Source organism: Argentina silus, assembly GCF_951799395.1.
Source record: "Argentina silus genome assembly, chromosome: 14".
Taxonomy (NCBI): domain Eukaryota; kingdom Metazoa; phylum Chordata; class Actinopteri; order Argentiniformes; family Argentinidae; genus Argentina; species Argentina silus.
Genome location: NC_139668.1, coordinates 8,614,343 through 8,684,999, shown reverse-complemented (window position 1 = coordinate 8,684,999; position 70,657 = coordinate 8,614,343). Strand labels below are relative to the sequence as shown.

Sequence of the window (70,657 nt, the reverse complement as noted above, 5' to 3'; positions counted from 1 at the left end):
CCTGTGCACAATAGACTCGGCTGTCTCTGCATCAGCCTGCTGATTCTTCACTCCCTCACTTATTCTATTCACTCCTCTCTGATCGAATTTGAAATTCGTCTCACTTTGGGTGGAAACTCAAGGTTGAAGCTCTCTCTCTCTCTCTCTTTCTCTTTCTCTCGCCCACCGTGTCCAGGTGCTTATTACCGTCAAACTTGCCACGTGCCGTATGAAGGCTGTGGCTGGAGAGGAGATAAGGGACAGAGAGTAGGGTTAGCATAGATACACCATTTTGGTAGAACTAGGTATCTTAATTGTTCTCTCAGAGCCTAGTGAAGAGGGAGATTTAAAGAGCAGTGTCTTCAGGGGGATATTTAGATAGTGGTAAAGAGTGGTCTTCCTGTAAAGTCACTGTTCAATCAGCCCTAATCGATGGCAACAAACAGCTACTGTAATGTACTGTATTGTGCGTGCATGCGTGCGTGCGTACCTGCCTAGAAAAAAAAACCGTTTAGGACACACAGGAACACAAAACGTATATCGAATAATCATCGCTATTGATTTGATACTCAAGAACGGTCTGTTAAAAACAAAACTCTTTTGTCCTTTGATTTCCGGCAGTAGATTTTCTTGCTGATATAATTCTACTTACCAATTTGCATTTAGATTCAGAGAGAAGAACAAGAGCATTTGTTAGGCCTGCTGTAAAGTATTGCTATCCCTGGTTGATTAGAACTGGACGTCTAGCACATGATTACTACAGCTCTTCACAGGTGACAAGAGCACTAGTCAGCAGCTCCAAAGTACCCATTTTCAATTACCTCCTATTAGGAATTCCAATATCAACCAGTGCTATGAGAGGCTCTTCTTCTTCAGCCCACCCTCTAACCTACATACACACTCAATCCAGCACCCAAATGGGCTAAGAGCCGCCCAAAACATGGCCACCATCGAAACAATGGAATAGCTTGGAGAGCGCTGAGTGGCACTTCGCTTTGAGGAGGACCTGGCCGGCGGCATCACTCAACTCTGGAGTTACGGGGGGAAAAAAAGACCCTGGTGGGTAATAACTGCTTTTGAGAAGTTCCACTTCTTACTGATGGAGGAAGTTCTTGTCTCTGGTGGAAACAGCCCTTCGTGACCTCTTTGAAAAACAGAGGCTTTCCTCATCCCGAAGAAACGAAATGTATCAGAAACATGCATGTTTATACTGACATTTTTAGTATGTTCACAAGGTATCATGGTGAGATAGAAAAAAAGAAGAGAAAGAATTTGGATGATAATAAGACTATAGAATCGCTTGCAAACCCACTCATGTTGTCCAGAACATGATGAAACACAATGGAAAACAACAACAAGATTAGGGCAATCAGTGTAAGTGAATAATGAGCGGCATCAGTCTTCACTAATGTTCAGCTGACAGTCAGTCTATTAGGTGTGACACAAGTTCACAGAGCTCTTCTATGGTAAATAACTAGGCTATTCTGGATGAGTGGTCCAAGGGCGTTGAAAGGAGCTCAATCCACATGACAAACAAGAGGCAAGGGAACCAATTAGTTGGGCTGGCTTTTAACATTTTCCTCAGAACCTGGTTGGATCTGGTGAAGTTTCCCTCTAGGATGAGTTACGTTCATCAACTGTCAACAGCCACTGTGGCATGGTCTGAACCTATGGTGGGGTTGGGTGGAGGTATGTTATTGATGAATTCATTCATTCATTCATGTGTGTGTGTGTATGTGCGTGTGTTTGTGTGTGTGTTGCCTGTCAGCATGTGTGTGTGTGTGTGTGTGTGTGTGTATTTGTGTGTTGCCTGTCTGTGTGTGTGTGTGTGTGTGTGTGTGTGTGTGTGTGTGTGTGTGTGCATGTGTGTGTGTGCGTGTGTGTGTGTGTGTCCAGTTGTAGTAATGACGATAATGATAACTTTGTGATAAGAGTACGACAGACTTGGTGGCGGTATTGTTTAACTAGCACATCACATACGCTACTGTTGCTAGGAGCTAGCAGACTGTCTGTTGACTCTGATGGATAGTGAAAAGGCCTTTAGGCTGTCATCACTTTCCATGCAGTGTCTCTACTTATCCATGATTCATTACTCTCTCTCTCTCTCTCCTCCTCCGCTCTCGATCTCTCTCTCTAATGTAACATTAGAGAGAGATGTAACGGCTTTTGATGATCAAAATGCCATAGATTTCCTTAAACTAAAACCACCGACAATTACTAAACCCCATCACAATCTAGACAGAAAAAACTATACGGGAGGCAAATGGAGACCTTCCCTCTGATGTGTCCATTCAACCTGTGGATTAGAAATATACACAAATGCATATGGGATCCTCTCCAGACCTGGCCTCTTGAAAATGGATGTGAAATCCTCCTATGTTCTCGCTCCAGAGTACCTTGAGGTGGATGATTGAGGTTCCATGTTCTTGGCACGCATGTTTCCTTCAGCACACTGTCACCTCCCCTCAACTTCTTCCCTCAGTGATGTCTTCTGACAGACGTGTGTGTGTGTGTGTGTGTTTGTGTGTGGGAGGGGTTGTTTCATACATTCTGCATGGTGGGAGAGAGAGAGAGGACTGGGGAGAGGGAGAGGGAGAGGGAGAGGGAGAGGCAAAGGATGGAGGATAGGTAGGGGGAAGGGAGGTAGAAGGGAGGCGGGTGGACGGTGGGGGAGGCGGGGGGGGGGGGCATAAGAGAGAGGGGAAGCGGGGGAGGGAGAAAGGAGGAGGCAGAAGAGGGCCGGGAAGGAGGAGGAGGAGGAGAGAGGGGTAAGAGGAACTTGAAGAGAGGGAGGAGGGAGGTGTGTGTGTAGTGGTGGTGGTTGTGGTGGTAGTGGTCTAGTGGTGGTGGTGGAAGGGGAGGGGTGGGGGGGGGGTTGATGGCGGTGCCTTCGGGCTCCTCCAGGCGTAAGAATCAGTGAGCAGGTGGAGCGCACCGGCACTGTCTTCTGAAGGGTCCCCGCCATCTCCTGTTTTGTCAAGACCCCTGGAGCGGAGAGTGGGGGCTCTGTGATCATTAGGATTCACAACGGCTTTGACAGGGGGTGGAGGGGCCTACTCTGCAGCCATGGACACTGCATATTTAGGCCCAGGGAGTCCTGGCTGGCTGGCTGACTCTCCCTCTTCCTCTGCCTGTTGTGTGTGTGTGTGTGTGTGTGGGCCTGTGAGATGTCTGGATCTGTGAGCTGTGCAAATGGTGCAAAGGCCACAGACTCAGCATTGGATATCAACTATACCCTTTGTGTGAGAGCTGGGAAAGTGTTGTTATTGCATCAGACATTGGTGGACTTACCATGACTTTTCTCTCAAGATGGTGTTTTGATACATTTTTCATTATACGCCCTATTCCTAAGAGTCCAAAGGACTGAAGATTGTCAGTTTTATTTTGTTGATCATTGTTGGTGTGTGTGTGTGTGTGTGTGTGTGTGTGTGTGTGTGTGTGTGTGTGTAATACATATATAATATATGCCATTTAGCTGACGCTTTTAACCAAAGCGACTTACATTGCAGTGAGTACATACATTTTTCAGTATATATGGTCCCAGCGGGAATCAAACCCACAACCTTAGTGTTGTTAACGCCATGCTCCACCAACTGAGCCACAGAGGACTGTGTGTGTGTGTGTGTGTGTGTGTGTGTGTGTGTGTGTGTGTGTGTGTGTGTGTGTGTGTGTGTGTGGGTGTGTGTGTGTGTGTGTGTGTGTGTGGGTATGTGGGTATGTGTGTGTGTGTGTGTGGTTCTAGTGGTAAAGCTATGGACACCACCTTCGTCCTCCAACTCCACAGGCTGTATGCAGCTGCTGTGCTCATATTGATTTCTCAGGCTTTGCTGTTCTTCAGAATCATTATAGAGCAGTTACCATCGAGCCCATACAGTTAGCCTGTGGTAGAGCCTCGCTCCTACCCCCCCACCGGCAGAGAGGATGGAGCGCTCCGTCCGTCCGGACACCTAGGAGTGGTTTGTTTTAATTGTTTGTGGTGTTAGTTGGCTGCGATTTCTAGCTCTCTGGGGACAGGCCCCTGGCTCAGGTCATGACCTCTCTGCTCGCGGGGAGCCTCTCACTCCGGGGATGGACTGAGGTACATGTCAATGTAGCCGCTCTGCAATGTGCCCCTCAATTAACAAAAACAAACATGGTTGCAGTAGCCCTGACACTGAAGGGGAGGCTGGTGGATGTAGAAATCGGAGGACGGGCTCATTGCAATGCACGGAATGGAATGAGGAATGGTATTGATACCAATTCCTATCTCAACCATCCGAAGAGACAGGTGGTGGATACCAATGCTGAGCTGTTTGCACATAGCCCTGTAATGTTATTATGGGATGGATTGGGATGGCTGAGGCATTATGGATTGTAAAGCAGAAGGTGTACTGTGGCTAGCTGGCAAATCCAACCATGGTGCATGCATGGCGACAGGATGTGTGGAAAATATGCCTTGAAGATAAATAAATGTTTCCCATGTGATTTTACCGTGTGATTTTGGCCCTACACACAACGTCACCCAGGGATCTGATTTTAACACACCAATGATAACCAAGTACAACTCCATCAAATAAACCAATAATATAATTTGTTTACATTTTACATCCCTCCCGTTTTAGCCAGCACTAGCAGTGATAGCTCCAGGCAGGTACAGATAACAGCAGAGACTAGATGAAGCTGGCCATTTAAAATGTTGTGGTAAAATGTAGTAAGACTGTTTAGCATACAATGGTCCGAAAAATGGAGTAGCATCCAACTGCAAACAGAATTGCTGCATACATCCACATAAGAGACACTGTAGGTTGCTAAATTTGTAAACACTGAACTTAGGAAAGAACACATATCAATGAAAGAAGGACTGACAAGGTGAACTGTCATTCAAAACTGCAGCATCATACCCACACCGGCAGAGCGTGCATTTCAATAACAGACAGAAGAGAGAGGAAAATAATGATTACAAATATTTAGTGACGACTTTTCTTACAAAAAAACACACAGTGATTTTTTAGATACCCAGGGATGTTTGGAAATTAAAATATTACATTGCCCCTTTAGGCCCCTGCAAATTGGTGCTAATAGTGTGATCCTGAAACCAAATCTTTAGCCTGTAAGAATGCTGTACAATATTATGTATGCTTTATTCACTTATTGAAATAGAGAGTTGAGCAGTTGGAAATTCAAAGCATTGTCTATTGTTTGTTCTGTCTGTCAAGAGAGGAGCTCCTCTGTGTAGAAAGCGGGTCATCTCCCTGACAGTGTTCAACTGGTAGTTATGGCAGCTCTGCCACGGCTGACTGACTCCACACAGTCACAAGTAGATGGGAAATCATCAACTGTGTCCTATTCAGCACCACACACCAACACACATGTGCGCGCACACACACACACAGCTATTTAGCTGACACTTTTATCCAAAGTGAGTGCATATATTTTTTGTATATATGCTCCTAGTGGGAATCGACCCCACAACCTTAGTGTTGCTAGCACCTGCTCTTCCAACCGAGCACCACACACACACACGCAGGCGCACACACACACACACACACACACACAGAGTACAGTCACTTACAGTGCACAACTGCAGACGTACAGACAGACACTAAATGCCACACAGGGAAAATTGACACATACAGTACACAGGTACGTACTTCCCCAGTCGTTGGCAGAGAATCCTAAAGAGATGTGGGTAATGCCATGACAGATGGTTCCAGATGGATATAACTGCATTCTATTCATATCGCAAATGAAAAGGTGAATCATCACAGCAAAGTCTAAAAATGATCTCATCAAGGTGCCACAGGCGAGCTTTTCCTTTTGCTTTTCCTTCCAATCTTCGCTCAGTGAATAAATGGGTGGTTTTGAAAAGTTTCTATTCTTTTAATTGTTCAACCAAGGCTGTTGCTGTCTGCCATCTGAACATGTGTATTTTTCTTGTGAGTGAATGCCCCAGTTATCATGTAAAGCCAACAGTGTGTTAATCTACTTTGCCACTTAATGTCCCATTTAAATGTTTCAGGAGAAGCTAAGCCTTCAAGTATGAAACATGAATATCAGCACTCAGGGGTTGGGCAGTGGAGTCTATTAGAATATATCACTACTGTATCAGGGGACCACTTTGCACATTGCTCTAAATGTATCATATCGCCGCTGTAGAGATGTTACTCCATGTATCTTGTGATGTAAGTATTATTACAATTCATGAAATTCAAACACTTATGTCGGGCCATTAATTTGAACCGTAAGCCTCAGGGAAAGATTTACTACGGCGTTAAGGGCGATTTCAGCATTAAAGAACTTAGAAGAAAGAGAGGCAGAAAAAGGCATGGCTGCTACAGAGCCTGGGCCAGACAAGACGGAACTGGCAGCCTAAGCTTCCCTATGCATATCCCTAACATGCTATTTACATCCGTTTCAATTGCAAAGGTCAAATTCATACACATTTACATCAGGGAATGGTAGCAGTGTGGGGGGGATTATATAACTGTAATGCTAAGGTTGCTACGCTAGGTAAGACGGACGGCCACTGCCTTCTGGTGTAGCTCTCTCTCCCGATACAATGCTGAATTTTGCATGAGCGTATAGGCCTCCTCCACATGCAAGCTCTGGGTGTCATCACTCCAACCGGATTCCGTCTTGAGCACTCGTAGTTGCCTGTGACGTCTCCACACAGTGTTCGGCAGCATTGGAGTGCTGGAGAGACCCGTCCCCCCCCCCCCCCGGCTCTGGGGCTCACCCAGGGAGAGAGTCCTCGAGCAAAGGGATGTGACAACAGATGCATCACCTCAGGGATGGGCGGTGTTTCACAACAGGCACTCGGCAAGTGGTGTGTGGTCGGGTCCGTTACGCACGGCCCACATAAACGGGTCACTCATCTCATTCAGAGAACCTGGATTCCATTTGTAACCCCTGGTTTTTCACAACTATCATGGATTGCCTGTCATTTTATTCCTGTGTTTGCTATGCTGTCACAGCAGTTCATTCTACACTATGACAACCACTCCAAATGAAAGCTCATTGAAACTAGGTGTAACGTCTCGTCCTGCTTCTTAGTTTATGTTTGTCTTTGTTTCATGTTATTCATTTGTTGTTTCCTGTTTATTTTTGTGTTACTCACCTTGTCTCTGGTTTCAGACGCTTCACCACCTGTCCTTGTGTGTTTCCCGCCTGTGTGATTGTCTACCCCACCCTGATTTGCTTCACCTGTTCCTCATCATCCTTCCCTGTGTATTTAGTCTGTGTTCCCCTGTCTCTGTGCCAGTTCGTCACAGTTGTACCTTTGTGTCATACGTCCCAGCATTTCCTAGTGATAAGTATTCCCGTTTTTTTCTTTCGCCTACCCCTTTTCGGATTATCTGCCTGCCTTTTTGAACTGCCTACCTGTGTACCAAACCCTGCTTTGCCTACCCCGTTCCTGGATTATCTGCCTACCTGTTGACTGCCTACCTGTGTACCGAACCTTTCTGAAAGTAAAGAGTATTCTATTGGATTTAAGTTTTCGTGTTTGAGTTGTGTGTTTGAGTCCTTTGCCTGAGTACTCCTGCCATTACACTAGGTCTCTTATGGGGATTTGTAGATGGCCTCACCTTCACTCACACTAATCCTCTACAAGTGGCCTGTGGTCCCATATTAGCTGTCATTTGTCACACGCAAGCCAGTGTTATGGGTTCAATCTGAAATTGGCAATGGCTGACTGCACCCCAACAGCCCAGCCTTACCTCTCTGTGCCCCTGGCCGAATTTCATTATCCTCAAGGTATTCAAGAACAAATGGCTTTTAGGCCAGAAAACCATTGGTAATTTCAACTCCTTTTCTGAGGACTTTGTTATCTTTTGGAGGCTCAATTGTTATTGTTCAGGCACTGCAAAGACTGTTTTGAGAAAGGAGGGATGGAATTCTTAAGTCATTTCATATGGTTGACTAGGCAGATACTGGTTTCATATATACAGTAGCCCTGTGCATCCAATAGCACCATGAGTTGAGAATGTGATGGTATAGGTCAATTTCCTTCATTATTGTCATGATATATAAAATATTTAAAAAAAAAAAATCGAATACAAGTGTGTTAAAACTGCTTGAATAAACTGATAAGTGAACACATGAAATGAATAGCCCTTTTCACTTTCACATAGGGTAAAGTCTGGTGAAACCTCTTTGTAAGCCTGATTAACAAACCAACATTTCCACTTGACTTCATTACGTTCCACTATGTCATTGAGCCAATGGATAGTGTTCACATCTCTGTTCAGTTGTTCCAATATCACTGATGTTGTGGTTAGAAATACACATCTTACAACCAAGCCTCTTCCCTCTGTGGACTAGCAGAGTTCTACCTTCAGCCCTGTTGAACAGCATACTTCATTGGGCTTTAGGTATATGATTGAGTCCATCCAAGTGGAGCGCTATTGAATCAAGAGAGTAAACCTTGGGGATATGGTCTATCACACACACATGCACGCATGCACACTCTCTTCCACTGCTCTCTGCACCATTGTTGTGCTGACACACTGGTGACCCTGAGATGGTTGTTGTAGAACACTGCTATTGCGTTGAGCAGTGCAAGTCTCACGCTGTGCTCTGCATGCGGTACAGACTCTAATGCTGTTGGAAACCTGCACTTGTGTACCCCTTGACTATCATACTCCACAATTAAACAACAAATATAATATGATTGTTCTTGCAGATCAGGTCCTGCAAAAACTCTTGCTGAGAGCTAGAGGTAATTGGAGGTAATTTCAAGTTATTTTACTGACATTTTTATGAAAGTGTTACCTGAAATGATAGACCTGATGCATGCATATCACCAATTTGAATGACAGTTTGATCCTTCATAATTTAGTAGTACTACAGTAGAGAGAGATTTGAGACTGGGTGCATTCAGAGTTCTGTACTGCATGTGAAAGGCCTAGGAGATAGAGAGATATAGAGAGATAGAGAGAGATAGAGAGAGAGAGATAGAGAGAGAGATAGATAGAGAGATAGAGAGAGAGATAGAGAGATAGAGAGAGAGATAGAGAGAGAGATAGAGATAGAGAGATAGATAGAGAGAGAGATAGAGAGAGAGATAGAGAGATAGAGAGAGAGATAGAGAGAGAGATAGAGAGATAGAGAGAGAGATAGAGAGATAGAGAGAGAGATAGAGAGATAGAGAGATAGATAGAGAGAGAGATAGAGATAGAGAGAGAGATAGAGAGATAGAGATAGAGAGAGAGATAGAGAGAGAGATAGAGAGATAGAGAGAGAGACAGAGAGAGAGATAGAGAGAGAGATAGAGAGAGAGATAGAGAGATAGAGATAGAGAGATAGAGAGATAGAGAGAGAGATAGAGAGATAGAGAGAGAGATAGAGAGATAGAGCCGTCAACGATGCTAGCTCTCTCCCACTGTCAATTACAGTAAGAGACAACATCAGAGTGCACCTTTCAAGTAGTTAATTAGATGAGTCCTTGCGTGTATGGTGAAGCGGTTTGCCACAAACAATGATGTGGTTAACAGTCATGTACGGCGTGAAACGAAGGGAGAAAAAAAAAACAGCTATCACCATGGAGATGTGAGTCGGCATGATATTACGGCGTGAGGACTCGACAGGTTTAAATGCAGATAGGATGTCATTATTATTTTTGTTCCTAATGACGGTCATTATGCACGAACACTGATTGAATTCCATTTGTTACCTACGTTTGAGCCAGAGTGGAATAATTATCATTTAAGTGTCTCCATTAAAATTAATGCATCATTTTCTGTGGCCAGATTCACTTGCTTCGAGAATAACATGTTACTCTTTGTTTGTGAAAAATGAAAGACAATGTTCTTTAGCTTTGGTTCTGATACTTCCTGAAAGGACAGTGTGAAATGTGCAGATGAAGCATCTTTTAGTATGATTATATGAACATGTATTATTATTATTATTATTATTATTATTTATTGGACGATGGGCTTTACTAGCATTTTCAGATTTTCTAATTGAATTAAACATTTGAAATGGAATAAATACTGTGTACAATTCAGTATAGTGATTACATTGATAGATCACAGCTAACACAACCCAGAGTGGTCCACAATTCAAAACCAGTGTCCTAAAAGTAAAAGACAGCTTAAGACTCCTTTTTGTCTACCTGAGGGGTATACTACAAAGCCAGCTATACATATTCAGGATGCAAAGTTATCAAGCTAGCGAGTTATTGTGAAGTACAGGTTCAGGCTTTCTCAGTATCACAATCGTGAATGTCACTCAGAAATGGCGCTTTCAATTTGGTCCTAGCCAGTGTCTTGTTACCAGGGGCCGAGTCGCGCTGTATCGCCCCAAGTCCTTACTTCCCATTGAAAATGACTGGATTCCGGCCGCTCTGTCACTTGTCGCAAACTCTGGTGTGAACGGTCCTTTAGCTGATAGGCTACGTTCAGCTCCTCAAACACTGATTTCAAAGCCGGAAGCTGTTTCCTTTGAAACAGTAACAAGAAACAGCAACGTGTCTGTTGTCCTTTTCTGGTGCATTGGGAGTTTCAAGAGCATGCCCACCTGAGTGGATATAACTGTGTTAGTGTACCTGGAAGTGTAAACACACACAGACACACACACACGCCGGATGCACACACCACACATACACACACACCTCTGACTCTCTCTCTCTCTCTCTCTCTCTCTCTCTCTCTCTCTCTCTCCTAATACAGCCATTCCACTGGGCTGCACATTCAGAGTGGCAGCCAGGCGGCCAGCCTACCAATGCGCTCTGTGAGGGGGATTTGGCCAGAACCTAATCAATCACTGACAGATTACCCCCAAAGCCACTTCCACATCCATTAAAGCAGGACAAATGCAGAATTGCAACTGAACAACTTGGAGTTTTTAAGCCAACAGTGGGACATCCTGGTTATTTGTCAAAGTCACCGCCGCTGAGCCACATGAGTGGGTGCGTGAGTGTGTGGGGCTCACGCAGCAGACAGAGGCGAGCCAGCCAGGCGTGTGTGTAGAAGTGTGAGAGTGTGTGATTGTGTGTGTGTGTGTGTGTGTGTGTGTGTGTGTGTGTTTGTGTGCGCGCATGTGCGTGCGTGCGTGCGTGCGTGCGTGTGTTTGCCTGTATGAAAAAATAGAGAGAAAGAGATTGTGTGTGTGTGTGTGTATGTGTGAATGTGTGTGTGCCCATAGCTGTGTCGCGGTCAGCCCAGTGGAGTTTACAGTAAATCACATCTCCTTTATTGCTAGATTTAGTAGCTTATGCTCAATAGGATCCGTTCAATCTAAACTCTGTCCCATCAGGGTGTTAGTCTCAGCCCATAAAAGGGATTGGACCACACACCAGCAGAGAGAGAGAGAGAGGGGGGGGGGGGAGAGAGGGAGAGGGAGAGGGTGAGAGAGAGAGAGAGAGAGAGAGAGAGAGAGAGGGAGGGAGAGAGAGGTAGAGGGAGAGAGAGAGAGAGGGAGAGACAGAGGGAGAGACAGAGGGTGAGAGAGAGAGAGAGAGAGAGAGAGAGGAGAGGGGAGAGGGAGAGAGAGAGAGACCTTTCATTTACAGTACAGTCGCCTCCTCTCCTTTTTTATTTTGTTCAGCTGAACACCATGTGTCTTGAATCAGTGACTAGGTTTTGTTGCAGAGACAGTCTCTTATTTTTCCTCCTTTAGGGTTTTTTGCTTTGAGAGTGTTATTTTCATATCAATGTTCCCTATTCACTAGGGCTTTGTGTGCAACATGATAGCATTTGATTGTAGACACCAACACACACTATCATCATTTTACATACACTATTACCAGGGGAGCCTACACTATTGTAAATGTATTGTACTGCTTGTAGAATGGTGTGGTTTTTATGTATTGACTTTCAGCTTCATTCAAATTGTATTTGACATATTTATGTGTTCATAGATATTGCAGGTTAAATGTTTGTAATTATTTGTAAATTATGACTAAAATAATGTCTGTTACTAAAAGACTAAACATCAAGGCAAATGTTTAAAAGATTAATTGTTCTTCTATTCTGTATGGGAAATGTATTCTCCCCATTTGAGTGTTTTATCTGTTTGACAATTGATAAAGGTACTTTCTCTTTGAACAAAGCCTTTTGTTTAATTAAAGCAGATAGATTATTAAACAGTAGTTTAACAATAGTTGTTTTTAAGGTTTTTTTAAAAACAACGCACAAATTATTTACTGAAATTAAGCCTCCTAAGATATATTTTTAGTGGTCCGCTAAATAATGCATAACTCATTCACTTGCTAACACGAGATGATGTTTTCCTTAAAAGCTGAAAAGCAAAAGAGCATTTATTTTCCTCTTTATTATAAACCAAAAGACAGCCTCTTGTCGTGAAATGATCAGGGGTGACATCAAAGTCCTCAGGCGGTAGCGTTGAAATCCAACCGGTCACGTGACCGTGGGCCCCTCTCTGACCTCAGAGAAAAAACCCTCTTCAAATCGGTGTTGTGAGCAGGCTGGGTGGGATGGGTGGAAGGGAGTAGGGGGTGGGGGGTGGGGGGGTTGTGTGGCTTAGCATTTCTGTAAACCCCCTCCTATTCAATTAAGAGCTAAAGCTCATTAGTGGCAGACCCACATCATTACCTCTAAGATGGTTAATGAGTTAAAATCTATTTAGATTAATGTAGCAGTTAAAGCACAGTTACGCCTGCTAAAATACCACACAAGGTACTGTAGGTACTTACACACACACACACACACACACACACACTACTGTGTTGATCCATTATTATTGAGAACCATGTTTATGGTGAATGATGCACACTTGCAAAATCAGTATGAAATTGAACCCTTATGGGGAGCAGAAGCTTCTAGGCAGTATTTTACAAATGAGTGTAAAAATGTTTCATACCAACCACCATTGACTATTCTATACACTGGAATTGCTCTCTTGCTCGCAAATTAGATGCAAATAGTATTCCTACCAAAGGGTCATTTATTTTTTCCAGCCTACACAGCACTCTGACCATTATGTTAAAGTTAGAAACAGTTGCTGTTGTAATATTGCCAGAGCAATACATAATTAGTGAGAGATCAGACATAAAAGAAAAACAAAAAAAACATATGATTAATAGAATAACTGATAATCACCTGCCAAATAGTCATAGCAGCCTCATTGAATACAATATACACAGATATAGAAAGATACACAATAAACCAAATGCTAAATAATCTATTGGACACAATTATGGACTAAAGGTTAGAGTACATATTGCATACTTCCATACTGCATACTTACATACTGCATAAACTCGTCCTCTGTAGGCAACAGTAACTATGAGAATACTTACTATACAAGTGACAAAGTGGTATGACAACGTGTGGGATTACAGAGACTAAATAACAGGAGTACAGAGACTAAATAACCCTATAGAAATGAGGAAGGTACAAATGAGATGTAATTGCTGTAAAGCGACAGAGAAGGAGACAAGTGGCTGAGTAAACAAATTCCACTTGTCCTGCCTGCTGACGCATGTGCTATTCACACACATGCAGTATCAACCTCCCAATGAAAATAGGTGAGGTGTAGAAAATCAATAGTTTGTATCATTCTTTCATAAACACTACACTATTTTTGGCACCATACTCTCCCACACACACACACACACACACACACACACATACATACACTCTCTCACACACACACACACACACACACACACACACACACACACACACACACACACACACACTCACTCACACACACACGTGTACACAGGCTTGCACACCTACACCTGTACCTGGAAACACACCACACACTCATTCATTCATCTGAATGACCTCCAAGCCACATGGCCACCTGGGACCTTCCAGTCACATTTCGCTACAGCATCACATGGGCTGGCACACATTGGGGCGAGCAATCGCCCTACAATTCTGATAGACTCCAACCCCCCCACTGTTTCCACCAACAGTCTGTGTTGCATCACCCTGCATTAACACAGCAGCAGGACTCGTGTACTGTATGGTCCTCAGAGAGAATAAAGGGGGAGAGCCAAGTTCTCCCCACTCGGGTTGTGGCGTACAGTATCAACCGTTTGTTTCAGCCCCAACAACAACAAAAATGCCCTTATACATTAAGCATAATGAAATGGCGCAAAGGTTGCACCTGGTCATTTCAGAAGGGAATAAAAAGACCAAAAACAAAGCAGTAATGTTTTTTGCAACTATTCCTTTAAACCTACATTTAGTGTATTGTGTTCTGGATGGATGTGAATGCTTGGTTTGTCTGGCACTGTAGACTATGGTGCTGTAGCTGTCCTTGCTCTGTTCTGCCAGTCTGCCCTGAGGGTAAGAGTTTTCTGGGGAGGTAGACAGCCCCAGGGACAGTACAGTACAGTATAGTGAGATCTGTACTGGGAACTGGAGTACTGAGATCTGGGATTGTTCAAGGCTGAACTGACGATGACGCCTTGGGCCAGGAGTTTTTCCTGACCAGGTCACATGGTCACCAGGTCACATGGATGCCTTGAAGTCAATACCTTAGAACAAGTCACTGTGGCATAACGAGGCCAAACAGTTGAGACAGATCAAGCGTGTTCAGGGTTTAAATTGAAGTGGAACCGAGTGGAACGGGTGGGAGCATACAGTGGGAATTGAAGAGATTTCTCTCAAAAATTATGATAGAAAAGCAACCACTTTTGGGGACGGAGTCACCACCAAAAGAATCCCAATGTAACCCCTGAATGTGTGTGTGTGTGTGTGTGTGTGTGTGTGTGTGTGTGTGTGTGTGTGTGTGTGTGCGTCTGTGTGTTTGTGCGTGCGTGTGTGTGTGCATGAGTGTAAAAGCTGGCCTCAGCTTTCTTTCCAGAGCAGATATAAACCAATATATTTTATTAATTATTTATTTACAAAATATAAACTATATACATCACCTCAGGCACTCAATTTGTTCCCTCTATTTAAAAACAACTGTAACTTTGGCTATCCAAAATAAATTCCTAGCAATGTTTGGGCTAAGATTGTGTACATAAATCATAGCAGCCATGATTTGAGTATCTGAAGGCAGTTTTTATTTGAAACAATGAACTTCAGATGACAGTTGTTCCATCTTTGATGTCTTGTTTAAATCTGGTCTCCCTGCTGATGCTTTGATAACGTGCTAACTGGGACATTTCCGTTCTAATTAGGACTCCAATTGCTAATTCGACATTGGAGCTATAATTATCATTGGGAGATCACTACAGCTCGCAGAATGTGTGTGTGTGTGTGTGTAAGTGAGCTGTACTCTCACGGTGTGTGCACGGATGCTCTCTCTCTCTCTCTCACACACACACACACACTCTCCTTCTGTGTGTGTGTGTGTGTGTGTGTGTGTGTGTGTGTGTGTGTGTGTGTGTGTGTGTGAGAGAGAGAGAGAGAGAGAGAGAGCACTCACAAATTATAGTGCCAGAAAAAGTGTTTATTAAAGAATGATATTTGGTGGTTGATACTGCATGTGCGTGAATATGATGAATACCTCGATTACCATAAGCTAATATCACTGTTATTACAGTAAACCAAACATAGGACACATACACACGAATGTATAAAGCTGTAGTCTAATTGTCTAATTGAAGTTTTCCCTCAACAGAACCACGAACGTTTGTTTCTTAGGTAACCACAAGTGTTCTGCTATAACATGATAATAAGCATATTTGGAATCGTTTACGCGGGACTTTTAGTATTGCAAATGAACGCATGCGCAGTGCCAGGCGTATTGGTCAGTCCTCCGAAGCAGCTGTTTTAGGGTTTGAAATTCCAACATGGCAGTGGCTGTGGTCAGTGTTCCCTGCGCTAACTTGGAATGGTTTCAAATCGCACGCAGCCTCGCTTAACCCGAATACCCATTCATCAGCAAACACTAGGGATCGATGTTACCTTAACCCCAGAGGTCGACCTGCAGCACATACAGGTAAGGCTTTCCAGGACTGGATCCGCGATATCCGCAATTAAAGTAGCAGAGGGAGAAAGGAGTCGAAGGCTATCACGGAGCCCGATGCGTTATAGCCTACATAGGAGAGACCACCACCCTCTGAAACGCTTATGTATCTCTACCAATGTTTATATTCGCAGTTTAAAGTTTTACAGTTTGCATGCATTTATGGAGGAGTTCGGTCGTTTTAGGATCGTAAAAGAGCGCATTTATTGCGCATCAGCTCGGGTTGGAAAAAAAAACGCATGGTATGTATATTGTGCAATGAGAAACGTATTTTCACTATCTCCCGTTTCTAATGATAGTGCATGTAGGGTAGGTGTTTAAATTGTAAAAGAAAAAGTAGCCAACTTTCATACATGTATAGCCGATTACAACAAGTAGGCTAGCCTATGCATGCATCCTTGAGATGAGCGGATACAATGTCACAGTTCTTGTGACACATCTATTTTTAAAGCACGGGATTAGCGCGTGGACTTTTTTTTTTTTTAAGGGCATGCAACTTTATTTAGGCCTATTATAATGACAACAACATGCGTGACATGTATCTATACGTAAAAGTCAAATGATTAGATGCAAGCGAGCAGCAGGGTCGTCTTTTTCGCTCTCCATCTCTACATTGCTTTTGAACAGCGGGTTTTAGGCTCCGCTATCACCGTGTAGCCTGCTTGGTTTTGTGTTATTACTTTTATTTGGAAAAAATATACACTCACAGAGCACTTTATTAGGAACACCTGTACACCTTCTCATGGTGGAGGTGGTGTAATGGTGTGGGGAATGTTTTCTTGGCACACTTTGGGCCCGTTAATACCAATCAATCATCGCTTGAATGCCTCAGCCTATTTGAGTGTTGTTGCTGACCATGTGCATCCTTTCATGGCCACAATTTACCCATCTTCTAATGGCTACTTCCAGCATGATAATGCACCATGTCACAAAGCGAAAGTCGTCTCAAACTGGTTTCATGAACATGACAATCAGTTCAGTATTCTTCAGTGGCCTTCCCAGTCACCGGATTTGAATCAAATAGAACACCTTTGGGATGTGGTAGAACGGGAGATTCACAGCTTGAAAGTGCACCTGAAACATCTGCAGGAATTGCGTGATGCAATCGTGTCATCATGGACTAGAATCTCAAAGGAATGTTTCCAACATCTTGTGGAATCAGTGCAATCAAAAATTGAGGCTGTTTTGAGATGCCCTACCCAGCATTAGTATAGTGTTACTAATAAAGTGCTCGGTGAGTGTATATTCAGGCTGTATTATTGGCGGTACCCCTGTGAGACATAGGAAGAGGTAGCCTTTATGAGTGACAAGAAGGGCCCATTTCAGAAGACTGACATTTGAGACTGTGAACAAAAAGTGTCTTATGTTTAGCAACCTTTGGAATTTCTCTTCTTTCATATTCCAATTCCAATGCTCTTCCCTCTTTTCCCCTTTATTTACAGCGAGAAATGATCAGTAGCAGCAGCGTCTATGGTATGTTGATCAATATTTATTTGACTATGTATCTATTGATACGCTGATGTTGTTGTTGTTGTTGTGGCTGTGTTTTTGTGTAAACATGTGTTTTAGTTTCTTTCAGATAATATTGCTGGAATACACCTACATATTGCATGTATTGTTTTGAGTTGTGATGGCTTAGTGGACAGGTCTGCTTGGTTACTGTATTTTTGTCTGTCCATATGTCCTGTAATTATGACTAGGAAAGTATAATTTATAGCTAGATAAATGTTGCATTTCTATCGCTATTGCAGTATATTAGGCTTGCACCCAACCACGTTAAATGTTTTGAAAAAACATCCCTTTTGCACTAGCAGATCTGGAGCCGTTGTCACTCCACGAAAACAAATGATTAGTGCTTGATAGGATTTTTCTCGACTCTGAGGAGGCTGTCTTGAAAGCAGACGGACCCTTGATGTCCGCGCTGGCTTTGCCAGCACATAATGTTGATTATGTTATTTTCCAGAATATAAGCTCTCAGAGCACCTTTCATGCGCCGATCCCGCTTCCACGTGTAAACGCATAATACCATCCACATGCTTATGATGACCGGTTATAACGACGTTATTAATATGTCGATGGCGAAAGTAAAATATATTTAACATATTTGATGAATATATTCAACGGACTTAAATATACAATGTATTTGATGTAAATCTATTCTCAGGGAATATTGGGCCTTCTTCAAAAACAAGCCTGTTTTGATACATTCTCAAATTAACAAAGGATTCCTCGATCAAACCTGTTGATGACTAAACTAGGTTGGAAATACCTAATGACATGTTTCACCATGTTTTTACCATGATTGTATACAGTTGGATGCACGATTAGTCCTATCAGCCTGTTCAATTCGGATATTAGCATACTGTTTGCAAAACAATTGCCCAAATGATAATTTGAACTTTACCCATCTGCCATAATAAATGAGTGGATTAATGAATTACACTGTACTGACTTTGTGATTGTGATATATAAATTAGTATGCCTCTAACATTAACCAATTATGTGAAGTGTATTACACCAAAGTCAACATTTTATTAAAATGTTTTGTGAACACTAGTTAGCCTAAGACTGACATATATAACTGTTAACAATACAAATATTGTTAACAGTTATCTAATATTTTAGAACAACAACAAAATTAAAATGCTGATGTAGTGCAACATGCAATGCAAAGTGTTGATTGTAGTTGGAAAGAAATGGAATGCATTTGAAATGTGTGCATGTCTGTATGTGCTTCGAGTGACATTCAGATAAAAAGCAATGATCCTTTAGATTTATTTATCAAAAACATTCAGCATCATCATTTGGCCGTTTAGCTCCGTTGAGTTTGTTGGAATGCAACTGTTCTTGCATAATACAATAAGATTAATAATACCAAAATAACAGTTTTCTTAGTGGCAACATGTAAACAATACAGTAAGTTAGTTTGTTTGGTAGTGTGACCTGTTGGTCCTGATTTAACCCAACCTTTCTCTCTCTCTCTCTCTCTCTCTCTGAGAAAGGTGGGCAGTGATACATAGGCTTGTGTGTGCGTGCGTGTGTGCTTGCGTGCCTGTGTGCTTGCGTGCCTGTGTGTGTGTGTGTGTGTGACACTTACAGCCTGGGAATGGGTATTGCCAGAGTGGTACTTGTGTACAATTATTAGAAGATTAGTTGATGTTGGAACAGTTTTATTATTATTATTAGTATTAGTATTAGTATTAGTATTAGTATTAGTATTATTAGGTGTAATTTGCTGTGATTGAACAAGGTTACTGGGATTTTGTTCCTGAAAAACAAAGTGTTTAGTTTTTGTCAAGAGGGTCCTCATTATGGTGCAATAATGAATTTGACTTGGATAAAGGGGGACAACTATGTGGATCATATGAGATATAGATGCAATTCAGCATCTTAAATTGTGCCTTGCTATGATGGTATAGCTTTATTCATTTGGTTTTGTCTAAAATATTTTAGTAAATATTATCCACATCCACTAGATTCAGTCAGTTTAAGATTCTGTCATGCTGATCCTGGAGCCTGTTTGCAAATCCAAAGTGCTCATTTTTGAGCCCAAGAAATTCATGAGCTGTGGTTGTATACGTCAGGCCAAATCGTGTGAACATTGAATTCAACAATATTGTTTTCCTCTCTTTAACATACATTATGCCAGCTCTCTGTTTTGATATTTACAAAAATATGAAAGTTCAAACATTCAAACATGAGGTACAATGATGGATTGTTTGTATGCAAGGACCAGTCACCTCACACTGTGTGTGTGTGTGTGTGTGTGTGTGTGTGTGTGTGTGTGTGTGTGTGTGTGTGTGTGTGGTGTGGGTGTGTGTGTGTGTGGTATGTGGTGTGTGTGTGTGTGTGGGTGTGTGGTGTGTGTGTGTGTGTGTGTGTGTGTGTGTGGGTGTGGGTGCGTGTGCGTGTGCGTGTGCGTGTGCGTGTGTGTGTGTGTGTGTGTGTGTGGCGGTCTTCTCTGAGCATTACTCCACCGTTTCTCCTGCTAAATTGACAGAGTGAAGGAACTTGTGGAGGCTACCGACACGCCACACGGCGAGTGACTTATACCCTGTGTCATATGTACTCACTTTCCCGCTGCTGATGTAATGAGTGTGTGTGTGTGTGTGTGTGTGTGTGTGTGTGTGTGTGTGTGTGTCTTCGTGCATACACGCTACTCTAGCCTCACAACATTCTTCTAAAGATCTTATTGGTGTCTGCTCTCCATATCCCCACTATTTCAAATACTTAAACTGACAGCAGCAATGATTCCCTTCATTATGTACATAATGTTTCATTTTACATCTTCACTGGACGTGCTGTAATAGCTGCTCAAACAAATAATGAAGGGATAATCGAGCCGGTTGAAGAAAACTGTCTTTGCAAACAGGGACTCTAATACAGTTTCCTCACTCTGACTTTCTATAAAGAGAAATTAATAGAGAAGCCAGTGTGGTGTAGGGGGGCTACTGAGCTTATCCCCGTTGGGACCATAGAAAGAAATTAGCCTGACAGTTGCTATCAAGCTGTTATGTTTACCATTAAAGAAGCTCTCTCTTTACCGTCCTAAAATTACTCACTGGCGTACTGTATATATACAGTAGGCTACCCTTGGGATTGGCGGTGAGGTGATGTAAGTAGATGGAAGCCGTGTGCTATACAGAGGGAGACATTTGTCAGCCTTTCGAGTCCATATCTGTGGATTCTTTCCTGTCTCCACTTCTGACAAAGGCCCCTTCAAAGGGGATCTAGGCAGGGTTGTCATCTTTTAGCAAATATGTTAAGTGTTGTCTTTTGTGCTCTCCATTCGCAGAGCCCAGAGAGACCCCGAGGGAGCTCAGCTCATGCAAATAGAACATATTCTCTCTCTCTCTCTCTCGTTCTGTCTGTCTGCCTCTGTCTATGTCTTTCACTCTCTCTCTTTCTCTCTCTGTCTCTCTCTCTCTCTCTCTTTCTCTCTCCCTCTCCCTCTGTCTCACCCACCCCCTCCACACACACACACCTCCTGGTCTCTCTCTCTCTCTCTCTCTCTCTCTCTCTCTCTCTTTCTCTCTCTCCCTCTCTCTCCCTCTGTCTCACCCACCCCCTCCACACACACACACCTCCTGGTCTCTCTCTCACCTTTCTGTTCCCTAAGATAGTTCCTCTGCGTGTGGCAGCTGGCTATGTTGTCTTTGTGTGTTTCTGTGTGTCGACGACTCTCTCAGCGACCCAAGTCAGAGACTCTCTCAGCGACCCAAGTCAGAGACGCAGGAACGCCAGGCAGCTGTCCGTTACCATACAGAATCACAAGAGGCGTTTAGCTCCGCTTTGCTCCGCGAAGATGAACGGCAGCAAATCCCTAAATCCATGACATCCTGCCTCCCCCTCTCCTCCTCCTCGTCCTCCTCCACCTCCTCTCTCTCCTCCTCCTCCTCCTACTCTTTTACTTCTTCATGGGAATCAGTCTGGCTTGCTGTCTGCTTAGATGTTGGAGTTCATTTATTGTTTCTGACTGACAGCATATTGCCATAGCGTTTCTTTTTGTGTGTGAACTGTACGATACGCTATCAGGCCCATGATACAAAGTCCAAAGCCTATCTCTCTCTCTTTCTCTCTCTGTCTCCATTTTTATCCAGAATCATTCTTCACCTACCTCTGAATGTCTTCCCCCTGTTTTTCTGCCTTATGAGGTTTCAGTCAAGAGAGTGATCCCTGGTGTAAATCAGGTTTAGCCCAGTAATGCATGTTATCTGAGTTAGGATATGCTAAAGTTACTCTATCCCGACAGCCCCAGTGAGAAGGGAAGGGTTGTTCTAGTCTGAAACATGGGTGTCTTCATCTCCTTGAACATTCACAGTCTTTGCCGGCAAATATAGGCCAGGTGTAGCTTCGTGTCAATGGGATTGTCGTTCAATATCTTGTATTCAGTATATGGCAGTATTTGAAAGGATGGTCCATGTTGTGACTACATACGCTTTTGTGCTTAAAGGGGGATTGCCTTGAATTAATGCTCAATATTGAACTGGTAAAAGCTTTTACAGATTTCCAGGAACATCCAGAATAAATGTACAATATGCCAAATTGATTGAGAAATTGCATAAGTGCAAGCATGTATTCACCTTGTAATATTGTTATAATAATGCTGACTTTGCCCACAATTAGGATGATTAAGTCTTATGAAATAGTAAGCATTGGTTAGATGTTGGTTTCTTGAGAAGGATATGCAGCAGTTGGTTCTGTGGATACTAAAAGAGGAAGAGCAGTGTGTGTGTGTGTGCGTGCGTGCGTGCGTGCGTGCATGCGTGAGCGCTCAGGTGTGTGTTGCGATGCGTTGTGAGAACCCAAGGCAGGAGTCATTGTCTGGCCATGAAGGCGTGCATTTCCTGTGGCCTGGAGAAGCAGACTCCTACAACGTCTGCTAACCACCAGATAACGTCTGGCTACAACACTTTACCCCACGAGGCAACTGCTGATCAGAGATCAGTGGAACGACACACATCTTTGTTCCACTGCACTGTTTCTTCATCCCGAGCACACATTATTGAGCCAAACTCAACCAAGTGTTAATACAGGAATTAAAAAAAATTATCTCTCTCCGTGGACCACCAGCGCTCAAAGTGTTTGAAGTTCCCCTTTTTTATGTAATGCACCATTTTCATAGGTTTAATCAAATCAAAGCTCTGGATTTTTTTCTTTTCTGTCTTCTATCCGCTGCCTTTTCTGAATTTTAAACAGACACTGCTCACCCTGCATGCTCTTCTCCTGAAATCTCCACATTACCCATGCCTGGGATTCACACTTAGATATTAAAACATTCCACTGCCGCAGTGGGGGAGAAGTTAAATATGCTAAAGACTTATTAAAGTTAACTTCCACTTTGGATACTCTGCCTCGTTAGATCACAATAGACACAGGCGCCAGCTTATCCTGTACATTGTGTCTTCAAATTAGACGGCGCGCTTCTAATTAAGTTATTGCAGAGATGTCTTAAGTTAAATTGCGCATTGATATGCGAAGCGGCTCACGTTCATTTGGGGCAACTGGTTAAACGATGACTGCCTTTTTCAGGGCTGGAGAAGAGAGACAGCGGCGGCAGAGAATGGAGAAGAGTCATGTCTTATCTGTCTTATATGTGTCTTTCTCTGATCTGATCATGTATCTGACTGAAGCCGAAGTGAAACTCTGCTACATGAGAGCGGGTCTTGGTTGTTGAAGGTCTTGATTAGCAGGGCGTTGATCATTGGGAAGAAGCGCATCATCTCTGTCAGCCTTGGTCAAGTATAGTAAGTCCCTGTTTGGCTTTTTTCGTGTGTGTGTGTGTGTGTGTGTGTGTGTGTGTGTGTGTGTGTGTGCGTGCGTGCGTGCATGTCTGTCTGACAGTTTGGCAGGCTGCCAGAGGATGGACACAAAGGACCTTGAGTAGCTGAGCGCGCGGGGCTGCGCGGAACGGTGTGGCTCAGCAGCCTGTGGCCTGTCTCCAGGAGACAAACAGACAGTCAGAGAGGACGGAGACAGAGAAAGTGTTTTGTAAAGTGCCACGTCCAGCAGAAGCGTGTGCATAATCAGGTTGAGCTGCAGGAGACCTGTGGAGAAGTGTGTGTGTGTGTGTGTGGGCAGGGGTGCTCTGTTTTCCCTCCTGGTGGGGTGGATTGATATACGGTGAGGGGTTTGGGGTGAATATACAGTAGACCCTGCTAATGATGGTATGCACTGTATAATGAGATCCTATACTCCCCATGCATTTCCGGCTCTTCAGCCTGGTTTCAGACACATACACATATCCACTTGTGGTATTGACTTTTGAGTGGGTGTCTGTCGGTGTTGTTGTAGGTCAAGGAGGTCAATTCAATTCAAGTACATTCAATTATGTGCAACATTTGAGATGTGTAATATGTATTTTTGTGTGTGGAAAATCCATCGACTCAAATACTCAACTGAAGTACTCAAATATAGATATTTTTTGTTTAGTCTTATTATAAAGATAAAATTATAAATCAACGGGTTATAGACTGTTTGGGCTGTGCATGCATGTGCGTGTGTCACGTGGGTGTGTGTGCACATGCACGTGCGTGTGTCACGTGGGTGTGCGTGCACATGCACGTGCGTGTGTGTGTGTATGTAAGAATGTGTATTGCAACCTACCAGATCACACCCAAAGAGTGTGTTGAATTGCAAGACTTGGCCATCTTCCATCTCCCAAGCAGCGACACACATTCATCCTCTTACACCCTCCTCCTAGCCAATGAAAGCCCCCCGGGGGTCCCGTTGACATGATTACTAATGTGTGGTTTTGGAATAGGAGCGCCATTGTATCCTTCTAAAGCTCATAAACCACTGTATGATTTGCCCATTGTTGTCAAATCGGTTTGCTTTCGCCAAGAAACTCGCGTTTCACTGAGGGCTTAGTGCTTTTTGAGGCTGTCAGGGACGGATTGAAGTTCCTCTTTTGTTTCTTTTCGGGGAAAACTGCCAAGAGCCCTGCGCAGAATATTGTTGTCAGTATGTAAAGGGGGTAGGGAGGGAGGGGGGTAGGGGGTGTGTGGGGGGGCAGTGGGGCATTGCCAACAGAGGCCATTGAGCCGAGTGAATGGACCATTCATATTTAACGAGAATTTACCCAGATGCCATATTGTTGCCTCAACAAGGCAAAATGCTCTCAAACAAGGGCGGGATTGTGGGTATTTTATTTGGTGTATTGTCCAAGTTTGAAAAGGTCCTTTTTAAAAGTTGAAAAATGTCTCCTCATATTGTTATGCAATTTGGATGATATGGTGGTTTTGAAGTGCACATATATTTGATAGTTGAACATATATGTAATTTGAGAGTTTATCATAGATAACAAGTGACTAAGTACCTTTTTGATGATGATATCCACATAAGATCCTCCACATAAGGTCTGTTGCTACAGTATTTGGGCTATACCTTGTACATGTTCAACTAAAGTGGCATTCCCGTCATTTGCCGATAACTCAACTGAGCATCTTTGTTTTGCATCGGATTCCGCAGTTCAGACATGTTTTCTGTCTTCAGTCTGCACAATGCTTTGCATTATTTGTTTATTTTTTGGACAAAAAATAATTTAAGTGGCATTGGTGTAAATTAGCTTGCTGACACCTCAACTGAACATCCTTTTTTGCATCTGTTCCCACACTTCAAATATTTCAGTTTGAATCCACAGTACTGTGAAAATGAAGTACATATCCACACGACCCACACAGTTGTTGCTCTCAAATTAGATTTTTCTAATGCAGCCACCAGCTAATCTTACAACAGCGAGCTCCAGCCTTTTCATGGATTCACAATGTAGACCTTTCCACATTGGCTTTTTTCTTTTTTTTTACCGACATGGTTTTCCCCAGAACATTTCCTTTACGAACAACCCTAACAGAGGTGAAACATCACTTTACACAGTCTTTTGAAGGTCCTACACGGCACCCTTGAAATTGCCCTGTAAGCACTAGCACCCACAGCCGCGCTGTATACAGTATGAGCCCAGGGCTTAGCATAATGTCATGGCGGTCTCTATGTCATGCATGCGCAGGGTATTAATCACGGCTGGATGTGCATCTGAGAGGCTTATCAAATTTATTGTTTGGCTGCCCGGGACAGTAATGGGTGTTTAATTACTCAATAAAAGCGCTTTTATAGATTCTAGTCCTCCTGTGTGTTGAGCAAATGGTATTGATCCAGCTCTCCGACGCAACATGATAGCCTGTGAAGGAGAATTAGAGCTGTTAGTCTGCCACTGGTTTTCTCATTCATTAGCCACATTAGCCGTAGGGTGTTTAACACATACAGGCTACCTATCATTGTTAAGGTGGAGGTGTGTGAGGTCTAGGTTGGCTTTGTATTGTTTTTTCTTAGTTTTGTTTTTTTTACAGTTTTACACTGAATTGCACAGTTTCTGTATATGTACACAGATGGCTTCAACAGAAATCCATCCGATAGTTTGGACCAGCTGGACATGATTTCCCTGGGAAAACTGGTGAGCAGCTGTAATAATTGTCTTTATTTGACCTGCTGTTACCTGCTTGGTTGACTTTAGCTACGCTAATACGTAAAGTACCACCTCCTCTCTATAGACACACGGATTGTCAGTCTATCTGAGATGACAGCCGTTAAGCTCTGAGATGTCTAGAATACGTATCACTGTAATTTACATCCCCACCCTCTCATAACTGATGCCCGTATTCTATTTCTCCATCCCTTCAAAATTACACGGGTGGGAAACCATTTCTAACAGGGAAAAGAAGTGTGTATTAGGAGATTATGACTGTCAAGTCTTATCTGACAGTAGTAGTGGTGTGTATGTGTGTGTGTGTGTGTGTGTGTGTGTGTGTGTGTGTGTGTGTGTGTTTGTCTGTGTGTGTGGATGTGTGTGTGTGTGTTTGTCTGTGGACGTGTGCGTGTGTGTGTGTGTGTGTGTGTGTGTGTGTGTGTGTGTGTGTGTGTGGGTGTGTGTGTGTGTGCGCGCAGTGAAAACAACAGAAAAAGCAAATGTTTGAAGGATGCAGGTGGGTCAGCAACAGACGTAGTCTGAGCTCCCAGTCAGTTTATGTAAAGCACACATATTACAGTGTTTCTCATGATATCCAAGCATATCAAATGAATGCTTTTTCCCATTTCAAGGAGAGACAGAGGAGACATAAAGAAGAGGATTGAGAAGCTTGGCCATAATAGAACCATTGTCCAATATGGACGACTATAGTTCCTTTGTAGATAAAGGGATTGTTACGGTTATCCACTTGAACACAGACATGAGTGAAATGTACTCTGACAGTGGATAATGTTCAATTATTCTCACCACTGCAGACAGACAACAGATTCAAGTGTGTGTGCTGGTGGTCAGCAGAGAACTTAGGATCGTCATGAAAGGAGATGTTATTCTGTATGTAGTACTTTGATTTTATATGTGGGCAAATTAATACCCCCCACCACACACACACACACATACACACACACACACACACACACTCAGACAGACAGACAGACAGACACACACACACACACACACACACACACACACACACACACACACACACACACATACACCCCCTAAAGTATTTGTGGTCAGAGTGAGAAGTAAATTATGACTATTCAATGTTGAACCAGTGAACTAGGTAATCTGAATTTGCAAGGGGACGAGCCTATTGGTTTACAAATCAATTGGCTGCATGTCCACGCCATTAGGCTTACATGGTGTTGAGGCAGAGAAGTGGTTGAGAGTCAAGTGTGGTTTGTTCCCCTGGACCCAGTCCAACTAGTCTCCTTCTTCTCTTTTTTTTTTCATTCGTTCTTTCTGTCTCTCCTTCCAACACTGTTTGGCTATTCTCTGTGGATGAACGCTTACAGGGATCTTGCTTGCGGGAAAGTGTTTGTGTGTTTTTATTTGTGTGTGTGTGTGTGTGTGTGTGTGTGTGTGTGTGTGTGTGTGTGTGTGTGTGTGTGTTTGTAAAGCGAAGAGATTTTGGCCAATGAACCCTTGTTTAGCTCTATCCTCCAGCTCTGCTTTCTTGGAGTGATCCCTGGGGAAGGGGATATAGTTTACCGATACACACACACACACACACACACACACACACACGCACACACACACACACACACCATGGAGAGCCTTTACTACAGACTGAGGGAACTGGCTGGCTTAGTGATGTGTGGAGCCGTGGGCTGGGAAACAAACATACTCTTTACTGGAAGTGTTCTCACACTGAAAGCCAACCAACCACTATGTACAGCATATGTGTTTTCTACACCAATAAGCTCTTGAATAGTCTTATTTTTACTTCTGTGCTGAGCATCTCCTCCAAGGTGCTCCCTTTCAATTGATCGCATGTTTATGCATATCTAGCTCATATTTGCGAGGGTTATTAGCATTAAATGTGCCCACGTCTCTATCTACAAAAATCCTGGGAGGTTAAGTGCATTTCATATAAGAATTGCAAGTCCAATGCGTTTCCTTAATTGCTATGAATTCAAAAGGATCACACCCCAAATATACTTGATCCACCAGCCAATAGGCACTGTTGAAAGACTGCAACATCCAAAAATAGGTTTCTATGAACATGCTGAAGCAAAATGCTAGCAACCACGTCCGTCACGTCAACACACAGGTACCTCTACCTATAAAAGTATATAACCTGTACAGTATATGTGCTAGCGTGTGCTGCTAGCCTGTGTTGTTAGCTTGTGCTAGCACGGCAATTGGGCTAATGGGTTGCTAGGAGATCAATTGTCTGGAAGTATGTTGTGCAGCTCAGCTCATTTCCTTTCCCCACTCTCTACCTGAATGAGTGAAAAGGGCCAAGAGTTTGACGAGGGAAGAGAGGACTTGATGTCAGCGTGGCTGTGGTATGTTGTTGTCATAGGCGCTGTGGTATGTTGTCTGATAGCCACTGTGGTACAGTATCATATGTGATAGCTGCTGTGGTATGTTTCCCCCTCACCACTGATACACGGTCAGATATTTGTTCACCTTCCTAATGGGGGAAGGGTAATCTGACCTTAGATCAGTGGTGAAGGGCAACTACCACCTCAAGCATGTCCAAAGCTGTTTCAGGAAGCACACCAACAGTATATTTTGTGTCATAACTACGGAAAATGTGGTGGATTTAAATTGAGATGCTTAAATGTATGGCATTCTTTTCACTCAGACAAGTGGTAGTATTTGATTGTTAAATATGGTAGAATAGAAGACATTCTTTTGTTATCTTCTCCGTAGTCATAAACCTTTTACTTATGTTTCTAAGCGGTCATTGTTGCCGGTGGCCTGTGGAACAGCTTCCTTCTACAACTGTACAGTGTACATCACCAGTGAATGTGATTACAGTCAGAAATCAATACAAGGCCTCGTAGTGACACACTGCTGTTGGGTGTCACCTGAGGAGTTTGTGTGTGTGTGTGTGTGTGTGTGTGTGTTTGTGTCTCTGTGTGTGTGTGTGTGTGTGTGTGTGTGTGTGTGTCTGCATATATGTGTGTGTGTGTGTGTGTGTGTGTCTTACCCACAGCCGTAATGTGAGAGCAGACGCTGCCTGTTAACAGGGCTACATCTGCTGTCAGGCTCTCTCTCTGACTCTGTTAGTGGCGTTATTGATTGCTCATTATTACTGGTCCCTGAAAGATGAGCCTCCCTCATGATTACGTTAAAGCTTCTCTGTCTCTTAATCTCCCGAGATGCCGTCTGCTCAGTGGTGCCCATCACGTTTCACCTCTGAGATATCATATCAAGGAGCTAGACGTTTTGTCACTGCTTTGGTTTTGTTTGATTTATCCAAATACCTGCCTTTTTGAGAGGGAAAGTCGTTTGACTAATTTATTTACCTTTTTAGTCTGTGAAATGGTAATAAACGATGGTTGATATTGTGTGCATAACTTTGCAACCCTGAGCATAATGTGATGATTCTTAGATTTTATATTCTCCATCTATCCACTTATTTGAGGAAATGAAACATGTAATGTAAAACTAAAATAAAGGCATGGAGTAATTAAGGTTGGTTTGCTATTAATAACTGCATTATATTTTGCTTTGTTTTCACATTTTATTTCCTTCAGTTGCTCTTACACCTGTGTTGCAATGACTCTTGCAATAATATGTATTAACTTCATTCTTCATTGTAATGTTAAGAATGAGGTAACAACATGTTGATACTAGTCGTAATTACATTGTTACCTCTACCACTGAAAGAAATTACCGTTCAAACTTTGCCTATGATACAAACGCTCAGTAAACCTGCATGAGTTGGGCTGGTACACACCGGTACGCACTGCAGTACCTCATGTATTCAACTGATTCAATATCGACCCCTTTTATTGAATATTCACTCTAAAATATTAACGGCAGCAGTACTGTTAAATTCAAATGTGGACCGGCACCTTTCATAAACCAGACTCACTACAGTATTCTGTGTTTCTCACGGTGTTCAGAATGGTTCTACCAAAACATCTTCTAAATATTCCCATCCAGCAAGGTTTTAGTTACACTTACACTTACATCATAGGTCTAACAATATCTGAGAAACTTTGATTTTTTTAAGTGAATAGTCACATACATATGTATGTTTTCCCTTACATGCTCTGACATTACTGGCCATATCGTTAGAACGAGTAAGTTGTTCAAGGTGTTTTGTGCCGTCACTGTTTTTTATCAAGTTTGGACTCTTCAAATCTACCTCTCAGTCAGAAACTGCAGAGGCCATCTCATCACCCCATCCAGATGAATAATTCAAAGCAATCGACTGCGTCAACTCAGCTCAGTATGAGAACCCATGCCACAGCAGCAGGCTTGATACTCAGCCAGAGAACTTAAATGGATGTCCTCGTGTAGAGACAAACTTTAGTTAAATCCAACTTGCAAGCACACTTTTCACATGAAACATTATAAATAGTGAGACAGAGGTGTGTGTGTGCGTTGTGTTTATACATGTCTGAGGATTTATGTGTTTGTGTGTGGGTTTGTGCGCGCACAATGTGCTCTCTGCATAGGTATGCGTTTATGTATATGTGTGGGTGTGTGTATAGGTATCCGCTTTGATATGTGTGTGTGTGTCTGTGTGTGTGTGTGTTTGTACGAGCGGGCATGCGTGTGTGTGCGCACGCGCACGTGTGTGTGTGTAGATGCGGTCCCTGTGTGTTTAAGAGCTCCTGGCCGGCTTCTAGCAGACTGGGGAGCTGTAGTGAGAATCTCCTGCCCCCTCGACACGTCTGGCTCAGTCTCAATGCCACAGATCGATGGGCATATTGATTCACTGTTTGAGTGTTTAGACAACCTGTGTGAATTCCAGCATAATGAAATCCAGACTGGATTCAAAGCAGAGGTATGTGTATTAGAGTTTCAAGATAGCCTGGGTATTTCATCATGTTTTAGAAAAGTATAAATTGGATAAATTGTAAGAAAAAAAAATAGATTTCTGAATTGTTTGGGGAAATGTGTGTTTTATATTCTTTATGGATACACAAACATTATTCTGTGTCTTTCCAAGCACGCATTGTAAAAGGGCAAATGATACATTTTGGGTGTATATTATATTTTCATGAAACAGACTTGGATTGTGCCTTCTTCAGAAGGAAAACAGCAGAAATTAAACACTGTTACAGTATGACACACTCTACTTAAACATCAGCTTTTTGTTGGCTGGAGTGAAGTATACATTTTATTTCTTTTCTTTTTTAAATCATGATCTGGCAGATCGAGCTGTGGCCAATGTTCAGTATGAAAGACTTGACACCTTTGACAGTCGGCCCCCAGAAGGATCCTGTGTATTTACAGTACGTTGGGTGAGGGTTATATGAGACTGGGCCTGTTCACCAGTCCAGACAGATTCTGTTGCTCATGGCAGTTTTTAATCTCTGCCAACTCCTGTTTGAAGGAGGCCTATTGAACTCCATCTGGCCAACATGCCTGCCTTTTTCACTGGAGGAGGATGCTCTTGTCATTTTGAAGCAGGTTGGCTGTGAGCAGACCTAGCGTAGGTCCTGACTGGTTAGCTCTTCTCTGTGGCAGGGTTCCATTGTTGGCTGAGATCACACACGCATACACACTTTCGCAGACAGTGTCACTTTGATGGTCACGCTTGGACTATCTGTTTGCATGCCAGTCATGAGTCAGCCATGTTTGCGACAGCACACACCACACACACACACACACACACACACACACACACACACACACACACCAGGCTAGCGACAACACAACATGGCGATGCATCATTGGGCATCCGCTGGTGTTTCATAAATCCATTCAAGAGGAAACCACGGTCTGGTATTCAGTAACCACTCAAGTAAAACTGATCGAAATACTCACATACAGCAGGCCTACGACTCCTAGGAATAAAACAGCAGGCAGTAGAGATGGAGAATCGAGAATGGTTTGTGTGTCTGGTGGATCGTTTTTATATGACTGTAAATGTACCAAATCGGCTTTAATCGCCGTTTGATTGCGCAGATCAATATTTATCCGTCCAACGCTAATAGCTTCGGAGTGTTTATGGGGAATGAGATATATGCATCTGTTGGTGCCGTGTCTCCTCCACCCACAGTGAATGTAGTGGCCTACTCAGAGCTTTTGTTGTGCTTGTGCGTGCGATGTGTGGATATTCTCAGAGTAGAGCATTAGAATAATGAGGGAGGAAAGAGCGTTCTCTCGTAAGAGTGTCTCTTCGCGGTGTCGCGGTAACGACCTCTCAATAGTTATTTTGGATTAGCCATCAAAGTCTTTTCTCTCCAAGCATACGATAGATAGGTACTTCCAGAAATGACTCACTTGAAAATTATAACCGCCACGCCGTATAAGATAATGGATAACCATTACACTCCATTTTCCCTACCTCCTCACCCACACAAGGCCTGCTCTTGAAATATGATGCATCTACTGTGCTTAGCGAGCACTTAATGTCCCAAAGAACCGTGTTTGTCCTGATTTACAATCGCACCGCCTAACGAGGACGTCGTCGGCGTACAGTAACGTCTAGCTTGTTCACTCAATAATTATCTCATTTTATTTACGCAGACAGACAGCTTTAGACGAGGTGAGAGGCTTCTCCTCTATTATCCTGCTCTCCCTCTCTGCCAAACCTCCCAGTCGCATCCCAAATGACGTCCTTCACGTCGAGGACTTTCTAAAGTTCTTCATATAGCGCAAGGATTGCACACTACCACTTGGTAGGAGAGAAAAAAAAAAGAAAAGAAAAGAAACATGAAAGATTGAACTAAATGACACAGTGACTCTCCTCTGTTTGTAACCTAATCAATGTCATTTCTGAAAGGATTAGTCCTCTTCTAAAATCTATTTTAATTACGGAACAAACAGGTAAACAAAGTCGAGGTGGTCCGCGAGTATAGATCCGGGAGTCGGGGGTGTATCAATACCACGTAGCCCTGTGTTAACCCCAGGGTCCTCCTGGAGAAAGGGCCTCTGGGCTGCACCACTGGGAGCTTCTCATCACAGTCGCTCACTGGAGAGCACTTTAGAGTGAATGCTGATGAGGGGCCTCAATACTGGTTTACTTTCAAACCAGCCTTGTTTTTCCTAACCTTTAGAACGTCAGCACATTCTGAGGATGGGGGGGGACGGGGGACAGGGAAATGAGTCTGCCTTTCTAGAGGATTCTGCAGGATGTGTGCGCGTGCGTGCGTATGTCTGTCTGTCTATCTGTTTGTCTGCCTGCCTGTCTGCTTGCCTGTCTGTGTGTTTAGGCCTATTTGTTATGTGTCTGTGTTGGAGATCAGGAGTGTAGGAAGATGGTCATTATGTTGGCTAAGCAGCACAGCAGCGGTGAGAGGCATCCTGGCTGTTTGTATGAAATAGAAATGATCCAATGTTTGTCTCAGCGGGCTACAGGAGTGTGTGTACGTGGTCTATCAGAGAAGGGGTTCCTGGGTATGACTGGGTGATTAGAAACGCTGTGCTAGTCACAGGAAATGGAGTGGCTGACGGGCGGCCCCGACTGCATTAAAGATGAATGCCACGCGTTAGCGTTTCTGGTGTGGCACTGCGGCCCCCGCTCAGAGCTCACTCTGAATATCTCTCAATTTCCTCTCGGACTGACAAGTGAAGCCATGCACAATTTCCTTGATCCGGAGCATTTGTTTAACTGCGCCCTCCATTTAACCCAGGCTTTCAATAGTGTGTGTCTAGTCAAAGGAAATTTTGACAGTGTCAATTTATACAGCTCAATGGAAAGTGCAGATAATACCAGTGAAGACGTGTCAGATGATGTCACAAAATTGGCTTTAGTTAGATTTCATATGCCTACATTTAGAGGCTGAATATGCTGGATAAATGTTTGTTCTCAGTGTTTGATCTTGGTGTTTGAAGTCATTTCGAGAACATGAGAATGAGTTTTCGCTCCGCAAGTGTCTCGGCCCAGTTTTGAGAAACTTTGGTCCTAGTGTTATAGGCAGAGATGACTGATCACCAGAGGAATATTTGACCCTGTCACTAACCGGTCAAATGTCCTTAATATTGCCAATCCTTCTACATGTCTTGAATTCCAGTGAAACTCATATCTTCCAGATACAAATCTATTTTTTTTCTTTTCTTCTTACTTCCTTTGCATTAATGACAGCTCATCTCTCTCTTTGTCTGTGTTGAAAGTCAAAAGTCACTACTCGCTGTCTGCGCTTTCAACTCCACGTCTTCCCTCCCTTTCTGTTGTTGTTGTTACCTGTCAGTCTAGCCGGCTGTCATGGTAAGCCGCGTAACAGCGGTTGGGCTCAAATTGCACGCTTCAAAGAGTAGAAGGCATGGGTTTTGTTTATTTTATAGCTGAAATATAAATGGGGATAGTACGGAAATGTTGTTTTTTTGGTGTGTGTGTGGGAGGGGGGGGGGGGGATTTGTTAGCAGCAGGTTCAGAGGTATTTATTGGCCTGTTTTGGGAATGGGTCTATGGAGTGACAGATAATATTTTGTGATTAATTGATCTAACGCTTTTGAAACTGGAGTGCTCACGTTTTTCCCCCCCATTCATGACCGACACAAAGCACACTACTAATCTTTAGAGTACTGCTTTGAAGCCGCATTTGCATACAGTACTAACGGAATAGAAACAAAGACTTCAGGTAGAACTTCAGTTGTTCTTCTGTCTTTGAAGTTTAACCTCTGACCCCTGAGTCCTCTCTGGTGAAGCAGCAGTTACTATCTTTCCTTAGTTTCCTGAACATTTATTGTATACACATGCTTTTGTACAGAACTATTTTGAATTCCAGTTGCACCCCACCCAATCCCCCCTTCCCAATATACAAAGCTATTTTGCTCCATACCCAACAAAAGGCAAGCATAACATTCATAATCAATGCATAACCACTTAATTAGACATACATGAACATTTATAAAGGCTGTACAACAACTTCACGTTTCTGTATCACTGCATTGTTATAATTGTAAAACATGTTTTGGGACTCAACTTCAAAGGGATCTGGTTTCTGTATTTGAAAGTGCATATAGGTTCATTCAATTAACCACAACACTAAAACAATTTTGATTGCAGTGTCTGGCACTGGTTCATCACTAATTACTTAATTAATTGCATTTTAGAGAGCTTAATCACATTATTTGACACTGCAGGTAGTGTGCCAATACAGCATATCCTGTGGCTTAGCGTCGGTGTCAGTGTGACTACCTCATTAACAAGGTAGTCCTGGGGTTGTCACTGTCAGCCACACACACATGCACATGCACACGCACACGCACACACACACACACACACACACACACATACGCCACACACTCACACACATGCCATACACTCATGTCATACACACACACACGCACACACACACACACACACTCAGAAAGCACCATATCTTACTGAATTTGAGGTTAAACAATGCCCTCTGGTCTACTTGGCAAGGATTTGAATAACTGCTGAGAAGATTTCCCATGTGTAATATAGAAATAGTCTCTTTAATGATGAAGTTATCACTTGTCAATCAGTTTCAACCACAATGAGAGACTGTGTGTGTGTGTGTGTGTGTGTGTGTGTGTGTGTGTGTGAAGTACGTGTGTATGTGTGACTGTGTCCGCAAACACGAGTCAGCCTTTGTTAGTACATGTGCATGGAGCTTAATTATGACATTACCAAACGCGATGGTCTGCTCCAACACTGTGTGCAGAATCACATAGCAGACGGACTTTAAAGAGCTCATTAGCTCTCTCTAAAGAGCTGTTTACTATACACACACTCTCTAATAAGCGGCTCCACTGGTGCAAACGGACAGAAACTGTAATGAGTATGATTAGGCCTTCTTTATGTCAGACAAGAGAAGAAAGAGCCATGCCTTGATGCTTTTAGGAAGCTTCGGATGCCATTAGATGTTGCTGCGGTTCTCTCACACACATTTTAGACCACAAGCAGACACACACACACGCACACACACACACACACACACAAAATCTCTCTCTCTCTCTCTCTTTCTCTCTCTCTGTCTCTGTGTCAGACTCAAAACACACAGGCATATAGACAATGACAGATACCATGTTCAACGTTACTATTTAAGTGGCATTGTACTTGGTTGAAGACCAGCGGTTTGCCTCTCCTACTTCTGGAACATCACGGTGACTTAATGGCAATGAATGGGTGCAGTCTTAAAGGCCTTTCCCTTCATATGTTTGTGGAAGTGCATCAAGTTCAAAAGCACCCAGTTCAAAGCCTGTGCCCTCATTTGAATAACGTTAGAGTAATCATTATTACCTTATTTAAATAGTGCAAGTTATCAGTTGGCCTTCATTTGCATAGCAGAGGTAATCACAGCGCCTTTGCATTAACCTCATTATTGGAAAGATGAAGGCACTGATGAAGCCTGACACATCTTTTATATGGGTTAGCGTTATTGATGATTGAATTATAAAGATTCATGTTTTTTAAATGGACTTAAATAGGATATATACCGATGCATGTTGGATGATTGAGTTCCTAATATTATAGTGATGCAAAGGGGGGCCAATGGGTCAGATTTTTTTGCTTGGCTGGAATTTGTCGGTCTGATTGTGTGTTGGTATGTGTTTTTGTGTAACGAGAGAGAAAGCGAGAGGGAGAGACAGTGTGTGTTTGTTCTGTCTCGGGTGTGTGTGTGTGTGTGCCCGGCTGTTTTTTTGTTTATTTGCCAAGTTGCCAGACCGCTGCAGACCCTCTCACTCTCTCTTTTCCTCTGTCTCCCCAACCCCCAACGGTAACGTAGCCTCTCTCTCCCTTTGTCCCTCTACCCCTCTATCATCCTCCACTCTCTCACACGCACACACACACACACACACACACACACACACACACACACACACACACACACACACACACCTCCTTCCCTCCTCTCCCTCCCTCTATGTTTTCCTCCATTGACATGCTGAAGGCTGAACCATGCTCCCCAGAGCAAGCCCCAGAACACAGCACCAGGAGTCAGGCTGTGAATTCTCCTGCTCAGGCAGGCAAGGAAGCATCTCCAGTTAATAATAGCACTGTGAGGAGAGGAGACCAGCGCTCTGAGGAGAGCGAGAGAGAGAGAGAGAGCGAGAGAGAGAGCGAGAGAGAGAGCGAGAGAGAGAGAGAGACAGAGAGCGAGAGAGAGAGAGAAAGAGAGGGATTGAGAGAGAGAGCATTGCTGTGAAGAAAGGGACTGCAGTGATTGAGAGAGATCTGTTAGGGGAGAGTGTATGACGGAGAAAAGACTGTATGGCTGTGAAGAGAGGCACTATGGTGTTAAAGAGAGAGAGAGACTGTGATACCGGATATCGTGAGAAGGGATCTCATGCTGTGTGTAAGGGATGTTTTGCGCTGGCCACTGTGTGTCTTTGTTACCCGTTTTGTGTGTGTGTGTGTGTGTGCGTGTGTGTGTGCGTGTGCGTGTGTGCGCAAAATGCAGCTAGAACCACCCACACCTTTGATTAAAGCAAAATACACTACAGCTTTTACAAGCTTTTGATAGCGCCATGTGACATTGTAAATAAGCGTTAATGACATGACACATACCTATGATTATGATCTGGAGAATCACAAAGGTTCTTAAATAATACATCACCGCTCTTCATCCCATCTGTGTTACTTTTGGTCTCAATTTGATTGAAATGATGTTACTTAAAGGTCCAGTATGTTTAATCGGTAGCGATCAGGGAACGTGATCCCTTGAAATAAATATTTCATTTACGAACGCTGGTCTGGAAAAAGCGCTTTCTAAAATGGAGAGTCCTACCCGACATTCGGTTTGCATATAAACATGTTGTTACTGTCAGGGTGTGTTCTAGGGGAGTGGACTCGCCAATCTTCGCCTTTCTGTCCGTGGCGGCTGCCTCTTGGAATCGTGCGCGCATGCAGAAACACAGCAGCTAAAGTCCAACACTGCAAGTCCATTTCAGAGAGTTATATTGTCATTAAGGAGGGTGTTGTTGTTTGGAAATTTGGCAGATTTCCAACAACCGTAGGAGCCCTGTCATTTTCAATGTTTTTGGTTCATGGTTTTCCAGTATTTTAGTTAGCCTTGCTCATAGATTCTGGAAATTAACTTCTGTGTCATTTGCCTCCAAGCCAAAAGTCATTTTTATAATTTCAACATATTAATATTAATAAACATTGAACTACACCGAAGAACATATACGTGCACATACTGTACGGACAAATATTTCAGATAGTTGAGTACAGTCTTTTAATTAAATCAGGTAGTTTATTTAGAACACGTGATCTTTTTACAATAAAGACCTGGCCAAGAGGGTGTAATAATTAAATACAACAGCAATAGCAGATATTAGCAGACACACAGTTTACCAGAGATGTAATCATAATAGCCCATGGTTGGCATCTTGCAGTTCTTTCTTTATCCATCACTTTGATGGCGACTAACTTCGCCAATAAAGGGTTCACAATATAGTTGCATTTCTTCTCACTGATTGAAGTACTTAATTGATTAGACGTTTGAGCCAGACTACAGCGGCCAGCTCTTTGTCTATTGAACTTCCTAGTCATTACGTAGACAGTGTGACAAGCGCGCCAGCCCTAGCAAGACTCCCCTCGGCTAAAACCTTGTAAATTAACACAATTAGCACATCGTCATCCCGCTAATTAGCTGCTGGCTTCTGCTGAGAGATGGCTGGGGAAGGGAATCAGAGAGGAGTCTGGGGAATACCCCCAGCTCTATTACCAAACAAATACTGCGATCACGGAGGTGTGTTTGTGTGTGTGTGTGTGTGTGTGTGTGTATGTGTGTGTGTGTGTGTGTGTGTGTATATGAGTGTTTGTGCACACATTTGTGCATGCATAATATTATTCTAAGGCAGACAGTTCTTAAGGGGCCCCCAACAGCGGATACATAAGACACACCACTGAGACTGAAAAGGAGACAGGACACAAGCCTAAATCGCCCTCCTAATCCTTTGTACTGTATGTGTGTGTGTGTGTTAAGTCAAATCAAACAGGGTCCAATCTGCGAGACGGCTCTAGCGATTACGTGGCTCTGGCCTTTGATGGCACCGGGCTTTGATAGTGAGATGACTGTGTGTTACTGTCAGTGTTTGCAGATTGCATTCGGGTATTAAAGGAAATAGTGCCTCTTGAGCCTCAGAGGCGAGGTGAGTGAAGTCTGTGTGTGATGGAGAGAGAGAGAGAGAGAGAGCGAGGGACGGGGGTGAGAGGGATGAGGACAAAGATGGGGGGGGGGGGGGGGGGTAATGAGTGAGGGTGGGCAGGAGAAAGGAGCAGGAGAGAGAGAGACAAAAAGAGAGGGGAAGAGTGACGGAGAGAGAGGGAGACAGAGAAATAGGGATGATGGTGTAGTGTGTGGCAATGAGTCAGGGCTGAGACACAGGGTGTTGTAATTCATAGCCGACACTGTGGTTCCAGCGTGTGTGTGTGTGTGTGTGTGTGTGTGTGTGTGTGTGTGTGTGTGTGTGTGTGCACGCACGTGTGATGAAAGAGCGCTGCCGGCGGGGGGAGATTGCTTTGCGGCATTCGGCAAGGCGCGTTTTGGAGCCCATCTCCGGTCGCCTCAGATGAGAGGGGGATTATGGAGTGACCTGCCATGTCTGTGTCATATTGGTCTGTGCAGGGTGCATTATTTTGTCCTAACCAGCTGTAGACCATACCAGGTCCCTTGGCAGAGGCACCAGTGTCCTTCATGCGATCTGTCACTACCAGTGTGTAATTCTTTTGATCTCAATGTCTATGCAGAGAAACAAAAGAAACATGTTGGGGTTGGGCGGTAGAATTTCAGATAACCATAATGTAAATATCAGTTATTCTCATTATCGGATAACATTTACGCTGCGTATTATTTTATGGAGTTAAATAGACGTCAGCCAATGAATCGTCAATTGTCATTGTTGTTATAAATGGAATGACATATTCATACTGTTTTGTTAAACCAAGCTGACTTTGACCCTAACCCTAACCCATTAAACCAAACTGACATTAGCTATATTATTCAATATTGATTTGAATCACATCATTTCCATTCCTGACAGAATGTTTAACCCTCATGGCACAGTTTGATGATCCCTCTAAATCAGTCGTACAGTATGTTTCTGTCACGGTGATGACAACCAATAAATACCACTTACAACATAAAGTAACGCATAAACTCCAATTACCTTTGAATTTGAGGTGTCCTCTCCCATGGAAGTAAAACAAACCTAACAGTTCTTTATGTGTTTTGTTGTTGTTGTTGTTTCAGGAGGCTTGAAGATGCAGTGGACCCCAGAGCATGCACAGTGGGCAGAGCAGCACTTTGACATCAGTTCCACCACACGCTCGCCAGCCCACAAAGCCGAGGCGTACCGGGGCCACCTGCAGCGTACTGCTGCCGCCACCTACCAGTATGCCTGGGCCAACGATGACATCTCGGCCCTCACCGCCTCCAACCTGCTCAAGAGGTATGCTGAAAAGTACTCTGGGATATTGGAGATGCCCTCGTACTCCGAGGCAGGGGTCCCAGGGCTCCTGAATGGGAGGAAGGTGGAGGGGGAGTCCTGGCAGGAGGGTGTGGGGGTCTACTCCATGGGCTGTGTCCCCGAGGGGGTGTCCATGAGGAAGGGTGGGGTGGCGGCAGTGGAGGCGGCTGCTGGGATGTGTAGTTCCCCAGGGCTGGCCTCCAGTGCCCTGACGGAGCCCAGCTACTCCAGCAGCAGCTGTGGGAGTCACACCCACACAGCCACAGCCCTCCACTCCTCCATTTCCTCTCAGGAATACGGCCCGGGCTACGGTGGCGGCTCCTACCTGCACACCAGCTACAGCTCCCAGGCTGCCTCGGCCCCTGCCCTGCCCTCCCCGCTGCACAGCTCAGGCCTCCTGCAGCCGCCCCCCCCACCCTCCCACCCCACCCTGGTCCCGGCCTACAATGGTGGGTCCCCCAACATATCTGGCTACAACTACCCCCCTGCTGGGTACCCCTCTCAGAGCGCCGTGGGGCCTGGCTACAGCCCCGGGGGAGCCCCCCCTCCTCCCTCCTCCTACCTCCCGTCAGGCATCGCGGCCCCCACCCCCTTGCCCCCCTCCTCCTCACTTCCCGGTTACCCCTACCAGTCCCATAACCTCGGCCCAATCGCCCCCACCCCCCTGAACGGCAGCTCGGCCAACTCGCTGAAGAGGAAAGCCTTCTACATGACAGGGCAAGGAGAAATGGACTCCACTTATGGAAATTTCGGTGGCTACGGCCAGGCACGCGACTCCGCCGAGAGCCCCATGTACAGGGTAGCAGCGGACAGCAGTGTCTCAACCGCCGGCGGAGGGAGTGGATTTGACAGGAGTGCTGAGAAATCATCTTTGCCGTTCAATCCCCAAAAGCAGCAGCCCATGCCCTCAGAGCAGCAGCAGCAGCATAGGAAATTCAGTGGTCAACCGGGCGGGCCTTCGCTCACCCCTTTGTCCTACGCCTCCTCCTCCACCTTGGGCGGCTCGCGCTCCACTGAGTCCCTGGTCAGCTTCGCTTCACCCTCCCTGAGCGAGCCGGGGGCAGAGGAGCATCGGCTGCACCTCTCCCACTCCCTCTCAGGGGCTACCTCATCCTCCACCCGGGCCGCCGGTGCCGAGGAGCAGCTGAAGAGCAGCGACCCCCACCTATTGGACATGGTCACCTCTGAGATCCTCCAACAGGGCCCCCCAGTGGACTGGAGTGACATTGCGGGTCTGGAGCTGGCCAAAGCCACCCTGAAGGAGGAGGTGGTTTGGCCCATGCTAAGGCCGGACATGTTCGGGGGCATGGCGGCAGCAGCCCCGCGCTGCGTACTGCTCTTCGGGCCCAGGGGCACGGGGAGGACATTGCTTGGCCGTTGCTTGGCCAGCCAGCTGGGAGCGCCCTTCCTCCAGCTGAGTGGCTCCACGCTGGCCACCAAGTGGCTGGTGGAAGGAGAGAAGATCCTGCGGGCCTCCTTCCTGGTGGCCCGGTGTCGGCAGCCATCGGTGCTGTTCATCAGTGAAGTGGACATGTTGCTCTCGGCCCAGCTCAGCGAGGAGAGCCCCGTCAACCGGCTCAAGGCCGAACTCCTAGCCCAGCTGGATGCACTCCACCTGGGACCAGCAGACGACAACAACAGCCAAGTCCTGGTGGTGTGCTCCACCAGCAGGCCCCAGGACATGGACGAGGGGATGAGCAGGTACTTCGGGAGACGGGTCCTGGTACCACTACCAGACAGCGCGGCACGGCACCACATAGTGAGCCAGCTTCTTTCACAGTCCCAGCACAAGTACTGCCTCAGCGAGGAGGAGCTGGCGCTGCTGGTCCGGCGCACCGAGGGCTTCTCCGGCCTGGATGTGGCGCGGCTGTGCCAGGACGCCCTGGTGGGCATGTTGCACGCCTCGGCGCAGGGCATGGACCTGGTGGGCATCATGCCCGGTGGCCAAATGAGGCCGCTCACCTACCAAGACTTTGACAACGTCTTCTGCAAATTCCAACCCAGTATATCACAGAAAGAGATTGACACTTACACTGAGTGGAACAAAATGTTTGGTTGTGGTCAGTGAACCCCCAAAAAGAGGGGTCAGGAATTCTCTCCCTGGCAGTAGTCAGAGAGGAAGGCACACAGGCAAGCCTGAGGAGACCTCATACCAGAGTTGGAAGACACACCAAGAGATGTGGTTTGAGCGATGACTGATGGCTTTGCAGGTAAAGGAGCAGAGTTTTCATTATAGGATGCTTGACGCTGCTAAAAGCCAGGCATTGTTTACACATTTCGAGCGGGTCAACCTCAGAAAAGACCCTGTGTGTGTGTGTGTGTGTATATACAGTATATCATTCTGTTGTTGTTCCTGAAATTTTAGTTGGCTATTCAAGTGCCTGCAGTGGTGCTTTTTTTATTTCCTTTTTTTTTTTGATATTCCAATTTGTTTGCCTCACATTCTACACGTGCATGTGCTTATAATGAAGAGCTTTAACTGAAACAGCGAGACTAAAACTAGAGATTGGCGGTTGCCATGGGCGATGGTCGGTCTTTTATTTACCATCTCACCGACAACAGTATTCCTCTGGGGGTGGCAGTAGTCTGGACCCCTATTCATACACTTCATCTATTTTGATCCTCTGTCTACAAAAAAAAACTCAGGAAAGTGTTTTGTGAATTGTACAGTACCTCGAGACATCGCGACAAAAGCACTATGTTCTACTGAGAGTATTAGACTGCGGGTTTGGAATTTGTACTATCTAGCTAAACAACAGTGTTAAAGGTTACCTCAACTGGCCAGACCAAACGGAGAGGAGAATGACCATGAATGTACCAGATGTTTAATCTGGAATGATGGGACAAAGTCAATAGTGAGATTTCTTCTTTCTTTCTGCAGGTGCTTAAGTGAAGAATATAATCATGAGTTTTGTTCCATTTTAGGTTTGAGATAGTGTGATGCGCAAGTGTTTCTTTTTTGGGGGGTGGAGGGGGGATTGGGTTGGGCGGCGGGGGGGGGGGGGGGGGGGGGGGCTGTTTGGGGAATGAGAAGTGGGGGGATGGGGGGATTACTGAAGCGTCATGCACCTGATATATCTGAGGGAGGGCTGATGAACATGTATAGGGAGTTATACTGAATATGAATGTGTTGTCTACAACTCATGACTCTTTAGAGATGGCACAGTGGACAGCAGTGATTCAGTTGTCATTACGCATCAAAGGAAGCCATGTGGTCTGCCATAGATGTACCCACCAAATAAAAAGAAAGAAAATGGTGCCGTTCGAGATAGGCTACATTTTGATGTATGTCCATGTTTTTGGGCCTGGATCTAAATCCGGTGTAGAGATCAAGTGCACGCTACTTTCTGTTCTACCTCAGTTGGTTCCAACTCATCTGGGAAGGAAAGCAGTTGGACACAGCCTCATCTCCAAAAGCTAACGGCTGTTAGGAGAGGCTGTCATCATTACTCATCATTATGGTCAGAGTTCAGCCCTAGCAGTTTAGGGTCTAATTCCAAATCACTGTTTAGTTGCTACCCCTAGGTCCTTGTTGATTCCAAATTACTGAGGTAAAATGACTCGATCGGTATCACCGCTGTGGTTGCCCTCCTTTGACATTTAGAAGTGGGACTCAACAAGGACAAAAGAAATGGGTTTGGGATTTAGCCCATGACGTCTCTGCTATAGAGTAGGCACATTACCCCGAAGCACATGAACAGGGTAGATCCCCCCCTTAATTGACACTATCCTGAGTCTTAAAGAAATGTCAAGTCTATGTTCAGTGGCGAAGTGTATTTTTACATGTATGGCCTGGTCCTCGTCCAATATCCCTCATACCCACAGAACATTATTATTCATGCCTCATTGTATTGCATTTGAATGTATTTTATTGTTATTTTTCTCTCTCTTTTTTTCAAAAGATGGTTGCTAAGCACTACCAAGGTGATATTGAAGTACATTGGTTTCTCATTGTATGATAGGTGCACTATAGGATTTTTTTGTGTATGTATTTTTGTTCAATTGTCACTGTTTTGCAATTCCTGCGTACTGAGAATGTCCGTACAAAGTAGCTTTGCTTCCATGTCTTTTGTATGTTCGTTTGTTTGTGGAACATCTCTCCTTATATGGTTACTGTTAAGTCTAGTCTTATGTTTTCTTTTGCAGCACTCGATGAGAAGGAACTTGCACATTCATGCACTACTACTCTGTCATGATATCTTGATCATTTAACATTTCTCTCCGTTTGGTAATCAATCCGTCAAAAAAGTATGATCTCCATAATAGAGCTATGAATTAGCCTTCGCATCAAAATACGAGTTATATTGTCTCTCCTCATACTATATCTTTTGAAATCTGTGGTATGCACAATGTTTAACAATACCAGATCCTTCATAAAACACGTCCTTGTTAGTTACTGACGACATTGTTAATTAAATGCACTTTCACTCCCTTAACTCATTGGAATGTGTCAGTTTTCTTTTTTTATATGGACATTACAACCCAATACATTGTCGATAATCTTATGCCCAGGCTAATTCCCACAGCCCATATGTGTAAAAGCGCTTTATTGGTGGGGCTGTTCTGAAAATAGACAATTCCTTCACTACACTTTGACCCACAGCCCACACATGTATCTGGATTAGCAGTTAAGTGTCTCACTTTTCTACTCACTTTCACCAAGGAGATAAAAGGATGCTGAAGTGTGTGTGTGTGTGTGTGTGTGTGTGTGTGTGTGTGTGTGTGTGTGTGTGTGTGTGTGTGTATGTGTGTGTGCGTATGTGCGTGCGTGCGTGTGTGTGTGGGTAGCACACAGAGGCAGCATGCCAACAGCACAAGTAGACCATAGTTTAGTCTGTCCACGGCCCTTGTAAGCAGCCCTCTAAACTGAGTCCTATTGATATACATTAGAGCACAACAAATGTCTACATTTGACACAACCAAATCACTTGAAACATACAGTACTGTTAAAACGATGTTTGCTATTTTGTTTCATAGCAGTGTACTTTTCTCTTTGCATACTCATTTTTCGTTTGTTATTTTGTACAAGAAGTGCAAGCACCATTCTTGGTATTTGTTCATTTATTCGTTTTTGTTTGTTGACTCTCCATTGTTTTCTAGCATTGTTTTCTAGCGTTCTTTCAAACATTTCTACCTCATTGCTACAAATTGTACATGTAGTATTTCATTTATGTCTTTCTGAATGTCATTCATTTGTTGAAAAATATAAACAAAAACAAAAAAGAAGGGGGAAGAAGGAAACAGCAGGTCCTGAAGCTTGAGCAGTCTACCTCAGACGGACTGTCATAACACTGAGCCGCTTCCACCGAGGAGACGGCAACATTAGTCTAGAGTGTGTGTGTGTGTGTCTGTGTGTGTGTGTGAGTGTGTCTGTGTGTGTCTGTGTGTGTCTGTGTGTGAGTGTGTGTGTGTGTCTGTGTGTGTGTGTCTGTGTGTGTGTGTGTGTGTGAGTGTGTGTTTGTGTGTGTGTCTGTGTGTGTGTGTGTGTGTGTGTGTGTGTGTCTGTCTGTCTGATGTGTCAAAATGGATACACTCACTCGAAACACTGAGCAACATAGACACATACCACTCCAACAGGATCATGTGTGTAGACTGGAGGGGAATTTTGGCAAGTCCTCTTGATGCATAACCCAATGCGTTGCTTTAATCTTTTGGTGAACAGTAGTCGTACGCGTGTGAATGTGTATATGTGGGCATACCTTTATGATTTGGTGTGTGTGGGATTTTATATATATAATTAGTATATATAAAACACACTTGCACAAAACTTTAATGGAGTGTATTGTGTTTCTGTTGTACATATTTATATACATGAAATACATACAAATGCACCACATTCATGTTTATATGTGTGAATATGTTGCCATACTTGCAGTCGACTTAAATGTATTTTCATGTAATCTGAGGTACAAACAAAAATGAACAATTCATTAAAAATGTTTTCTTGAAAGAATATTTTCTGTGTGTGTCTTCTGTGCTACAGGCATTGGTTATGTAGATTGTTTTGTATTCAATGTCACAGATCTTTGTTTAATTGCAGTAAATCCTCCCAGCTTAAACACGTGTGACCATTGGCACTATAGCCAGTTATCTTTATATTTACAACTGGAAGATTGGATTTAATCAAACCTGGACTGTGGACATAGAAAGCAAACTTTGTTTTGTTGTTTTTCCCAGCGTGCCGCCAAGCATGCAGTGAACATTTTGTTTGTTGAACTTGCTCAGGTTCGTAAATCCCTATTAATCAAAAAGCTAACATAAGCTTTGTGTAACATTAAGGCTTACAGTTCCTTATGCTTTCTTTTCCAATTAACACACATTTGGTTGGTCTCTTGGCTATCTCTCATCTCAAATTTGGACTTAAACAATCATTGAGACAAGATTACGAAACCAAATTTGAATTAATTGGAAAATTAACTGTATGCTACTGTGCCTACATGTTATCAAATCAAATCAAAACAAGTCAAAGTGTATTTGTCATATGCACAGGATACAGGGTGTAAACAGCGCAATGAAATGCTTACTTACTAGCTACCTCTCAACAGTGTAGTGAAATATCAAAGGAGTAAAACATTTAAAAAACAACAATACACAATAATACACAATAAGGCAATAAGTGGTAGGCATCTTGTGGCTTAGCAATATGACAAATTCCCTATGGGAAAAATGACTGGGGATTTAGGACATGAACCAGAAGCTGGTTCGTGGACTACATTTTGACTTGAAAAGCTTGCCCCCCTGATGTCATTTTTCCACTGCCCTTTTCTATAGTGCAGACCTGAGTGAATTCCAGACATAGTTGAGATATCCTCATAGCAGCCTGCATAACACGCAGTAGATATCTCTTGCAATTAAAAAATCATCCAGGTATTACATTATTTTGAAGAACCTCCTAAACATAGTCCTTTATCTCATTAAAATGTAACAATTATTTTTTTGGGGGTGGGGGGGAAAGTGGCAAGTATTAAAACATTAAAACCTTAATTACCTACTTCACACAAAGAATTCAGATAATGTGAGTACTATTAATGTGAATAAGGCGCTTTTGCCCAGCATTTTTGACGGTATCATTATATGGTTGATGGTAAGCGTAGGAAGCTGCTGTATAATTATCCGTGGGATCTCGTATGCATTGCAGAGGTTACAGTGCATGAAGTGCTGCTTTGTCTTTCTCTTTTGTAGTTTGTTAGATGTTATCTTTCTACCAGCTCTGTAAGAGACACTTTGTTAAGTGTTTTTTTTTCTCAACTGATATATCAATCTTTAAAAAACTTTTATATTTGAAACCTTCAAGCAAAGTGTGTGTGTGTGTGTGTGTGTGTGTTTGTGCGTGTGTGCATGTATGTTTGTGCGTGTGTATGTGTGTGTGTGTGTGTGTGTGTGTGTGCGTGCGTGTATGTTTGTGCGTGTGTGTGTGTGTGTGTGTGTGTGTGTGTGAACATGAGAGGTTATCTGTGGCAACACAGCACTCCTTAGACCACTTGGCATGAGCCTGACTAGAATCTGCCACACCTATTCTCTCCTTGCACAACAATTAAAATATGGAAAATGATCATTTTCCTTAAGTAGCCTTAAATGTGCAATCTGTTCAAATGTGAGAGGAAATTGCCCAAAGCTCGCAAGCAGAGGTGGGGGGGGGGGGAATAAATTATGCAAATAACACAAAGGACTTTACTACTTGAAAGCCTAATTTTCCTATAATCAGCATACTGTGGCGTTCAATATTTTTCCCACCCCTTATTGAAAGTGACTGTTCTTTTTGCCACTGTCAGACGCCTGTATCTGACATTGGACTGAGAAATGGCTGCCTGACTAAATGCTAAAGCGTTTCTGCCCAAGCTTTTAGATGATGGTTACATTCCCAAAGTAATTATGCGTCAGAGAGTCCAGAAATAAGGTTTAATTATACAGTAATCGCCTCTGATGGACACTAGGAAGTGGTGAGCACTGCCAGACTGCAATCCATCAATGACAAACCTCTGGCCACTTTTAATTCCTCCTCATTTGCATCCTAACCTCCGCACCAAGTTGCACAAACGCTGTTAAATGTTAATAGGAGCTGTCTCTCTCCACTCAAAATCAACGCTTTACTTGCTCTTCCCTTCTCTCTCTCTCTCTCTCTCTCATGTTCATTCTCTTCTCTCTCCCTATCTTTCTCTCTCCCCCCCCCCCCCTCTATCTCTTTCTGTCTCTCTTTCTCTATCCCTCTCTGACCCTCTCCTCACTCCCTCTCCCTCTCTCTTCCCCCCTCTCTTTTTCTCCCCATCCCTCTCTCAGCCAGAGCGTTCCGGGTGGAGAACACAGAGCATGGTCACCCATGCGCTAATTGGGAGCAACACTTACAGTTTTATCTCTCCAGCACTAATAGCGCCCTGCACTGACAAACCTCAGCATGGGCAAATGAATGGGGGTTGGGGGGGGAGGGGGTTGAGTTGGAGTGGAGTGGGCATGGTTTTGCATAGGAAATATAGTCCATGGCATGGGCTTTGGAGTGTGATTGCCCCCCACCACCCCCCTTTAGTCATAGTTAATCCAAGTCCTGAGGGACTCTGGACACAATTTCCAGCTTCATTAATTGAAAATGGTGGCTTTATTTAGTATGGGTAAAACACGGGGCCATTTATTAGGCATTTGTCTGGTTTTTTTATTCCTGAAGTGGGGTGATCTCATTACGTGCCCGTCTTCAATATGCGGCATCATCCCAAGCCTTGATTGTCTCTCCATGATAAATACCCACGCTGCTTTGCTGTTTTGACGCCAATGCTGTTTTGAGTGAATCATTTGAAGTCTCATCAGCGGCAATGGAAATAGAGCCTTTGCTTAGATATTCCACAGGCTCTTGGAAGCACAAACACCTTTTTTCTTCTCTACTCCGCCATCATTACTGCATCTTGTTCAATGCTTTTTACATAATTGGAATCAACATGTATTGTTCTAATTCGTGACCTCGTACTTGTTTTTCAGCAGACACACAAAAACATTGCATTACTGTTGAGGGGGGGGGGGGGGGGCTCTTAGCAAGGGAACATGTGCCAAGATCCTTTTCGAAACTATTGTTTGTTTTATCCGTGATGTGTTTTGTCTTGCGTGCTCTGCAGTCTGAATCCAAGTTTCATTGAAAGTCACTCTCCATTACCTCATTTGAGTCTGTCTGTAACAAATGTATTTAACTATTTCACACAGACAGCCTAGATTAACTGTGTGTTTGTATTCAAATGCAGTCTAATTGTGTCGAATACGTCTTCTTTAATCGTTCATAATTGTCTTTTTGATCTCATCATCATTATCTTCCACAATCGTTTCATACACACATTACCTTGTCATATCACTAATATCCTACCTAGAGAGTGATTAAATTAATAATGATGATTTCCACCAAACAAGTAGGTTTTTTGAGTACACCATTTAAGTATTCTTTTGTGATGTTTGCTTTCCGAGTGCTGCACTGTCTGCTACATTACCAATAGCCTATTTCGACTTCTTAGGCATCCAGTCAGCCATGATGTCTCGCTGTCTTTCAGGAACCACAAGAACATGCGGCCGTGTCCTTTCACAGCAAACATGTGAGGCGGCTTCAGAAAGTCACACCCTAGAAAAATAACTGAGAATGTTTTTAAGGTCGTCATGACTGGCTACTTTTTTTCCGCTGACGCTTAAGTAGCTCTCTGCTTTATTAGAACATATTCCATGCAAATGAAGGATTTCATTATGATAATACATCATTATGATAATGGTGGACATCTTTAATGCATGACATCTGGATATTGAGAACATTGCATTTTTGGCAGGCAAATATTACGTTAGGAGCCTATGGACCAGTACCATCTCCCCCTATATACAGACTACATATACAGACTGCGTGCTACACATACAGGGGGGCCTCGACCACTAGGGAGCCCCCCCCCCCCCCCCCGCCCGAGTGAAACAAATAATAAAGGTTTAGTAAAAAGGGAAGTATGGTAAATGTGTGTGTGTGTGTGTGTGTGGGGGGGGGGGGGGGTGCAAGGGCACATTTTTTTGCTTGCAAGGGCCCCATAATACAGTTATTAGTGCTTTAGCCGCCTATGCTGTGGAATCACGCACCTGCACATGCAATTTCTTAGCCTGGCACTCTGCCCTTCAGCTTTTTAGCAGCCCACCCCCTTCATTTTGCATATACTCTAAATGGAGAGGCCTTTTTTGTATATATCATGTATGTTGTTGTCTTTCATCTCGTCTGTTGAATTTTGATGAGCTGCTGCTGCGCAACAAATTGCCTCTCCGAGGACATTAACGTTTTGTTTTTTTAATCTGAATCTGAATGGATCATCTCAATCTCTTCCAAGTATTCAATACTGTAGACACTGTACATTGTTCAGTCAACATCTCAGGGATGCGTTTGCTTCCATTTATGACAAGTCATGGCAATAGAACATTCAGTGATTCAATTATTACACCAACCATCCACAATGCTGTGGCCCATCCAATAGAGATAAGATCCGATTTTTTTCCATTCCCTTGGTTTATCCTGCCATCATCTGAATGGTTTGATATCACCGTGAGTCATCTTCTGTAGGCCCCTATCAATATCGCTGCCTATAAGGTTGAGATTGCAAATGATATCAAGCCTAAGGTTTTGACGGCCCTTATCAGTGCCGGCGCTCCCGTCTATTACGGCGCGGCTGAGACGGCCGTTAATAACTCAAACGAGCGGAAATCAAATCTGTCTGATCTAGTTCCCCCTAATAAAAAAAATACAAAAAAAGACAAAAACGGGGAGTCAGGCACCAGTCATCTTCACTTCATCACCTTTCAGCAGAACTTAAAACGAGCCACTCGGTGCAGTCATCACAGGGAGACACTTTTAGAGCTTTCATTTGTGCTTTGTGTTGTCAGATTCCCGGTGTTTGTAGATGCCGAGCGGGGGACACAGGGAGAGGCTGTCATGTTGTTCGTCTCAGCCGTGACGGACAGACGGACAGACGGACAGACAGGCAGGCAGACAGACAGACACAGGCAGACAGACAGACAGACAGACAGACAGACAGACCGACCTTCAGATTCTCAGGCGGATGCCGACTAAGGGGCATCAATGTGTGTTCAGATACTGTGATGTGTGTGCAGCAGTGTGAGATGTCACGAAGAAGGTGGACTGTGAAGTCCTGATGTGGTTTTCCTCTGGAATCTTTTGCTGCATGTGTGGGTGTCTGGTTGACTGGTTATGTCTGGTTGACTGGTTATGTCTGGTTGACTGCTTATTTCAAATATTTTAAGTTGTTTTGTAAAAAAAGAAAGAAGTCATTTGTTATTTTTAAAGGTGTGGGGGGGGGGGGGGTATTTTATTGTCATTAATAATGTCATGGTACTACTGCATTATAATCTCAATAAAATAAGTAAAATCCTAGCCTATATGAAAGAGAAAAATACAACCGTTGGGGATCTCGCCCTATTCTCCTTGAGAACCTGCGTTGGTGGGGGTTACACTGTGATGTTCTCTCCCCAGACGTGATACCACACCTTGTACGACTGCAAATGGAACATCCAATTAGTAACAGACAGACTATGTTATGTTAGTTAAGAACACACCACCACCGCCGCCGCCGCCACCAAGACCCCCTCTTGCCTTTTCCACCTGAGTTCACCGCCCATGCTGGTTTAGTAGGGTCGAGTGGGGGATGGGGGACCTGCAGTGGGTGACGGGAGAGTGTGGAAGACGGGGATGACAATTCCACCCAATCTAGTGGGGTTGGAATGACTTCAATATGAGCACTGGAATTCTTGAGCCCAGAAATTGCACCTGGCAAGGAATTGGGGGAGTGGTAGAAAGGAGGGGAATGAGAACTGAATCCCTCTTTCATACCGTGTGAGATGGAGAGATGTGTGTGTGTGTCTGTGGGTGTGTGTGTCTGTGTGTGTTTGTGTGTGTGTGTGTGTGTGTGTGTGGGTGCATTTGGGTCTGGGTCTCAGGAAGGGTCTGATAATGTGATCATCAGACACGGTGCTTCTGCAGATTCCAATTTACCTCACCGTTCACATCAATATTGAGAGACTACAGATGTGTCATTATTTGTGAAATAATAGATTAAAACACTGTGCAGTAGGCCTCAAATAGACCTTTCATTATTCTTACAGTCTACTTATATTATGTTACAATGTTGTATGTTAATCTACATAATTGTGGTCATGGGTGCCCGATGAAGATATATATTTATTGATGATTTATATAGGCTACAATGTCAAATTTTGTATACGATGTCATAATGTTGATAGTTCAATCATGCAGTGTCTACTCAGCCTTTCTCTTCAAGTGAAATGTGATTAGAATAGTGACCTGTGGAAAACTGTACAGCCTTGTCTATATTGTAGCAGAGAGAGAGAGAGAGAGAGAGAGAGAGAGGGAGAGAGAAAGAGAGAGATCAGAGGAGAGGCAAAGACAGAGGCTGGAGAGTGTCAACAGATGAAGGTCGTTCCAGATTGAGAAGTTTGTCAAAATGTGATGACATAAGCAGTCTGTAAACTGTTATTGCACCTAGCTGCAGGTACTATGAAACAGTCTGAAATGACAAAATGCCAGCACACTGCCAAGAATGATTGCCCCCTCCTTACTCTCTCCCTCCTCCCTCCATACCTTATCCCCCACCTCTCTCTCTCTCTCTCTCTCCCTCTCTCCCTCTCTTTCTCACCCTCTCTCTCTCTCTGTTACACACACGCACACAGACACGCGCGAGCACACACACACACACACAGATGTCTGCCAGAAGTAAAAAGGGGTGGATATGCATTTAATGACATCAAACATGTTTTTTCTATGCTCAATAAGAAGCCTATTATGATTGATACAAGGCAGTCGACACTTTATCTAGACTCAAATGGAATCATCTGTCACTGGCTGTATTGAATCATCAATATCCTATCCACCATAGTTTGTTTTTTTTACGGATCGTTTACGGTGACTAATCATCTGTCTAGTTGCCTGCGCCTCGGGGGGGTTTGATCGGAGAGAGCGCTTTTGAACACACCGGCAGAACAAGCGTGACAATCCTACAACCCACTCCAGGAAGATTGAGAGGAGTGCCCATTATGTCCTGTGCCGATGGCCATTCTGGGCCTTTTCACTATACATAATACACAGAGGTAAATACATCACAGAGCGCCAGAGCTGTTCATCGATCGCTCTGACGCTTCCAGTCTTTGGCGTCTGGTGAGTTCTCCACAGGATGAGGAAAAGCCTTACTCTACTGTTCTACTGTGTGTGTGTGTGTGCGCGCGCGTGTGTGTGTGTGAGAGAGAGAGAGAGAGAGCCCTGATGCACTGCACACACACACATACATTGAGATATATACTTCCGTGCAAGTCGTTGCATTCAAACCATGCCTCGACCCTTCGGTCTCTCTACGCTAGTGAAAGGGTTAAACCAGGTGGACCCTTGGAAGAGGACGCCACCTGACTAGCAATCAGCGCTAATAAGATACGTCTTCCCTTGAAAGGCTGGGAGAAAAGCCCTGGATCCGTTCGGAGCACATTCAAAGGCACGGGGACCCTGTGCTGCGCTCTCCACTCTTTCTCTCCTCTCTCCCCTACTTCATTATCATTCCCAGGTTACCCCCAGCCAAGTGAATCTGGAGCGCAGGCGAATTAAGGGAGAATTAAGGAGCCTTCACAAAGTGAAGCCTCTCCAAATCTCAGCCCCAGATGAAAGAGATACACACGTATCACTGTTCTAACTGTGAGAGCTGGTCACCAGAGAGGTTCCCTCCGCTGAGCTCTCCAACATGGAGACAGGCACGAAGGTGTGTGTGTGTGTGTGTGTGTGTGTGTGTGTGTGTGTGTGTGTGTGTGTGTGTGTGTGTGTGTGTGTGTGTGCGTGTGCCCATGTTCCCTCCTGGCCTCATGCCAAGCCCAACTCCCCATGGGCTGAAACCGTGGAAACGCAGGGCCACTGGATGTATCTCACTGCCCCTCCGATCACAGGTGTGGCCACGTGGGAAAAAAGTAGTTTTTTTTTGTGGGGGGGACCGGCAGCGTAACCCCACCAAATCCTCCCACTCCTCTCTCCCCTCCCCTCCCCCCTCTCCCTTGCTCCCCATCCCTCACTGACGACTAATTACAGTGTTGCCGCGGTAACACCCAGCCGTCAGTGATCTGAGGCTAAGCAGCCTTCTCTCTCTCATCTCTCCCCCCCAACTCACAGGGAATCAAAGAGCAGTGTGCTGCCCAGAGAGAGAGAACAGAGGCCGGGATGAGAGGAGAAGCCTCTCCGCTGTGGCATTTAAAGATGTGGCATTTGATTTGGAATTTGCAGGTAGGGTGAACTTGCAGGTAGCCATCTCTCCTTCAGTCTCTTTCTCACTCCCTCCCTCCCTCCCTCCCTCTCTTTTTCTTTCTTTCTTTCATTGTTTGTCTTTCTTTCTTTCTTTCTTTCTTCTTCTTCCCTCATTCCTTCTATTGCAGGGAACTGCAGTTTGTCAAGACCATTTCCTGTAATTGATTTTGAATAAAAACAACCAGTTCCAAACTGTTTGAATCAAACCAAATGTAGACACATAACCCTAACCCTAAGACACCACGGTTGGCCTTGCATTCCCATTTTTCCCGTGGCTGAACCGAATTTCTCACAGCGATATGGCTTTTTACTGTATGTGAAAATGAATTATTTGTGGTTAAGAATGTTAAGAATGTTCTAGCCTCTAAACTCAATATTTCATTTGCTGTTTGGGGTATCTTGTGTTGCACAGGACCATATATATATATATATATAATCTGTTTTTTTTTTGTAATTTGTGTGTTCTTGTAATTCTGTGGCAGAATCTTCCGAGAAGATTTTGGATTATGATAATGCGTTATCCAATGCTAAAAATATGTATTCAATTTATCGAGACAATGACTTTGAGACAATGAGATTGTTTTGTATTATTTTCCGGATACAAATTACGATTGTGATTGTGAACAACCAGAACACTGTCTCTCTGTCTATCTATTCCCCCTCCCCCCACCCCCCACCCTCCTCTCTCTCTCTCTCTCTCTCTCTCTCTTGCTCACTGACCTCCCTCATACACACTCTCATTCCCTGCCTTTCCAGCATCACGCTGTCCTTGTGTCTGCATCCCCGGACCATGGTCTGTCATCCCCACTCACCCACCCTACATCCCCCTCTCCTTCTCTTTCTCCTAGGTGGAGCCAAGACTAGTCACTGGATGGACGTTGGGGGTTCTATTGTTCGATCTAAATTGTGTTTTTCTGTCTTTTTTTTCGAATTGTTTTTGTTGACCGATCTCAGGTTTGTACTGTAGCTAACCCCTTTGATCTGTTTCTATTTCTCCTCCTTAATTATGATCTCGTTTTAGAGTCGTGCGATCGTACCGTGAATGTTCAACAAAGCTGTTCCATCGATTCGCCGAGCTGCCAAATTGATCGAGACGAATTTGCATGGAAATCCATTTGGTGGTGGGTAGCTTAAAGATCCTGATCGATGAGCCGGGATAAAGCGATCCCTGGCCTCCATGCCTCTCTAAGGTTAAGGTGAAAATTAATTTGTTTGTTTGCTACGCTTTACTATTGTAATTGCTCCGCTGACTGATTTGAGATTGAAAGCGATACAGCGGTGTGATATGACTTTGATCGCATCGGATTGCTTGTTTTTTTATTCAATAAGGTTATCTGATTGAATAAAAAATTATTTCCTCCCAAGTTTGCTCTCAAACACTAGCCACAACATTACGGGGAGTATGGTCGTGAGTTATTGCTGTCCGTAAGACCTCACTGAGGGAAAACTCCATGCCCTATATACAGCAGGGGAAGCAGAAATCGGAGGACGGGCTCATTGTAATGCATGGAATGGAATCAGGAATGATATCCCACATTGATACCATTCCTGATTCCATTCCATGCATTACAACGAGCCCGTCCTCCGATTTCTGCCTCCACCAGCCTCCACTAATATACAGTATACTGTATGTTCTATTATGCTTCAAGACTAGGGCCAGGAGATCCTCCTGGTCAGGTCACATAGTCCTGAAAAACCCTGGGCCCTCCTGTGAGGTTTGTGTTGAACTAGAATGCTTTTAGACAGAGCATTCTAGTTCTCCTAGATTTTACCTCCAGCATTAGCTCTCCAGAGGACCCTCACATCATAATCTGCTTGTGTTTGTCTGGGAAAGAATGCATTTCCATGCGCCCAGAGGAATCCCACTTTTGATAGGGCCATGATCGAATTCACTCTCAAATCAATGTGGTTTAGACAACGTCCTTTCGGTTTCTCAATACAGCTCGGGCGCAACATTTAACAAGGCACATAGCTCATGCTCATAAATTTATATAACCCAGTTTCTCCCCGCCAGTGTATCAATTGAAAATAAATTCTGCGGGCGAGCCAGGAATATTCAGAGTAAAAAAAAAAAAAACTGAGAGAAAGAGAGGGGTGCAGGGGGTGGTGGGGGGTGTTGGGGGGGGGGGGGGTGTCGGTGTAGTATCGACTGCTGGACGCCAGCCACACGTACACTGGAGCGTCCAGATCCGGGCGGTGTGTACTGCCTGGCTGCCTTCTGGACAGGGCCGAGGGTGAAGGAGACGGTAACACACTCTCCTTGTCAGCGGCAAGGGTAATTACTCCTGGCTGAAATTACTCAACATTTGTTTATAAGCTCCCCTGAGCACACTGTAAATAGATTGTCTGCTCGAGTCCGATGCCATTGAAACCCTGTCTTCTCTCCTCTCTCAAACACACATACGCACACGTGAACACACACACGCACACACACACATATACACACGCACATACACACACACACACACAAACACACACACACACACACACACACACACACACACACACACACACACACACACACACACACACACACACACACACACACACGCACACACACACACACACCTCCTGGTGTCCTCTTAGGGAGCCGTAGGCCAGCCCTCTGCTCGCCGCGGCCACCTCGGCTCACTTATTGAGCAGTGGGGCCGTGTGAGATAGGATTGTTTTCATTAGCACATTAGTTCATTTAGACCAGGTAATGACTGAGCTCGGCGACGCCGCATGGCCGGTCTTTAAAGAGCGGATGCCTCCAGTATTCCTACGTTCTTTAGGGCTTGCTCACTGTAAAACTTTTGCAGAAGCATCAAGCCACGGCCATACACTTGGAATTCATATTTTTTTCCCTTTTAGCTCTGCATGTCGGTTGGTAGGTTTTAATTCAATATTGATGTTTGCGTTCTCTCTCTCTTTTCTCTCATTCTCTCTCTGTCTGTCTCTCTCCCTGCTTCTGAAGGCTGTATAATGCCGTATACTCACACTACTGTACAGACTGGCAGCGGATCATCTTAGCACGCACACAAAAAAACAGAAAGAAACACTTGAAGTCAAGGTCTGTCCGTGTATTTATTGTACAAGATGGTTCCTGTCAAAGATGACATTCTGAAACACTTGACCCACAAAAAAATGAATTCTTGGCCGGGCCCTAGTGACAGCAGAAAGTAATTCATTCTTTTGAAATGTGGAGAGAGAGAGAGAGAGAGAGACAGAGAGGTGGTGTAGAAAGGAGAGAGTGTGTATGTGTGTGTGTGTGTGTGTGTGTGTGTGTGTGTGTGTGTAAGACAGCGAGAGAGAGAGAGAGAGAGAGGTGGTGTAGAAAGGAGAGAGTGTGTATGTGTGTGTGTGTGTGTGTGTGTGTGTGTGTGTGTGTGTAAGACAGCGAGAGAGAGAGACTGACTTCTAAGACCTCTTTATTCAACAATAATTAGTTCAATCAAGAAAGAGCGTCATATACTGTCCATATTGAAAAAGATTAAAATGTCAATTCAACACAGAGAGAGAGAGCAAGAGAGAAGGAGGAGAGGAAGGGTGAGAGAGGGGAAGAGAGAAGGAGGGTTAGAAGGAAGGAAGAAAGGAAGGAAGGAGAGATGTAGAGATGGCAGCAGCCCAGCCACCCGGAGAGGGCGGGAAAGGGAGATGTGACAATATGAGAGGTAAAGAAATAATCCGAAATGTCAGATACAGAAATATCAACCACGATGACAACGTCTCTATCCTACTGTACACTGCACATTAGCCTGCCAACAGGTTGCTGTAAACAGAAGCTGTTATTCAGGCCAATTTGTCCTAATTACTTCAGTATACCCAATCATACTGACTCATTCCACCGAGAAAGACAGATTAGATAGCGCCTGGGATGAAAGCCCCCCCCCCCACCCCGCTTCACACACACACACACACACACAGGGTGAGTGTGTCGAATAAAACCCCCTCACCGTGCTGTCCAGCCGCCCCCATCCCTTACCTCCCATGTCTTGCTAATGGCGGCCACCACAGAGGTGACTGTGTGCAAATAAGCCTCTAACGCCGTTGGCCATCCATCACCAAGCCCCGGAGCAACATTACACCCCTCTAATGGCCCACTCTGGCCTTCATTATGATATTAATCCGCCACGTTGCCGCGGTGATTTCATTTGTAAAGTGGCGGAGCCTCGCTGCTGGGGGAGACAAACTGTTTTTTCAGGACCCACAACATCCACCCCCCCCCCCTCCAATGCCCCCCCCCCTCTTTCTCTCTCTTCCCTCAGCCCCTCCCTCTACTAGCCCCACCACACACACACACACACACACACACACACACACACACACAGTGGTTCCTTCCATTAGGGGTTTCCATTACTCTGCCAGTCTCGCACCTTGCTGAAACCCCCCCCCCCCATCAAACACAGAGCATAATAAGGCATGTTCTACAATCTAGACGCTCCTGAAAGAAATGTGGGCCAGTCACTGGACTGAACAGAATTATTTTAGGTTCTATCATAATACTGTCGAGGATCCTGTCTGTCCTGCTAACCGTCGCGGCCGCTCTGAATATACCAATGATATCATCCCAATAGAGCAGCGTTGACTTCTGGCAAGACTGGAGCAGGTAACCTGGGTAGCAGATGGCACGGCGTGGCCAGGGTCCGCTGGAGCAACGCAGATACGCACACATCCATTTTCACTTTGTATTCATGTACCGTGCCTTCAGAAAGTATTCAGACCCCTTCACTTTTCCCACATTTTGTTGTGTTATAGACTCAATTTAAAATGGATTACATTAAAAGAATTTGCCATCAATCCACACACGACACCCCAGAATGACAAAGTGTGTAATTGATTCCAATGCAAATCAAAGACCCTATAAAAACAAAGATATTAATTCCAAAATTCCATTTAATCAACTATTATCCTTGCATTAAGATGGACTCAATTCAACTTATTGAGTGATTTGTTGATGACATTTTGGCATTTTAGCTAATTTTAAGAGTGTCATAGCAAAGGATCTGAATACTTATGTACATGAGGTATTTCTGTATTTCCATGTTAATAAATTTACAGAAATTTCAAAAAACATGTTTTCACTTTGTCATTCTGGGGTTTTGTGTGTGGATTGATAGCAAATTCTTTTAATTTAATCAATTTTAAATTGCATCTATAAACACAACAACATGTGGAAAAAGTGAAGGGGTCTGAATACTTTCCGAAGGCACTGTACATAGATCAGCCCAGCTCCATCAAGAGATTGTCAAAAGCAGAGACATTCAACCAGGTAAAGTTGAAAAATGTTGTCGTTTAAAAATGTCCTTCTTAAAAGACCATTTAAAGATTCAACCTTGAACCAAACCAAATATTGTATGTCAAATTGTCCAGTTTTTAAGCATTCCAGTAAAACAGAGTTAGGGAGGTTTGTTGGAGGTTGGTTGTTTTCATTCCAGCAAATAAGGCCTTGGAGTGAGTACGCCACACACACACACACACACACACACACACACACACACACACACACACACACACACACACACACACACACACACACACACACACACACACACACACACACACACATTATTATACACTGTACACACACACACACACACACCAAATGCCCTCTATTATCACAGGAAACGAGTAAATTCCAGCAAGCCCTTTTTTAATTAACCCAAAAACCACATGTATAATGACACAAGGGTTTGTAACTGACATCAACTAGTACACCTCCTCTCCTACTCCTCTTCCTTTGCATAGGGATACGGAGGAGAGCAGTCTATGCTGAATAATAAAAGGAAACTCTGTACTATGTAAAAATGTCATTGCTTGCTGCAGATGAGGGGAGCGGTTGCAGACACGTGGAGGAGTGGAAATGAGGAGAGAGCCAGCGTTGTCTGCCGTTGGACGTGGTGGGTGCAAGGTCAGCCGGACCTACAGCTGCGAATCCAGACACAATAACACACCCTGCGCTGCTTGCAAATTGTCTACGCAAAAAAGAAAAACATTGAAATCATAACAATCACACCCCACTGGGCGAGGAATACAAATGTAAAGATATCGAAACAGTTGCTTGCATGATGGTTTTATAAAGGCTCAGGTGTTGTGTTTATTCTTTCATTTTAGTAATGTTTATAAGTGAGCTAAAGATATTTTTGGAAAGTTTCCAGAAGTTTGTATATCAGGTCCCATGGGCCCTGGACCTTATACAATTAGTAATAAAGTGTTTTTTGTTTTTTGTTTTTTAAATCTCCTTTCCTTGATTAGTAAAGGGGCATGCTGTTTCATGTGACTAATCACAATGCTTTGAAACCAGTGGAACATATCAGATATCACCAGCTTCACAAGCAATACTCTGTAAGTGCTGGTGTGTCTTCTTCCCTGGCCATGTACTGGAAATGACTGCACTGCTGAAGTAAGAGAGATTGGCAAATGACGTGGAAGACCAAAGCAAATCGATATGAAAGTGAAACAATTCAAAGACAAAACTCACTCGGTTTCTCTGTGTTTCTAGAGAACGAATAACCGGTGAGTGTGGCACTCTACCCTGGTGAAAAGACTGAATGCATGCAAAAATAAGAGAAAGAAAGGAATAAATAGAGAGACTGACAGAGAGAGAGAAAGAGACAAGATGAAAGACAAAGGGAGATGTACTGACTCATATTAAGATGTAGAGAGAGGATGAGGAGGACCACAGAGATTGAACAAATAAATAGTAATGAAAACAGAAAGTTCGGAGCCGCTACTGAAGTCAGAGAGAATACTCTAGAAGGGGCCAGGAGGGCAGACTAAATAATCCTTGACTTAGCGTCTAATTCTGAATCCCATATTAGCTGGTGAGGTTTTAATGTAAATATGCCATTATGCTGTCATTACAGTGATCAGACTGGCAGGCCCACAGGTCAAAGCAGCCACCGTTAATTTTGAAGGCAAAAGCTTTTTTTTCGCTCTTGAAATGTTAATAACTTTCTATTAGTTAATGTAGCGTGACTAAAATTCAGATTAGATATAATTCATTTTAATATCTGTGACTGGCTAGCCTGATAATTTTCGCAGCACTTTACAGCCCGGAATACACGATTCTAAATTGGACTCATTTACATGAGCTGGTGCAATCAGGCCCTTCTCTTGCAATTTAACCATCATCAAATCAATTTGATAATTTTCTTTGCTCTTTGAGGTACAACTGTTCCGAATTGAATAATGGCAACCATCACATTTAATTACGTGTTATAGCATGTGTCAGACCACGGGTGCGTGTAGTGATGCCTCAAATTCAATGAGACAACAGTGACAGCCACATCTTAATCAGGCCAGATTACAGACAATATCACGTAAGACAATGGTTATTCCCTTTCTTCTTACAACTCTGTCCTGTTGTATCTATATTATTATTAAACAGCGTCAGCTATGTCTTACTTCAAATTAATGAGAGTTTAACCAACAATGTAATATTTTATGGTGGAAATACCCATCTCCTTGTCTCCTGGAAGCATAACTTCATAATAGGCATGCAATTAATGAGAAATTATTTCAATTTTCAATTACTTCAAAATGCCTTCGGGTTTTTTTCACCACCATCCCAAGTGCAACATGGGTAATGTAGTATTTGTTGTCTGCTGGGCATCCAGGTTACACTGCTTGACACAGGGGACTGGTCCTGATGGCTGCCCAGGCCTGCTACAGGCCCGTGGGCTCTGTGGGCACCAAGGTGGTGCTCCGTGGGTCAGAGCTCCACCATGGCGGAACCATAGAGTCACACAGGAACAGAGGGAGAGAGGGTCTGTGCTGGTGATGAGGGACTCTGGGATAGCTGGGTGCTCCTTTGGGAGGACCACTGTGGTGGTGGGGGAGAGATGGGTAGTGGGGGGAGGGGAGGGGAGGAGGATGGGGGTCACCCCTGATTATGGGACACTGGGGCTCAGGAGGGAGGTAGGGGGAGATAGGGGGAGGGGGAAGGGAGGAGGGGAGGTGATACACAGTGGGAATAGCAGAGGACCAGTTGAATTCTCCCCTGATATCAGCAGTTATCAGTGGTCCACAGTTCCTTTGTACGGGAGGTTCAGCACAGACATCAAATCTAACACTTTCTTTCAAATGGAACACAATTGGATTTGTAATAATACGCAACAACCCACTTTTAAATTATTGATATATAGCCATTGATTTTTTAAGAATATAACTTATAAATGCCTCATGAGCTTAGTTCAACTGTCTTACCCAATCAGAACCCCAAAAATAAGCTTGTAAGCTCCACAAACACTGTCAAAACATGGTGAAAACTATCATCCCATGGATGGCAGTCCTGGCATCCACAGCTCCCTCCAGGATTTTGAGAGTGGTTCCATTTCTAGCCCCAGCCCCGGCCCTCAGCTGTTTACCAAAAAAAAAAGTGGCGCTTTGTTGTTCTTTGAAACCCAGATTGCCCCTTTAAGGCAGTAGAACGCTTGTCATGCATGAACAGTACATGCAGATAGACACCACGATCACAATCATTAGCACTGATCTGGTATCAATCAGTTACTCTAGTACTGATCTGTTAGCATAGCACCACAAAAAAAGAACCTTGAAATTAATCAAACCGAAAAAATGATAGAACTGTATTGCTTTTGCCTTAGCCCTTTTCTGCCCCTTGTTCCTCCCCGGCAGTGCATATTGAGTGCGCACGGCTGATGTTTTAATCATGGCTGCTGGGCTCATTGTGATGTGCGGCCACCTCTGGGGTCTCTAATTGTCTCAGACCAGGCTGGCTCCACTGATCACCCCGCGTCTGGAATGGCTAATGACTCACAGCCAGAGAGAGACCACCACACGCCCATGTGAGTGTGTGGAGCTCTCAATCTGTTAGGGATGGAGATGGAGGTGTGTGTGTGTGTGTGTGTGTGCGTGCGTGCGTGCGTGCGTATGCGTGGGCACATAATGAAACATAATATTAACTGCAGACAGAAACACAGAGCTTGATTGCGTCTGAATCCTTACTTTGAAATCAGAGCCATCATCTCATACAGCAGATTAACTCAACGCAGTTTCTTCTCATTGAGAGCTCCTTTGAAGACGACTCCATAGTTACCCTCGTAGCTAACACAGAATGTACAGAACTCACCATTCAAATCTATAACTGAACACACATCCATTTATAATGGTTATAGTTCACCTGGGCAGCAGGCAACAGTAACAATAATATTTCTATGAAAAATGCCAGTTTCTCCATCCAAACCCCCACAGGCCTCCGACAGTAATCTCTCTTTAACGCTGGAGCAGCGCCCCATGTCTCCTTCACGGCCTATAGGATGATGTGGACTTAAGGATAAAGGGCCTATTGCTTATGTTGCTGATTGTACACCTGTGGATAAGGCTTTCAGGTGTTGGCAGCTGAAACGTAAGCCTTTGCCAGCCTACGCTCACAGAATCCAGATATCACATGCCGCCTCCACACACACACACACGCACGCATGCACACACACATGCGCACAAACACCACACACACATGTATGCTTGCACACAAACACACACACACACACACACACATACACACACACCTGTGAAAGTCTATAATGATTTCAGTGACTTCATCAAAAGGGTTGGTTATATCCATGAAACTTTTACTTTTTTCATATGAGGTTGAACCAACTCTCCTCAATCTCTTTTTGTTCCATTTACACATATTTACACTTGTAAACTGACGGGCATATATGCATGCCACTCTTACCAAAGAATTCCATTTATGCATTTGCCATAACACAAGTTTCAGTTTACATACAAATACAAATGTCATGGCCCAATTGATGGCAGATTGAAGAAAGCTACTCTAATTCATTTCAAAGGCACCTCCATGTCTTACCTTGGTGGACAATGTGATTGACTTGTCTGGGAAGCAAACATGTTATTGCGATGTTTTGGAGTGTGGGCCCTGAACACTAATAAGCCTAAGCAACACAGGGGCTACATATGCATAACAGCGGAGCTTATTTTCCTCCATGCATATTACCATACCATTTGAATTCTGTGAGCTGCCACACTTGAGAGGTCAATGCTGTTGGATGGGGTCAGTACTGAGGATGGGGCAGCTACATGCACTGTCTGTGTCTAGGCATACTGCTGGAAATCTATTGCAATTCGAAGTCAAGTGGACCTGAATGCCGATAGTAGACCTCACAGACTGCCTGCTTTAAAATACAAAAGCAGGGGCCTCAATACTGTAATGCTTAATTTTACCTTTTGAAGGGGCAATCCAAGAGTTTAACCTCAGAATATTATCTCTTTTCCCTTCTCTTATGTGCAGGACGCGAGCACTCGTCACAGAAAAAAAATACAATTTGGCCCTGTCGGTCTGGTCCAGGGAGCGATAATCCAAATCCACTTTTGGAGTACTGATAAGACAACCTATTAAATGTAATTATAAAATGGGTGGTACAAATTGTTAGTGCTGTAGCTATCTTCAAATGCCTAATGTCTTGAAATAGCCCCGGTGATTTAAATCATTTTAGCATTTCCTTGCAATTAGCTCTTGCATAATAACACTCTGGCTAATTTCTGTTCAACGTTTGACATTATAAATATAATTGGCTTTCATTCAAAGCTCCGATGTGACACATCTATCAAACCTCATGGGCAACATTAATGTGTGTGTGTGTGTGTGTGTGTGTGTGTGTGTGTGTGTGTGTGTGTGTGTGTGTGTGTGTGTGTGTGTGTATGTGTGTGTGTGTGTGTGTGTGTGTGTGTGTGTGTGTGTGTGTGTGTATGTGTGTGTGTGTGTGTGTGTGTGTGTGTGTGTGTGTGTGTGCTTGTGCAAGTGCGTGTATGTGCATGTGAATCCATGAGAATGTAATTTGTAATTTGAAAAGTCTTTGCCTGAATGTTAGCGCCATTATTAATGTAACACAAACACATCCACCCTTTTTCTCCCAAACATTATTGACCAATATTATTGTGACGCTGCCTATTCTTTCTTTTTTGTTTAACTGCCTCAATAAAAAAAAAATCTATAATGCATTTTAATTACACTTCTCAGGTGACCTATGTAAAGACAATTTTACAATGAAGCCACATTAATTGGCCTGTCACAGTCCAGTTGGAGGCTGTTGTCTGGTTGTCCTTTTCATGGCCGTGTCTGCATGCCCAGAATCCCTGAGAGCTCATATATATGAGCTCCCATAACAGTTAAAATGCTATTACAGCGCATACAGCACAAGCACATTGGGCCTCTCTCTAATTTGAGACAGCTATTGCCAGGGTCACGTGGGAACCATCTCGGGGGGGGGAAACGGCCTACACCACAGCCACCACACACACACAAGTTGTAATAGCCCCTGGAGAATAAACGGTCATGGACAGCGCTGGCCCCCAACCCCCCCCCCCCCCCCCCCCCCCCCCCCAGTTAACACGGCTTGCTAGTACCTAAACAAAACCATTTCATTAAGGGTTAATAGAGGAGAAGAAATTGGGAACAAAAGACATATATTAAAATGACAAGGTTTATTTCCTCAATTATAAAGAGCGTGAATGTGGATAAAGGCATTGAAGTACTTTGTGTTCATCATGAATCGCTCAGGGACAGATCTTGTCTTTGAAATGCCACAATATCTTTACTCAGCCATTGGTTTTAATTGAATTTATAGTCTTGAGATGTGTGTGCTTCTAAAGAAATCCAAGGTCTATCAACTTGATAAAGTAAACTTGAACATAAGTGAATATAAATAAAGTAAAATAAAGACATAGTGATTCTGTGAGGTTCTCCTTTCAATGTTTTAATTATTTTTCTATATAATGAGCAAAAAAAAAATCATCTTTAGAGGGGAATTCACAAGACATATGGTCGTTTCTGACGTCACACGTTAATAAAGCAGCCTTGGGGAGAACAAAAAAGTGATGCTGAATGCAAAAGAAAATAATACTAAAAGCAAAATGTGAATTAAAGAAGAAATTAAAAGCCTATTTTCCTTTTGAGCAGCCCAGCTTTAATAAAGCACCTCCACTTACGAAAACTCTATTTGAAAAGATTGTTGTAACATTCTTGTATATTTGAATGGGCTCTCTGAAGCGTGGACCTTGACCAATCAAACCATTTGAGAGATATGAATACACGGATGCGCTTGCAAGTAATGAACATTTTTGGTTTAGAATAAAAGGTTACTGAAGTGATGATTAATGATATTGAACATTAAAATTCACCTTGAGACTCTACTTCCGAGCCTTGCTACTGTAAGACAAATATAAGGAGCTAGCTCTAATGAATGCTAATGTGTATATGCTTGGTGTGGTTCCCCACTATCATCGTTTTAATAACAGGGAATTAATGAATTGGTATTTAGAAAGGAAACTATCTCCATATACTTATTTAATACCATTACTGACCAAATTAACCTTGTGCTGGTCTTAATTACATTTAGTTCCATTTGGTTGATCATGCAATTTATATAGCAGTGGGTATTACAAATGGACAAGCTTTAGCTAAATGCAATTTTTCTACGAAGTTTGTGCAGCTTGCTAGAGGAAGTGCTCCATTAGACATGGTGTGATATATGATCTTGCACTGAAGGGCCACAGACATAGAACATGTAGATTCATAATGATAATCAATAGATAATTTGAAATAGCCCAAAATACAACACCCATATTCACGGACTGGTAGCCATTAATACTAAACAAATTGTGTAGAAACAAAAGAAAAACAAAGAAGGAGTTTAAGACCGTAACATCAATATCAAACTGACATTTTCCCCTCTTTTGATTAAAACTCAAGATTCTGACAGGCTGTCAAACTGCCACTTTCTCATCTGTCAGCCCTGCTCCATACGTCATTATTCAAAAGAGAGTGTGAATTCTAATGAGAATTCAATTGACAACTTATTGTTTGGAGCCAGAGATGTAAATCGATTGAAATGAGTCCCCTGTAAGAATGGAGTTCCTGGGTATACACCCTAACTAACGCTGTGGGGAAAGGAACTAGAAGGAAGGGGAAGAGAGGTTGTCGAGACCAGTCATCAATACACAATACATCTCGTCATAAAGAACAAAGAACAATGAGTTGAGAAGATGGAGGGCCCTTTCACCCTGTAACATTTACCAGATTTGATATAGATCATACCTGTTTGCTATCCTTGTTCTTCCACTTTATCTCCCTCCGATCACGATTGCATTTGTTTTTCGGACTGTGATATGTTTCGCTTATAAAAAGTCAAATGTCAAGAGGAAGGGTTTTCTCCAATAAATGACTGTCATGGTAAAAAATGATCAACCCTCAGGTTTTTCTTTACAAAAGAAAGTCGGGCGTGAATAGAACTTCTCATATAACATGGTGGGCATTTGATTCCAAGATTGTGGATACTCCTATCAACTCAGTTTCCTTTAAATGATGGTCACCTTTACGGTACGTTTAAGGCTGTGTGTGTTCCCTGAACATGTGTGGTTGCATGTACCAAGGCTGACTTGTAATAACGAAGGCAGAACTTTCAATAACCTTGACAGACAGATTAAAAAGAGGCTTCAATAGCTACTCTGTCCATGAGCACTCCATCACTAAGGCCTACAGTATACCCTTCAACAGCGCTCCTCTCTCCCTTTATCATCAGCTCCTGTCACTCAAACACAGGCTCCGCCACACCGCCTCTCTGCAGAGTTGTCCTGCACTGCCACTTACTCTCAGGCTGTGGGTAAGCCCAAATGAGGTACTGCACACCTCTCTTATCCCCTAGCTCTGGAGATGAGCTCTCCGTTTCTCCACCACTTGAATGTCACCCTCCCCAGTTAACATAGCCCCAGAAGGAGATCTCGGGTGGATTCTGGTACACTTGAATGACGCGAGCGTATCCTGGTCCCACCCTGTTCCTGTCCTCCTCATCATTCCCTCCTCTCTCCCCCCCTCCTGCTGGGTGTCTCTCCACCGCCTCACCCCTCGTATGGGTGGCCTTGTCAATTCCCATCAGCTCCCAGAATCCTCTGGTTCCCTGGCCGCTCTGGAGAGCCCCCAGCCCGGGGCTTAGATCCCGCTCTGAGTCTCACGCCGGCTTTGCGCGCAGCCTTTGAAGGTTCACAGCGTAGCTCGGAGGCACGAAGAGAGAAATCTAACTGCTCAATGTAGACTCGGTTCACAGGTGAAACCCTGCGAAAAGTTCCTGATGTGAATTCAACAGACACTGCGGAGGAGTGGTGCAGAGGAAAAGTCTCTCACATAGCACAGCTTGTCTCTGAGGATTAGTTCTAGGGTTGTTTTTGTATCTATCATCATCGTCCGGGGTTGGGAGTGCAGCGTCATTTTCTACAAACTCTCAGGTAAGATGAGAGATTTGGCCAAGAAATACATCGAAAACTGCAATCCATCACTTTGAGCCAATCTAGTATCATTTCAAAATAGGGGGCAAAATGCTAATCTTGGTGCTTTGCTTATCCCTGATAGGCAAATGTTGCAGAAATTGATGACTACTGTACCTTCAATACCATAACAGCTAATTAGCCAAGTAAGATTCTTAGTAATTGCAATAGACACTGCCCCGTGCTACTCACTAAGGGTTGATCTCTACCCTTCAGACAAAGAAACAAAACACACATACTCTGAGGAATAGCCCTGATTTGGCCTGATAGTCAGCGAAGGGCATTAGTGCAACTAGGGCCGGGACTCCAGTCAACCTAGAATAACTAGGGGGAGAGTCTAAAGGCTAGCAATGGGCAGCCTATAATAATCTCTGGGATAAAGGTCAAAAAGGATCTCAGACACAACGGCAAATCAAATTTGCAGAAGTACCGTAAACAAAAAATAAACTTTAGTTTTGAGAACAGCTAATGTTTACTCTTTCGTTATGAGAACAAAGGATGTGCTGGCACCATTGCCTGGCTTATTAATGTAAGTCACCTAAAGTTGACAGTTTGACCATTAAACAGCGAGTCTTGATATTGAAGTTGCAATTTCTGCTGATTCTTCACCATTAATGAACCCTTGGATAGCCCATGGCAAGGCGTAACCTTAATTGTGTTCTCAAAGACAAAATCAGTGTCCTCTTACTCAGGAATAGAACTTTACTGAACACTGCAAGTAAGAGTAACATTTAAAAGCCTGCATTAACCAGATTAAGTGCTAGAACATTGGTAACACTTTACAATCCTTTATTAATATGAACAAATAATATTTATATTAGTTAATAAGTATCTGTGTTAATAGTGTATTAAACATACAATATACTGTATTAGAATGTTTTATGCTCTGAAAACACAGTACTAAATGGTTTATACATGTTAACTACTGCATGAAAACATGTTGATTCATGTATCCTTATAGAGTGAAAGAGTGTTCAGATTTAACCTGATAACTAGGTACTGTACATTAAATGGTTTAGGGTGGTTGTTAATGGTTTTAAAGGGGTCAAATATAGAAGAGATAGTTTGGTAAAGGTTACTCCCCTCATAAACAAGTAGCCTAAAATGAATCTCACCTCTTGTGTAACTTAACTGTGATATCAAATACTGTAGTATTGCCTCAGTGGTGAGACCTCAAAAATGTAATCATTTCACAATCCCCAGAATTCTCTGCGGCTGTATTTGCATAATTTCCACATACTGATAGTCAATTAATGATGATTTGAGATTTCCCCCCCTTTATTAACATGAATAACTTCTGTAATAAACTTTTTGAAAGTGTCTTTATTATGCATGAACAAGGCTTTGTAAATGCATTAAGTCATGTTTAGTATAGCATTAATGTGCATGTATTAAACTATCCTTATTGAAAAGTGTTATCAGAACATTTACAATATTAACATTGAAACTGTTTTTGAAGGTTTCAATTATACGCATACGCATATATACGCAAAAGACAGAATTGAATTATCTTAGGCCTGAAAGGCTTTATTTTCACACTCAAGATATTTTTATACAATTATAAGCTTGATTGAAAAGTGGGAAGAACCTATTTCAATCAGACAATTGTTAATCTCAATTCATTAGAAGACCTTGAAGGTTTGTTAAAGCAGATCATACAAAGGTAAGTGGAATACGGTGGAAAATGTTTTTCAGGCTACAGTATGCCTTCTAAAGAAAAATGTAAGAGTTCATCATTCAACATTTATAAAGCTGCTAAGCAGTTTACAGCCTTGTGTTAATAGCCTCCTCATTCTTCCATTGTGTTTCTCTGTTTGCAAATAATTCAGGGACTTACAGGTCCAGAGCGAGTTTGGTGATTCAGAGAGGACGCCTTAAGGGAAATCAGACAATGTTGTCTGGAG

At 43.7% G+C, this 70,657-nt stretch overlaps 1 protein-coding gene across 1 annotated transcript; it reads left to right on the top strand.

Annotated features, from left to right (window-relative positions):
* Positions 1-15,714: 15,714 nt before the first annotated feature.
* LOC310815159 (fidgetin-like) lies at positions 15,715-42,242 on the top strand (the record flags this gene model as incomplete). Its single annotated transcript, XM_083684825.1, has 3 exons — positions 15,715-15,822; positions 17,292-17,322; positions 39,961-42,242. 3 exons carry the CDS (start codon positions 15,715-15,717, stop codon positions 42,240-42,242), a joined length of 2,421 nt encoding a protein of 806 aa, XP_083540951.1.
* Positions 42,243-70,657: the final 28,415 nt, after the last annotated feature.